The 70,809-nt window shown below is 43.4% G+C and overlaps 3 protein-coding genes across 4 annotated transcripts in view; all 3 read left to right on the top strand.

Moving 5' to 3' along the window:
* The window catches only part of MAPKBP1 (mitogen-activated protein kinase binding protein 1), a 132,112-nt gene extending 116,354 nt beyond the window's left edge, over positions 1 to 15,758 (top strand). The window contains exons 25-31 of the mRNA XM_026651296.2: positions 859 to 1,004; positions 1,495 to 1,674; positions 2,791 to 2,869; positions 4,387 to 4,697; positions 5,785 to 6,672; positions 9,818 to 9,903; positions 10,527 to 15,758. Of these exons, the coding sequence (XP_026507081.1) occupies positions 859 to 1,004; positions 1,495 to 1,674; positions 2,791 to 2,869; positions 4,387 to 4,697; positions 5,785 to 6,672; positions 9,818 to 9,903; positions 10,527 to 10,820 (1,984 nt within the window). The 3' untranslated portion in view covers positions 10,821 to 15,758. The remainder of the gene's footprint in view (positions 1 to 858; positions 1,005 to 1,494; positions 1,675 to 2,790; positions 2,870 to 4,386; positions 4,698 to 5,784; positions 6,673 to 9,817; positions 9,904 to 10,526) is intronic.
* Positions 15,759 to 24,089: 8,331 nt separating this feature from the next.
* On the top strand, positions 24,090 to 35,797 carry JMJD7 (jumonji domain containing 7). Of its 2 annotated transcripts, XM_024197441.1 has the most exons (8): positions 24,090 to 24,180; positions 25,610 to 25,763; positions 26,535 to 26,788; positions 27,639 to 27,695; positions 28,763 to 28,858; positions 30,316 to 30,392; positions 33,828 to 33,987; positions 35,280 to 35,797. In XM_024197441.1, exons 1-8 carry the CDS (start codon positions 24,090 to 24,092, stop codon positions 35,366 to 35,368), a joined length of 978 nt encoding a protein of 325 aa, XP_024053209.1. In that variant the 3' UTR covers positions 35,369 to 35,797. The 2 variants fall into 2 exon arrangements, with proteins under 2 accessions (XP_024053209.1, XP_029767306.1); XM_029911446.1 differs by lacking the exon at positions 24,090 to 24,180 and having other exon boundaries at positions 25,595 to 25,763; positions 26,535 to 26,746.
* Positions 35,798 to 37,704: 1,907 nt separating this feature from the next.
* On the top strand, positions 37,705 to 45,153 carry LOC112104872 (acyl-coenzyme A thioesterase 1-like). Its single transcript, XM_024197440.1, has 3 exons — positions 37,705 to 38,425; positions 41,462 to 41,664; positions 43,591 to 45,153. The coding sequence occupies exons 1-3, from the start codon at positions 37,972 to 37,974 to the stop codon at positions 44,191 to 44,193; spliced, it is 1,260 nt and encodes a 419-aa protein (XP_024053208.1). The 5' UTR covers positions 37,705 to 37,971; the 3' UTR covers positions 44,194 to 45,153.
* The last annotated feature ends 25,656 nt before the right edge of the window (positions 45,154 to 70,809 follow it).

Raw genomic sequence — 70,809 nt, 5'->3', positions numbered from 1 at the left:
TTAGACAGAGCAGGCCTATATGCAGTTCCAGCATGTTAGAAAGGGAGGGCCTGTGGTGGTGTTGGATACAGATTGGACATGTTACAAAGCACACACAGTTTGCAAGCTGTCAGGGCTAATCTCCCTACAGTTATCTTACAGTAAATATCTGTCATAGTGACTTTCATGTTCCAAGTCAAATCTTAGAGCCTGGGCTCAACTTGTGTCTGAATCCAAAGTATTCCATGAAATGGAACACTCTAATCTTCACAAATAAGGTGAAAGGATACCATTGGCCTTGCTCTTTGATGTGGAGCTGGGACAAGAGCAAGGATTCAAATCTTCTAATGCTGACTTCCATGCAGTATTCACTGATGAAAATCAGTCTTGCTGTCCTCAGAATCTGCTTTATTTCACAACACTAAGACCCTCAGAGAAACAGGATATAAGAGTGTGGAAAGACACTGGCTTAGGCCTCAAATTGTGGAAAAAACTGAGTTTACAAAATCTGTAACTAGGAATGTTATGGAAAATACCCCTTCTTTTTTTTTTCTTTTTTTTTCTAAATGGACTAGTGCATTCATTTTCTTGCAGTGTTGGAAATCCAACCACAGCAGCTCTGTTAGTGCCTGAGAATCAAAATGTGAAACTGAGTATAATCAGAAAGTGAAACAGACCAGTTTGATTTTTCCTGTCCAAGCCTAATGAAATGCAAAAATAAACTGTATAAATGGTAAAAGAAATAAACTTAATTTTTTAATAACTTTTTTTTTAAAATAATCAAAGGTGTTACTAACACAAGTAAGGACTCTAAAAATTATAATCTTTAACTGGACAAAGCATCTCTTCTAGTTTGTACTCTTCCTGTCTCTCTTGTAGTGAGTTCCAGGTAAAAGCTCTGCCCCATGGGAAGCTAGTTAGAGGTTACCACAGCAACGGATGCCCTGATAAGCACAGTCCTGACAGTGCTTGCTCTGTAGATTACAGTAGCAGTCGCCTCTCCAGCCCAGATCATCCAAATGAAGGTGAGATGTGAATACATGTTATGAGCCCATTTTCACACCACATGGAACACTGCAGAAGCTTACTGGAATCGTTCACTGCCAGGCTTGGTGGCAAATTGGACTCAAAGACGTGATGTGATTTTTGGGGAGCTGGGGTGATGCTACTTTCCTATTAAAGCTCACCCTGGTATAAAGATTCAGGTACTTCTGAATATGCACTTCCCTGAGTACATTTGAGAGGGGTTAAAGGGTGAAGTGGATTGCTGCCTGCTCCCTTAACTACCTGCACAGTCAGACCACTCTATGCTGTTGTCCTTGTGGGCTGTGCTGCCTGTGTAATATTGTACATCTGGGAATTGCATCCTAATGGCAGTAATGCTGATTTGCTGGTGCTCTGACCTTAGTCCTTAATGTATCACCTTCATGAGTAGCTTCTTCTAAGAATGATGTTCAGTTGTGGCCAGGATGCAGACATTATTGTGACTGTACATTATTTTCCACATCCTTCCAGATTCTGAGAGCACAGAGCCCCTCAGTGTGGATGGTGTCTCAGACCTGGAGGAACAGGTGGATGGGGAGGACGAGGAGGATGCAGGCACTAGCATGCTGGAGGGAGAGGTCCCCAAGACTCCAGATCAGGAGAAGTTCCTCAAGCAGCATTTTGAGACTCTGGTCAATGGTGGTGAAAAAGGTACACCTTCAAACCCAGTGGAAGAACTTTCTCCCTGGTGAGATTTTGATAGCTCCAGACCCATCTGCTTTATAAAACCAAGTAGACCCAAAGGTTCTGTCTTGCTGTGGCTCACACTTTACAGCTGAACCTTGCCTGTGTGTGGTGGGGAGGTGGTAGGGGTGAAGCAAAGTAGAAAGGCCTAAAGAAAAGGGTGTCTGATAACTCCCACAATGTGCAGATGAGAATGTGTGTAAGGAAATGTGGCTATAAAAAGGAATCCTTGTTTCTTGGGTTACTGCAATGTTTTTCAACCTGGGGGTTGTGACCTCCAGGCGGGTCGCGGGACAGGTTTAGGGGGGTCCTGGGCTCGGGCTGTCAGCCCCAGCCCCAGGCGATAGAGCTGGCGCTCGGCAGTTTCAGTCCCCTACCTTTTCAGGTCTTAGTAGGGGTGGAGAGTCACGATTTTTTTTTTCAAGTCCAAAGGGGGTCACCAGCACAAAAAGGTTGAGAAACACTGTGTTAGTGAACTGTTCTTGTTGACCTGGTGAAGCGCTGTCCTTGGAATCTGGGAGTCACATTCTCTTGTCCCATCTCTAGTTTTGCCGTGTAAATGAATTAAGTGGTCAGTGTGTCCATCTGTATAATAAGATGGGGGGGGCCTCTAGTGGTGCATATTTGCATAGCAAACATCACAAAAGACAGATGAGAAGCGGGACAGAGGGAGAGAATGAGGACATCAAATTGGAAAAAGAGATTTAGTTTGTATCAGTTGTTTCAGGGATCAGAGTGTCTTGCTAGTCATGAGAATGATTGTAGCTAGCATCGTCCCTGCATGCTGTTTATTTTTCTCCCACAAGCCTAGATACAGGATAAGAAGAATCTATGGGGAAAGGAAGAGGAATATCCTTAGGGAAACCCTTCTTTCTTTTAATACAGTTTGAGGCTGGGGAATTGTGATGTGCTGAGTAGAATAGAAAAGGGCAGCAGGAGATAAAATTATTCTCTGTGTTGTCTTATTGCCTCAAGCAGTTCTGAAATGGAGTAGCACCTGCTAGACTTCATCTGAAGAAACGTCATTTGTCCTAATGTTTGCATCTTGTTATATAATTTACACATTTCCCCCTGAATCCACAGGTGGATCATGTAGGACCCTGGAGAGAACTGAAAATATCAGCATTTCTTCTCGCTTTCTCTCCCAGTCCCCAGCTCTCAGGTACAGCTCTGCTTTTTTTAGTAATGTGAATAGATTTCTTCCTGGGCACTGGTCTAAAACATGCCAGCAGCCTTCTGGGTTTGACATACCTTGGCACAGTGGTCTCTTTGGATGCGGACCTGGCAGGCTGGCTGCAAACTGTCACAGATCAGATTGTCCATTCTGTATCCTCTTAGTTGCTCTACATCGGCCTAAAGTGACACTGCTTCTTCTCTAATTTGCTTTTCACCATTTATGCTCTGTTTTATTTTCTGCATTTCATTCAGCTTGGACAATGAAAATGTGCTAGTCAGTTTTGTTTTTGTTTATAGTCAGTTCCTAATCAGCTTCATTTCTGGTTTCCATTGAGTGTCTAGGTTATAAACACTGCAGGGGAATTTATTTCCTCTAAAATTAACTGTTTCCATTGAAATTAAAATGAAACAAAAATAATGGAAACACTTCTACTGATTTTTAAAAGCTTTATTAAACACAACATCTAAACTTTGGGTTCAAATTGACTTGAGAGCATCATTTTAAACTGAGCGAGGTTCACCTTTAGCATTCACAAGTTGTGTCCACATTAAGGGTTTTAGAGAAACTTCCTGCCATTGCTTTAGTGGCAGTGCAGGTTCCACTCCAGAGGTAGTGTAGATTGCCTACTAGTGTTTTTGCCACTGGGTTGTGTACTCCTGCTCATCACAGGGTTAGTCACCATCTACTGGCATTTTGCCACCGTGGTTGATGCTAGCACTTCTACTGTTACTAGCTTTAGGAGAGCTGCAGTTGTGCCACAGCAAAACTGGGAGCTTTCCAGAAAAGTCCAGTTTAAAGCAGCTGTAGGGTAAGCTGCATACATTCATGAATATGTGATGGAGTTTTTATCTGCCCATCTGCCAATCCAGCTAGGTGGAGCAGAGACTGTGGGGGCGCGGGAGGGGGTTGGGGGTAATCCTACTTTCCCCTGCCTTAGAGGAAAAATGAAAATGATGGTACTTCTAGTGCCTTTCACTTAAGGAGAACAAAAGATTTTCCAAACACGCAGCTCGTAAGATACTGACCAGCTTTGATGTGTGTTATGCCAGGACTGACCAATTGCCAAATGTGCTGGGGGATCCTCTGGGGAGCAGTCTAGTGGAAGGAGAGTGGGTTTTTGGTGTTGACAAACTGAGCTGGGAGGGACCAGTCCTGACCTGATCTGACCCATTCCTCCCCGATAGAATCTCTCGTTCTCTCCTGGCTTGCCTTCTTGCTAAGTCCCTCCATGAAACACATGACCCAGGGCTATTGGCGGTTCTTAGTGCTCATCCTATCACCCAGGATAGGATGGTTTGAGACCACTGCTGCCTTAGGGGAAAATAGAACAGTGTGGTGACAGTACAGGTTGATTTGACATGTCACTCTCCATTTGTCGAGATCTTTGCCCCTGAGAAGCTGGCGTAATAATTTTGTACTTCTTTACCCAACACCATCTATTTATTTATTTATGATTCATTTATTGCAGCCTTGAGAGTCTTATCTCTGCCTTATCTCTGTAGGCGTTTGTCACGCTCCTCATCAAATCTGATACTGGATCAAAAGCCCATTGAGGCTTCAGCCCAGTCAAAGCAGGTTTCTGTCAACCTGCTGAAAAATGGGAACAGCCATTGTAATGCTGCCTTGGAGAATGACAGCCTTCTGGATGATGTAAATTCCTACCGGTCCATTTACACCCAAAGAAAACGGAAGTCAGCAGTGGAGACCAATAGGCTTGCAGTGGGACCTGGAAGAGTTATTGCACCCTTTCCAGAGGGTACTGGGAATGTGGGGATGAGGAAGTCCCAGTCAGTTCATGACCTCCTTCACGACGGTAAGGAAGTGGATGGGACTGCAGTGTAACTCCAAGAGTAAATGGGGGCGGGGGGACTGAGTTTGAGTAGAGATGTAAATTAATCATAGTTCTTGTGGTAGGTGAGCTACAGGATCTGGGATCCTTAACTCTTAGTCTGCCAAGGAAAATATCCTTAATTACCCAGCAGACTAGTCGGTGGCTCCCACCAACGGTTGGCTCTGGCCGGGTTAGCTGGCCTTCCAAATGAGTGGGAGGAATAGAGGGGTTGGTGAGGATAGAGTTCAACTTTCATTTTGACTCTGAAATACTGGAAGCAAAAAAACAACAACCCCCAAACAAAACAAGTCAATGTTTGCCATTGTTGTTGCATTCTGTCAAGGGGAGGGAAGTACCCTGTGGCAGTGAACTGGAAATGCCGAACTAATGACTTTGTGGGTTGGCCAAGCTGCAGTAGCAAAGGCTGGACATCCTGAAATTGCTATACTCTGTGTCCACTGTGAAGTGAGTCAGCATTCTTGGCCAAGCCCTCAGTCCTCAGCATACGGCCGCCATCCTCATAACTAGCACTCTCTGACAGCCTCAGCAGGGAGGCCAAGGATGGAATGAGCCGTGAACAAAGAACTCCTCTCTGGTCAGAGGTGGTTGCAGTAGGTCAGGATTGGTCAGGACGAGTTCAGGATTGAGGCACATTGCCTGGGCAACATCGTGGCCCTTTCACCAGCACTAAATTCACTATTTTTTGTTAAAACCACACTGCTCTATGTAAATGAGTAGGCTGAGGAGAGATGAGAAATGAGGACTTTCACCTGCTTCCTCTGGTTTCCTCTCTCACTTAAAAATCCTAGTTTCTAAGGTCTTCTAGTCTTAGACCTTATGGGAGGGTCTTCTTCTTAAGGTAAGCAACAATGCCTCTAGGGAGTGAAGGAGGAGCAGGAGCTCATCTTTCAGATCTGTCAACATTAATACTGTTGCAGTTGTTCTAAATGCCTCTGTTCCAGAAGCTGAGCTGAAGTTAATAGGTTGGCGCAGTTGTGGTTCTTTCTGATTGCACAGTTCACTGCAGCCTTTATCTAGTTTTGTACATTTGTCTGTTTAATTTTCACAGATAAGAGTCCAGGAGTGATATCCTCTACCAAGCAGCGTCCTCAGACACTAGTGGTGGTTGAGAAGGATCCAAAACCTAATCATTGCAGGCCATTGTCTGCAAGTCTGCTGAAGATGGATGGGTCCAGCTCCCTGCTGGTCAAAGACAGTAAGGTTGTAAAATCAAAGTCCTACATGAATCCCACAACCAGCTTCATGGCCAAGATGTCACGCAGCATCTCTGTAGGGGAAAATCTATGCCTTGGTGACTCTGTTGAAACACTGACTGAGGAGAGGACCAGCCCACAGGGGCCTGAGAAGACACAGATAACTCCCCCAGCGGAGACTGAGAAGAACAAGCCACCTACAAAAGAAAATGTCCCAGGGAAGCCAGCCCTTCAGCAAGTTGTAAGCTGCTCATCACCCAAGTCCTTCCACAGCAAGTTGGCATCATCAAACCGGGCACACTTGATCCTTGACATCCCCAAACCATTGCCTGACAGACCCACCTTAGCTTCTTTCTCACCCACCGCCAAATCAAAAACCCCACTCGAACTGGAGTCTCCTCAGTCACCTGCTGGGGTCTGTAAAAAGAAATCTTCTCTTCCTGAGGGACGGGCCTTCAAGAGGGAGAGCCCAACTGCTGTGTCTGTTGGACCTGCTAAAGAGAGCCCAGTGGAGAATCCAGCACTGAGGATAGATTGCCAGGATGAACCAGGGGTCACTAATCCAAAACTGAAAGAGTTTTCAGAAGGCTTGCACCCAAGGGCTCCTGAAAGCACAGTGCCCAGATGCAGAGAGAGGTTCTCCAGCATTGGCTGTGTGCTAGACAACCCACTTGGACTTTGTCCACTAGACCCCATCAGGCCAAGGTCTCCCACAACAGTGGCTGCCTCGGCACAGAACTCAGGTGTGCATGGATACCCATCTCTAATCTTCTTCCCCCTTCTGTCTCCTGTCTTTGTGAACCGCTTCACGATTCCATCACATTTCTTTACGTCCAGCTTCTGGCCTGTCTCGTCTTGTCTGCACCTGTCTCGTTCCATAAGTCACCCCCTCAATGGTGAGACATTTCAGTCTAACATCTTTTACTCTGGCTTGAATTTCTGTTTCCTCTCTGTCTTGTGTCTTACATCATGTTTAGTCAGATAGCAGCCAAATGTTCTGCAGATCTTGTAGCGTCCAAGTTTCCCTAAAGGGAATGGCAGGTGGAATGCAATACACACGTATAGACACGGTGAGGATTCTTAGCTTGCTAGCTTTTGGGGTTGAAGAAAAAGGTGTGGGGTTAATACTCTATAACTTCTGAATTATTTATAAATGGGAGGGTGTCAGCTGGAGGGTTACTCCCCAGCCCAAATAAGAACTAATGCCATGCCCCAGTCTGTTTCCAGCCTTCCCCTCAGGGCACAATCTGTTCGTTTAATAGAAAACTCATGGGTAACATCAAAACAAAGCAATTTCCGTGCTCCACGGGGGCTACAGTCCCCAGTGACTTTTCCCTTGCCTCTCTGTTATTCTCCAGAAAGGGATACTCTTCCTTTGAATCCATTGCTATGTCATGTGACAGGTGGGGTAGTCCTTAACCCTTTCCTGGCTGTTTTAACTTGTCATCGGGGCCAGTGTATAGGGCATTGGACTGTTTGAAAGGTCAGACAAACTCTTAACTCATCTTCTTTCCCAGTATTGTTAACCAAGCTGTGTAGGGAAATAAGTCACCTTTTATTATCTTCTGCTTGTCAGGGTCCTTCAGTAATGCTAGCTTCCTCTCTACAGCGGTGAACTGTGAGGTTACAAACAATGGGTTGTGACCCCTCTGATAGAAGCAGTGGATTGTAAAAGGAAAGCTTCATTTCTTATACACACACACACAGCCTGGCAGTCAAAAAAAAAAAAATGTAGAAAAAGTGTGTTCACTGAAAGCTTGTGAAGAGAGGTTTTTATCTAGATGTGGGTTTTTTTGTATTTTAGTAGTGCCTAGATGCCCTGATCTAGATTGAAGCCCCTTGTTGTACTAGGCACGCTACACACCTCTACAACAAGACACATGGTCCTAGGCCTGAAGAGCTCACAGTTTAATACTACACAGTAGTTAAGTTTCAGAACAATGAGTATATTTGGGCTTTTCAAGAGCTAGCACCTACTTGGAGCTATGGAATCTGATTCTACAACATAATGTCACAGACCAGCTATTTTCACTGGTGTGTTTGTTTTTTTTCCTAGATTTGAGAGTCAGAGCAAAGGTCACATGACTTTTGGGGTCAGTTAACAGGACGTTTCAGCCCAAGATCTGTAAAGGAGACACAGATCTGCAGCTAGAAATCCACCACCACCAAAAAAAAAAAAAAAAAAAAAAAAAAAAAAAAAAAAGGCAAACAGGAAATGAAAGGCTCATACAGCCACATTTTTTTAAATTTATATGTACCGGTAATATACAGCAAGCACTTTGTAAAAGGACGTTAATACAGCAGGGTTGTTTGAGCTAATCGATAGGGAATTAGAATGAGGGTTAGAGACCTGAAGTTTTTATCCTTGTTCTGCTAGTGACTCACTCTGTAACATTGGGGAAGTGACTTGACTTCTCTGTCCCTCAGTTTCCCTTCTATAAATAGAATCTATAAAATGTGGGGATAAAGATATCTATCTTTGCAAAGTACTGTGAGATCTAGAGATAGAAAGTGTTGTAGAAGTACTAAATATTGTTGTCATTACCATGTTAACTGACCTTTGTCTGTTTCTGAAGAGGTACTGTCTCCACCTCTGAGAGCCTGTAGCTGAAAATGCCCACTCACCCAGGCATTTTTACAGCCTCTCTGTGCTGGTGGTTCACAGAGCAGAAGGACAGCATAAGTTGAAGGTCATGGGAGAAATCCAGAAATGGTGCTGAACAGAAAGGGTTTTGCTGTGTTTCTAATTTAGTAAGGATCATCGACAAGAAAATTGAAGCCACTGTGTTCAGACTATTGGTGATTCAGGAGGCGAAGATTGCATGGATCTGAGATGCTGTCTGGGAGCATCAGCATATGCCACTGGCTCATCTGTTCTTCATGTATTTTTTTTTTTTTTTTTAATCTTGATGCCTGGGGCTAGGTTCCCCTTCAGCCTTTCAAAGGATGGCATCTCTAGTTCAGAAGTACAGAATTACAATGTTCTTATGACCACTTTTTATTTTCTAGGTAACTAAAGGAGTTTGAATAGTACTGTCCAGTGCCTTTCAGAGCAGGAGATAATAGCTGCAATTATGCCTGTGTGTCTGTCTATTTGTGTTGTGTTTAAAGACTGCCCACCTTCAGCTGTTAGACTGGTGGGTTAATAGGGGATATTAAGTGTATAGCTGAAGTTGTGCTTTTGATTTTTTTTATTTTTTTTTTAATAATTCTGATGTAATGGCGGTAAACATCATGTATTGTTGAAAAGTACAGTTCCCATTCTCATGGGTGCTGTTTGACAGCTCTACCTTGGTCCCCAACTGCAATACATTTTGACGGTTTAAAACAACCTTCATTGTAATTCATCTTCATAACACATCAGATGCTTGTCTCATCCTGAAGATGGTGTAGAGAGAAGTGCATGGAGTTATAGAGGAGTGGGGGGCTGCTTAGTGGCACTTGAGGTTAGTAATGCCTTTTACCTTTGGAGACCTTGACTTGGGTCACAAGTGAGAGAGGCTTTGATGGTCTCAGCTTATCCACAGTTACAAAACCACACTGAGTGACAGAAATCAGGGCAGTTGTTAGTCTCTGCTAAGCAGAGGCTGAAGACTGGAAAAGTGGGAGTGTGGAATGTTAGAACTGAGGACCATCTCCAGAGAGGTATGTGAGGGACGCTGGCGCAGCTCTTGCCTACACAATGCGTGGCTCAAGCCAGTCTGGTTAGCCTCTCGTTTAAAAGTTGAGTGAAACACACACACAACCTTTAAAATAAGTATTAGCAGCTGTGTTGGAGAAGTGGTTATTCTACAGATGGATTTCCTAACAAATGTGCAGGGGCGGGGATGGTCTAGGACATTGGGATATGTTCATGGCTTAGTTCTTTTGTTTATTCTCCCTCTTCAGAACGTCGCATCAGTGTTGAGCAGTGTGAACATGTTGTATCTGAGCTCCAGGATAGCATGCGCAAGGCCATTCACCTTTACCACATGGTGAGTGACCTCAAACATTGGTCTGCCAATCAGTCAGCTTGTCTCTAGACCTCAAGAGTTAAGTACCCACACACACACACGCTGGATGGACTGAGGCATTCTTCTGATCGAGTTCAAGTGACATAGGCAGCATGGTCTAGTGGGCTGCATCTGAGTTTGGGCCTAGCAGTCAGAAACTCCTGGATTCTAATTCTGGCTTATCCAATGGCTTGCCATATTGCCTTGGGCAAATCATTTAAACTTTATACCTGATTGTCCCCCTCAGTAACCTGAGGGTAAAAATTAACTCCCTCACAGGGGTATGGAAAGGATTAGTTAATATTTATACAGGGCTTCAAATATAAAGCACAATTGAAATACTACATTTTATTCTCCTCTGATTTTTCTCTTAAATCCTTTAATGCCCAGGGAAAGGATTAGCAAATACGATATACAGAGGGAGCTGGGCTCTTTATGTGAGCACACATGCACCCTCCAGTACCACTTTAAGGCAGACCCTATACTTAGAGCAGTGTATTGTACCCTTTGCTTAGACACATTTGTGGCTTGCAATGGCCCTAAAGGGTTGAAAACACCTTCTTTTTGTCTTGTTTAAATACTAACTGCATTTTTTAAATTCTCAGGTATCAATGGACATGGAGTCTTCTACTGACAAAGATAAGATTGCTGGCCTCCTAACGGAAACGTTCTCCGTGATGAAGAAAGAACTGGACTCCCTGAAGGAAGGAGAAGAGCTCCAAAGGGCCAAGAAGGTGCTGGTGAAGCCACAAGATGCCATTAGGTCGCTGAATGAGGGAAGTGGTGCCACCCTGTCCAGTCCTAGGCGTTTTGGGGATGAGCAGACTCTGGCTTTGCTGGAACAGTACTCGGAGCTGTTACTACAAGCTGTGGAACGGCGCATGGACAAAAAACTGTAAAGGGGTGGTGGTCGGAAAAAACACTTTTTGAGTAAAACTGATAGCTCCCTAGAAATAATCCCAGGAAGACCACCACAGTGGAAGCCTCAGACAGGTGCTGTCATCACCCTGATCTATGGAGGGAGAGAACTTTTTAAACTGATCTTCTCAGCCCCATAGAACAGGTGTATCCTAGTTTTTAGCAATGTGCTGGCCACAGTTTTAATACCTTCCCCAATACTCTTCAGCATCTAGTTTGTGAACACAGCCTGGAAAGAGGCTGTAGAGAAGTTGGTTGGAAATCTCTCCATAGCCAGATGTTTGGCATCTCCTGTAAGAACAAAAAATAAATTCAGTTTGCCCAAGAAGCTCTGAACTGCTGACTAACAAAAGGGGCCTGGATGAAGCCAATCACTCCCTCCCAGGGCTTCATCAGAATCCAAAGGCAGACTTTTAAACGTTCTATTTATTAATTTATTTTTCTGACGTTTGCTCTAACCTTTTCCTGAGTATTTGGTGGCCATTTCCTTCCCTTTTCAAACAAACAATTTTTTCTCCTTTGCCATATCCCAGCGAGGCACAATCTCTGTATTATAGTAACCCCTAACAGCAGAGGCAGGCTGGAGTGTCTGTGCAATTACCAAACTGGTCTTCTCTGCTGCAACCTGTCTTGCTGATCTTCCTTTCCCCATCCCTGACTTGTTTCCTGCAGTAATCCTGCTGTTGTGATGACGACCCTGTTAGCTTTTCCTTTTGTTTCAAAGACCGTCTGGGATATAATTTATCTCCACTCTCCTCTGACGGGGGAGGATTTGCTACCCCTTGGAACAAGTTGTGGGGATCATGTAACAAGAACATTGTGGCTTTTTAAATGAGCTTTGGTGTTTTATCTGTGCTCAAATATTTGAGATTGGGGTTTCATCAGACATTAAAAAGAAAAGTGTTGAAATAATGTAGGAAAATGAAAAGACAGCTGTGAAGTTCCTTTTAGCCATGTTCTGAGAGTGGAATTGGATACTGATCTCTTGATGCTAATGAAAGTGTGGTGAAGGGGGTGGGTTGGAGGTGAATGATTTTATTGGGAGAAGTTAAGTGGGAGGCAAGGCCTCCATCTCTTTGAGTGAAGCCCTCAATCAGAGTGATCACCCATGCAACTGCTGCTCCCTCCCAGTTTGATGCTTTCATTGTCCTGGTAGGAAAGACAGTCAGTAGGTTCCACTCTCTCTACAAGGAAAACAGAATATTCTTAACCTTCCAGGGGAGCAGAGAATAATTTACCTTTTCTAACGGACTACAGAAAATGATCTCCTGGGAGTGCTGAGCAGCCAGTATCGAATATTGTGGGATGTAATTATCACCGTCCTTCCCCTACCCCTTCATGGGTCTCTTGATGGAGAAATAGAAAACCTTGCCCCCATGAAATTCTGTGTGCAATAGCCTTCTTGCCTTATCAGACTTCTCCAAGCTGGCAATAATGCGTTTATTGTCATGGCTTACAAGTATCTAGTGTTGCTATTGGTCAATATCAGTAAGCTAGGATGCAGTGTAGATGGATCCATATCAAAGCAGTTGGCTACCCAGGGAGATTATTTCACTTTCTTTCTCTGCCTTCAGTCTTCCTCTTAAAAAAAACATAGAGCAGTACAGTCCCAGCTTGTCAAACTCTAGTATCCAGCCTAGCCCTGGATATAAATGTTGGCTGGCATCAGCAAAAGCCCTTTAAAGCTGGCCAGCCTCCAAAGATGTGTTCCATGGTCACAGACTTGAAGCAGGTTTTTCTGTAGTTGGTTTGGGGCAAGCTGGCCATCATTTTGGTCTTGTGGTTCTCTGGAATGGGGCTGGCTTTTCTTCGCTGCACTTGGGAACTGGGGACCTGCAGTGCAGCCTCTTCTCTACGGGGATGACTAGTCTGAGGCCAGCTGGCCCATTTCTTCACTGCACTCCAGGGCTGGGGGACCTGCAGTGCAGTCTTTCCTCTACATGACTGGCTGGTCTGGGGCCAGCTGGCCCATCTGTTTGTTGAAGTCCAGGGCTGGGGACTTGCAGTGCAGCCATTTCTCTGCTGGCTAGCTGGCCATCAGTTCACTGAGCTACAGGATTGGCAACTTGAGGTGCAGGAAACCCTTTCAGAGCCTTTCAACTGGTTCCTACTATCATCTGACTCGATCTGTCCAAACGTTTCAGGTGTCCTCTCTGACCTCTAGTTCAATAGAGTTGTACTGTACTGTACTTCAAGGTTTAAACCTCAGATTGCTATGCTGCTAGTCCCCTCCCACCATTGTGTTGTGCTGAATCGTTTGGTAAGCTGGGATTTTGTGGGCAGCATCTATGGCCAATGGAAAGGGGCTGTTTGCATAGGAATGAAGTGAAGAAATTGGAAGAAATCTCTGGGAGTTTCCTTATGTGGAGGGGGCAGGGATGCTCACGAATTGAAGGTGAGATGGCAATCCTATTGGTTCTCTGATGGGGATAGTCTGGGTGAGGCTGACTGTGGGTCAACCAGCTGTTCTCACTCCACTTTCAGACTGTGAAAACATATGTGCCAGTCCACAGGAGGTTTCTTGCTGGTATTGGGGCACAGACACTCAGGTAAAATAGCAGTACCTTCAACCCAGGCATCTTCTGGTACTGGAAATACTGGTTTGAGGGTTCTTTATATGCCTTCCCTTGTAGAATTGATTCCATTTTATTATTATTTGTATTTAAAATATGAGGTGGTGACACCGGATTGGAAAGAATGCTGCAGAGCAGATGGTTGGAATGAATAGAATATGCCCCAAAGCCATTCCTGTTAGATACAGTAATCCAGTCCATGGTGTACCTTGAACTGTCGTAGGTGAAAAGCAGCAGCTATCAGGATTCACAGTAGTGTCAGATAGGACTCCCTCAGAGTAATTCACAGGGAGTGAGTTTAAAAAAAAAAATAAATAGGATTTTTGTGCGTGCTGGATGTGGACTTTGCCTGGGTCATGGGTGTAGGTGGGAAAACAGCAAACAGGGGCAAGTGTCTAGTTAGAATGGTGGTAGGGGCAGGCTCAAGCAAGTAGATCAGGAGGGGAATCTATGGGGTGTTTAGCTTTAAAATAATTAGAAAGCAGAGTCAGAGCTTCCAGGAGAATAGTGTTAGGAATAGAAATAGGCTTGGCTTCACGAACATAGGCTGGCCAATAAAAGCCTTGAAGGGAGCTATGAAAGCTGTAGTGCAGCAGAGGCGGGGCTTCAGGGAAGTAGAACCAGGACTGAGTTTAGAGGTGTGAATTAAAGAATAGGTGGGGTAGTTGTTTTGTTTAATGCCTTTTTATTGAGCCCCTTTTTTCCCACCTGCTCCCATGTAAACAGCTGTTTCTTAGAAGGTGTGGGAAGGCTAAGGTATGTAACCTCAACCATTTGCTTAAGATTTAGCATTAAGAGGAGTTGTGAAGCTAAAGACCTATAAATCAAAGTGATATCCCAAGTTTGGTGGTGAGAAGGGGTGAAGGGAGAAAGTGTTGCAGAGAGAGAACTTGATTCAGTTGATATATAGATATATATGGTAATTCCCCCATGATTTCCCATTGCTGGCAGTAAGAAGTGTGCCGAAAAATTCCAGTTTTGAGAACAAAGGGAACATAAAGTCCTCAACAAGATAGTGCAGTTGGTAGCTGCAGGCCGCAATGCTTACATTTGACCTGCATGTACAGCATACGCCTTCATCATAGGTTATTCCATAGTCTGGCGGGAGAAATCCTGAACAATGATTGGTGGCTGGCAAGTGAAGAGGATTGTGGGAGGAGGCAATTTTGGAGCCTGGACCCCTTATAGATTTGTGCACGCACACGCGTGTGTGTGCAGATGTAATGTATTAAAGAAAATTATTGTTTAGCAAAACCTGTTTACCACTCTGTCCTCTTTGCTTAAACACCATCCCTCCTATCAGGACGTTCCTGGTTAAAATGACGATAGTTTTTTCTTCTCATCTTGATGTAGCTTGTGTTACTTTTCCTGGGGGAGCTCTTAGAACAATGCACAAAGACCTGTGAACAGGGTGGTGCAGTAGAAAGTACTTGAATCTGAAAAGACAGCAAACCCTTTGTGTTTTGTTCCCTCTAAAGCCAACTCACGTTTTTTGCCCAACATTGAGACGCACAGCTGGTGCTCTTACATGAGTCTGCACTTCTTTCACTTTCTCTCTCAGGTAGTCTCCTTTCTGAGGAATCTCCCAAGTAATGGTTGGGGCAGATCTTTTAGCACTCTCCTCACTCTGCTGATCTCATCGAATCTCTGAGGAAGCAGTATATTTCTCCAAAGGAGTTGAAACATTATGAACTTTAAATTTTAAAGTACATTTTAAAAATAAAAAACAGAAGAGGAGGTACTTAAACGCTGTTGGTATACTCCTGCATTTGTACGTTTTTTCCACTTGGAGTGCAGTATCCCAGATATTAAATGATAAAAACCTCATTTAGAAGAAAAAAACAAAAACACAGGACTTCTTGCAGCCCTGGAGTGCTGTTGAGCAGATGTAGATAAGACTAGAATGTCCAGAATTCCGGATTGCTTGTTGTAAATAATATACCGGATTGGACTGCATATTCGTGTGGGTAACCTGCTGTAAAGCATGGACAAAGATGCATGGGGCAGCGACTTTAGGAACAAGCCATGTCCACTCTGCATGTCTTAGTTATGCCATAGGCACCAGACGAAGAACTTTTTACCTGTGTTTTTCAACACTACCTTTTTTCCTCCACCGTTTTAAAAACACAAAAAGAAACAAAAACAAAATCTTTATTTATGAATGCGTGTTTTTTATACTTTGGCTTTAGGTAAAAACAAATTAAATCTTTAAAATGTCCTTTTTTTTTTAATTATTTGGAAAAAAACTGTTTTATGTTTGTGGGATTTTTGCACTGTGAGGCACCCGTCTGGGGGCTGTTTTTAACTCTGTATTCATTTGTACTCTGTGTCTTAAACAGTTTCAATAAAAATGTGATCATTTGTTACAAAGCCGTCTTTAATAGAGTTTATGGCTAGAATGGACCAGGATTATCATCTAGTCTGATCCCCTTGTGAGAATGAGCTAGGGAGGTGCCTAACTCCACATAAAACAGCCTGAAGAAGAGGTACTGCTGCTTACCTTGCAGCCTAGTGGTTAGAGCACTCACCTGGGATGGGGGAGACCCCTGTTCAAATCCTTTCTCCTACTCTGCCTGATGGGGGAATTGAGCCTGAGTCTACCACATCCCAACCATGTTCTCTAACCACTGGGACAGAAGTTATCGGGGTGACACCATGTCCTCCAGCCAGATTTTGAATGGGACCTGATTCTCAGCTCCCCTACTGGATCAGGCCTAGGGTTGTCAGGTATCTGGTTTTCAACTGGACTGGCCAGTCAAAAAGGGACCCTGGTGGCTCCAGTCAGCACTGCTGACTGGGCCGTTAAAAGTCCGGTCAGTGGCACAGCGGGGCTAAGGCAGGTTCCCTGTCTGCCATGGCTTCGCGCGGCTCCCGGAAGTAGTGGCATGTTCCCCCTCTGGCTCCTATGCATAGGGGCAGCCAGGGGGCTCCATGCGCCACCCCTGTCCCAAGTGCTGGCCCCGCAGCTCACATTGGCTGGGAACCACGGCCAATGGGAGCTGCAGGGGCGGTGCCTGCAGACGGGGCAATGCGCAGAGGCGCCTGGCCACGCCTCCATGTAAGAGCTGGAGGTGGAACATCCTGCTGCTTCCGAGAGCCGCCTGAGGTAAGCGCCACCTAGAACCTGCACCCCTGACCCCCCTCCCACACCCCAAACACCCTGCTCCAGCCCTGATCCTCCTCCCACCCTCTGAACCCCTTGGCCCCAGACCAGAGCACCTTCCTACACCCCAAACCCTTCATCCCCAGCTGGAGCTCTCCCACCCTCTGAACCCCTCAGCCCCAGCCTGGAGCCCCCTCCTGCACCCCAAATCCCTCATCCCCAGCCGGAGTCCTCACCCCCTCCACCCCAACCTCATGCCCCAGCCCAGAGCCACCTCACACACCCTGAACCTCTCATTTCTGGCTCCACCCTGGAACCTGCACCTCTAGCCCAGAGCCCGTATCCCCTCCCACACCTAGAGTGACCAGATAGCAAGTGTGAAAAATCGGGACAAGAGGTGGGGGGTAATAGGCACCCATATAAGAAAAAGCCCCAAATATCAGGACTGTCCCTATAAAATTGGGACATCTGGTCACCCTACCCACACCCCTGCCTCAGCCTGGAGCCCCCTCCCATACTCTGAACCCCTTGGCTCCACTCCCCAGCCTGGAGCCCCCTCTCGCACCCCAACCCCCCGAGCCAGCCCAATGAAAATGAGTGAGTGAGTGAGGTTGGGGAGAGTGAGCGACAGAGGAAGGGAGGATGGAGTGAGTGGGGGCAGGGCATCAGAGAAGGGGCGGAGGAGGGGTGGGGCAGGGCAAGAGTGTTCAGTTTTGTGCAAGTAGAAAGTTGGTAACCCTAATCCGGCCCCATACACAAGATAGGCATTTGCTCTCATCTTTCTTGGTGTGTAAATTGCTCTGGGGCTTAGGTGGAAGGTAGGAATCCAGATGCCTACAGTAAGGCAGCTGTGTGCATGCCCAGAGGCAAAAACTTGGGTGCCTAGGTAACTTTTACCCTGAAAATGCAGATGTTGAGTAAGTTTAGGTGCCTGAAGGGTTTGGTGGGAGTTTTGTCAATTGCAAAGGAGCCTAAAATTGGGATTTAGACACCTAAACCTTTGTTAATCTAGCCCTAAGTCTCTATAATGTGGCCACAATATGTAGTGTACATGCCTGGTTTCTTCAGATCTTCATAAGAATGTTAGCATCCTCCTTTTTCTCAAACCATTTCTCAGTGTTGTCAGTAAAAACATCCCTCACAGAAAACATGTGCATGTTCTTGCCAACAACCTCTGCATGCAGGGTGGATAAAAATAAAAGATATTTTTAAAAAAAAATCAAGAAAATCAGATTCTTTTTATTTAAATCGGCTTTTTTTTTTTGATAAAATGCTTTTTGAGGGAAAAAACCTATCTAAAGATAGTTTTAATTAAGATACATTATAGCTCAAAGATATCTCATCATGGAATAGGGATTATAAATTCTAATTCTATAGAATGAGACAATATATTCATGTAATGTTTAAGAAAAGTTTTGTAAATGAGTTCCAATAGTTCATGGATTAGGGACCCAATCTTATGGGGTTCCACAGGCTTCTATCTACCCAATGGGACTCAGTGCTCAGTTTAGAAGATACAATCAGAGATGCTTGGTTTTGCAGTTCTCAAACTGTGGATTTGTGTCTCCAGAGATAACATGCTTGTTAACAGCAAAAATGTTTTTAAATAAATAATATATAGAGGTGAGAAATAACAGACCTCAACCCTATTGTCCCTCTGCAAATTTGTGTACACAGAGTCAATCCCTTACCTCTCTCTAAAAGTGCAAAGTTTCAAAAAATTCAATGAATAGAAGATTGTTGGGGGCGGAATAGATCTGGACAAGGAGAAGAAGTCTGAAGATAAATGTGAGAAGGGAGGGACAAGCAGTAGAAACAAAATTGAAATTGTTTGAGCAGCATATTCCAGAAGTCTTGAGGTCTGAGTATAGCCTTCATTGATTTGAGATCTACCATACCATTCTCTCACTAGAAGGGAAAACCTAGAATGGCAGCAGGCTGTAAAAGAGATCCAGTTTGGGAATATTTTAATGAAGTTCCTCTACCTGTGGGTAAGATAGGCATGCGTGCAAAATGCAAACAGTGCAACAAAGAAATGCAAGGCCTGGTTGCCCGAATGAAACAACATCATGAGAAGTGTTCCTTCTCAAAAGGAAGCTGCATTGAAGATGATGAAAGGCACATGTCTGAACATGCAGGATCTTCAGGTTGGCAAACTTTTTTATTTCATACTTCTTTTTTAAGGACTGCCTGTCTTCCTTCTGGACTAGTCTTGAATTCTCATGTTTGAGCAAAAAATATAGTTGTTACTCTATGGTACTATCATTTTAGATGCAGTTGTGATAAAAAATAAATAGCTGAAATAGGCAGATCTTCCTTTTACAATTTCACCTTTAAAGTAGTACTGAGTGTCAGTGAATGCAATGAGTAATACTAAATGAGCAGTATGGTAATAATTAAATAACTGCATTGAGTTATTTTGTTAGGAGAATCCATCCTCAACATATAGGATTCTGAAGACTATCCACCTTCAATATCACCATCATTTTCTATAGTTTCAGAGTTATCTGCCAATGATAGTGTTTCAGTCACATCATGTATGTCACATAGCCACAGTATATCACCTGTCGCAAAAAGAAAAAAAAACTCCATCATCCAGAAACAACCATAGATAAGTTTGTGATAAGAACCAGCAAATTACAAAAAGAGGTAATTGACAAAAAAATTGCCTGGTTTGTTTATGCAACAAACTCTCCTTTCCCTGTGATTGAGAACCCACACTTCATTAACATGGTTCAGTCATTAAGACCAGGATACAGTCCACCCAACAGAGCAGATGTCACAGGCAAATTGCTGGATAAAGTGTATGAAATAGAAATTTAGCAGTGTGCAAAGGGTCTAGAGGGTAAAATTGTTAACCTGAGCCTTGATGGGTGGAGCAATGTCCACAATGATCCTGTTGTATGTGCTTGTGTGACAGAAGAAGAAGGGAATGTCTTCCTTACAGAAACAATCGATACATTAGGAAATGTCCACACAGCAGAATACTTACAAGAACTAGCAGTAAAAGCTATAACAAACTGTGAAAAAATTAAAATGTCTAGTACGCAGCTTGGTCACAGACAATGCTGCAAATGTATCCAAGATGAGACGAAATTATTTAAAAGAGAGTCCCAAGCTAATGACATAGGGTTGCAGTGCTCATTTGATGCACTTCCTAGTCAAAGACTTCAGTGTTCCAGAAATAAAGGCTAATGTTGTTGAAATTGCAAAATACTTCCGTAACAACCACTTTGCACCAGCCGCTCTGAAAAAAGTGGGAGGAACCAAGCTAACTCTCCCACAAGACGTGTGATGGAACTCAGTAGTGGACTGTTTTGAGCACTATATCAAAAAGTGGCCTAATCTGATGACAGTTTGTGAACAAAATCATGAAAAAATAGATGGCACTGTCACAGCCAAAGTTCTCAACATTGGGCTTAAGAGAAATGTTGAACACATGCTGAGTACCATGAAGCCTGTTTCTGTAGCCTTGAACAAAATGCAGGGAAATAGCTGTTTTATTGCTAACGCTGTAGAAATTTGGAAGGAACTGAGTGAGATTTAAAAAGAGAAATATGCAATGACAGAGTTAAATTACAAGCATTAAAAAATGAATGGGACAAGCACTATCTCCAGCTCATTTTCTTGCAAATATTCTCAATACTTGGTACCAAAGTCAAACCTTCACTGCTGAAGAAGAGGAGTCAGCTATCATGGACATCCATCAGTCATCCCTCCATAATTCCAACTATAATAAACTTCAGAGCTAAGGGTGAACCATTCAAGAATTATATGTTTGCTGATGCAGTTTTAAAGAAAGTCACACCAGTGAACTGGTGGAAGTCACTTAAGCACTTGGATTCAGAGACTGTTGAAGTGATAATCTCTCTTTTAACAGCAGTATCCTCTTCTGCTGGTGTAGAAAGAATATTTTCTTCCTTTGGACTAATTCATTCCAAATTGAGAAACTGTTTGGGACCTGAAAAAGCAGGAAAGCTTGTTTTTCTTTTCCAGATTATGAACAAACAGGAAAATGAAGGTGAAGATGACTGAGTTAGCTGCAGAAGCCAATATTTTAAGTTTTCCATGTTGACCTGGATGATAGTCAATTAATTTTTTTTTAGTATTTCATTTAACAATTTTAGTTTAAAAACAATTTTAACAAAAGCAAACCTAATTTTAAAAAACTTGAATGTTTAAGTAAATTCAAAAATTCATATGCTTGTTTTGTTAAAATATTATGTTTGCTGTTGAAGAAAAAAAATCCAGAATATATAACGTTGTTGTTTTAGTTAAATAAAGCAATTTAAATGTCCGTCTGGTGATGTTCTCCTCCTAATACAGCATGGCAAGAAAATCCTACAAATATTAATGATTAACCTGTTGAACTGGAGATAGTTCACCTCCCAGTGACTTTATAAATATCTGCTTCAATTACCTTTGGTAAATGAAATAACCAAACAATCATTCATTTTCTGATATAGCTGTAAAACTAATCTGAAAAGTTTTCAAAATAAATCACTTTAAAAATGTATAGTGTGTACCTTCTAAAAATGAAACCTACATCTATCTCTGAGTTGTGAAGAATATGTATTAAGGTTATAACAACCAAAAAGAATGCACTTTTATGTAGAAATCCATGATTAAATCGAGTCTTCCTGACTAGTGATTTAAATCATGAGTTAAATCAATTTGATTTAAATCAAATCCACTCTGACTGCATGCACTGCAGGATCTACCATGATGCTATCAGGCCTTCATTTTCCTGCTCATGAAAGCTGTCCTCACCAGCACAGAGCAGAGAGACGGAGCAAGATCACATTAAATGTTAACCTTAACTCATGAATTGAAACTTTGTCAGGCCAAAATTGATACCTGTGAAATATTGCAAAGGCTTTTCTACACAGGGTATCACTCAGGGAAGTTGAGTGCTCCACTGCTTTGCTCCTTCTCTTTGGACTTAAAACATCAAATGTGGGTAACACCTCGACTCTACAATACTTAAAAAGACAGGTCAAGGCCTCAATGGTTAACAGTGTTTGCGGGAAGGACTCCTGTGGTCTTCTATGGTCACTCTGACCGACGTTGCCAAAACGAAGGCAACTTTACTTCAGAATGAGAGTACCCACGTAGGGTAGACACACAGCAAAGAAAAACCCCATGGCTGGCCTCTGTCAGCCGAATTGGGCTTGCAGGGCTTGGGCTGTGGGGTTGTTTCATTGCTGCGTAGACTTCCAAGCTCAAAGATCCTCCCACCAAGCCGGATCCCAGAGCTCGGGCTCCAGCCTGAGCCTGGAACTCTACGCAGCAATGAAACAACCCCACAGCCCAAGCTCTGCGAGCCCGTGTTGGCTGGCATAGGCCAGCGGTGGCTTTTTCTTTGCTGTGTAGCTATACCCAAAGAGAGTTAATGCACATAAGTTACACTGCCCTAACTTCACACCTTTAGTGTCCCTCCATGTAGACCAGGGGTTCTCAACTTTGGGCCGCAGCTTGTTCAGGTTAAGTCCCTGGCGGGCTGCGAGACGCTGTGTTTACCTGAGCGTCAGCAGGTTTGGCCGCTCGCAGCTCCCAGTGGCTGCAGTTCACCGTTCTCAGCCAATGGGAGCTGCAGGAAGCAGTGCGGGCCGGGCCACCGCTTCCTGCAGCTGTCATTGGCCGGGAACGGAACCCCTGATGTAGACAAGCCCTTAATAAGGAAAGGGAAGGGAACAAAAGAAGTTAAGGAGGGGAAACCTCTTAATTCCTTGAGTTTAAAATGTTTTAACTAGTTTTCCATGACTCCCACGCAAATGGGGGGACGAGGCATTCAGCTGCAAATACCATTAATGGTGAAGGAGCAATGTTAGCCACACAATTGGTATCAGAGTTGTCAAGCTATTAATAATAATAGTTCATTTAACATCTAAGCATTATAGTCTGTGTCCTCAGAGCTAAGAAAATGTATGTTTTTACTGTAGGGTAAATAACATGCATTAGCTATCCCACTGTAAAAACATAGTGGGCACAAGGCACTTTAGTTTCACCAAAAGGCAATCTAGATGAGGTCAGCACTATGCCCCCCCGGCCAATGAATGCAAAGGTGTGCACTTTACAGGATGGGGAGTTACTTACAGAAATAAGGATTTTTAATAAGTTTTCAATTACAAAGCAAGGGAGGGGCGGGGGAAGATTCAGATGTTACTGGAAAAGTCCAAAATGGTATTGCATGTTACAGGAATGTACAACTGTTTTAGGCATATATGGATTCTTTGGGCAAGGTAAGAGCAAAAGTATGAAGTTTGTGTGCCCTAATGGCTCAGAAACAAAAAGGCAAATTAAAAAAAGTATTTGTTTATTATTAATTTAATGACTTTTGGATGCATAACTCATGATTTTTTAATTCTTCTGGTTCTTAAGCTATTTTGGGGTTATGCACCTATATTTAATAAAACTTACAATAGAAATTTGCCTCTGAGAAAAGGATTTCATAAAAGATTGCCCTTAGAACCAGATTTTTAAAGGTCTTTAGGTGACTAGCAGGATTTTCAAAAGCATCCAGGTGCTTTCAACTTTTAAAAATCAGGCCTGTAGTGAATATTTAGGAACCAAGTTCTAGTACAAGTGGTGACATGTGAAAAAGCACTAGGGTGCTTGATAAAGAGGCAAAATAACAATTGACAAAGGCAATCCCTAGTGGTGGATCAAACAGAAGATGTTTTGACATCAACCAAGGAAATCAGTCAGCCTTGATGTCATATGATCCCAAAGAATAAATTTGTGTACAAGAAACTTCCCCGCAAACTTTAGTCTTAGAATTAAAAACTAATATAGCAATATAACCAGGCAGCATTATAGTAGAAACAGTATGGGCTGTAATTGCTGAGGCTATTCCCAAGCAACTATTAATATTTTCAATGATTATTTGCTATCAAAAATGTTAAATAGCACAATGACATCCCTCTTCACAATGTTAACAAAGGTAAATGAAGTGCTAAGAGGTGGCAATAAAAACAACATTTGAAAAAGTAAAGAAGTGAAACCACAGTCTGTGGTGGATTACAAGGACAAGGCCGTTCGGTTCAGGCAAGCAGAACAGTAGTTCAGCTCTGTGAACTCCTGCGGGGCTTTATGCGGATATATGAACTGCGAGGGGGCTTCGTTTAAACACTAGTACAACCATGAGTGACAATTATACTTTTTAGGGGTATGGCCGCTCTCCCTTAGCAGCTCAATCCGCGGCAGGAGGCTGCACCTTAACAACACAGCCCTGGGAAACGGGTGCTGAGATGCGCCCTCCTTTTGCAACCAGGGGAGAGGGCTCACCCCAGCTGGGGTAACTTTATCCCCTCTGCCCCCGCCTGGCAGCCCATCCCCAAACCCAGCACCTGCCCCTTGGCCCCGGTCCTTCCCCTGCCTCCAGCTGTTTGACCCGCGCGTGCGCTCTGTTGATCCTGCGCAGACCCTGCCCCCTTAAGCACGTGGAATCCCAAGTAAGGGCAGAGGCTTCAGCGGATGTTACTGTAACCGCCGCGTGACACGTTGCGTCGAGGTGCGTGACTGCGTCATAGCTGACCTCAGTACGGCCGGCTGGCGGCCGCGGCTGCTTAGGGATGGCCGGTGCGGGTGGGGAAGGGGAGGCGCCGGCGCTGGCGCTGCGGGCGGTGCGAAGGTGCCTGGCGGCGTTCCCGGCGGAGGCCCGGGGTGAGCGCGAGCGAGCCGGGCCCTGATCGGCTGCCACCGGCCTGAGGGGGACTGGGAGCTCTCTGGTGGCTCGGCCCCGCCATCCCGGGGCCCCCTGCAAAGGGGGAGGGGCGTGCCCGTGTCCGTGCCCGTGCCTCGCCTCGCCTCGCCTCGCGGGGGCTTGAGAAGGGCGGGCTGTGGAGCCCGCGAGGCGGGGGGTTGTCCGTCACCCTCCCTTCACCGCAGTGCCCAGTGAACACTTTGGAGAAAGACTCGGACTTGGTGACCGTTGCGGCTCTGTGATTCTATGGACACCCCCTGACCCGTTAGTGAAGGTGTGAGAGCCAATAATAAACCTCTCCGAGCCCCCCCGAAGTCTTGCAGCAAGATCAGGGAAGGCCAGACTTTACATTCCTGGTGCTACCAAAAGTACAAACCTAGCAGAAAAGGAAGGAAGGAACGGGGGGGGGGAAACAACTTTGGGGCCTTTGTCGTACGTCGTAGAGAAGCAAAGCAGGGCACAAATCCAAATGTTAAAAACTCTGTTGCAGGACACTGCTAAAGATCCAATGGCAACATGTGGGGAACTTTGAAAAACATTGTTTAGAGATGGTTCTCCTATGTTCTGCTTTTGATTTAGTGTAATCTCTAAATTAAAAAAATGTAACTAAAGATTTATTTGACAGCAGAGCATGTATTATATATTTATTTGTGTAGACAATAATGATATTTGGGCACCCAATTTGGAAAATGGCCTTAAAGGCAGGTCTCTGCATTACATTTAGGCACCTAAATGAAAGTTGCCTGATTAGAGGTGCTGAATGTTTCAGAAGGTGAGGCTATCTCTAGGCATCTTTGTTGTATGAGCCCCACTATTGGTGCTGTAAAAGCAGCAAAGAGTCCTGTGGCACCTTACAGACTAACAGACGTATAGGAGCATGAGCTTTCGTGGGTGAATACCCACTTCTTCGGATGCATGCATACGTCTGTTAGTCTATAAGGTGCCACAGGACTCTTTGCTGCTTTTACAGATCCAGACTAACATGGCTACCCCTTTGATACTATTGGTGCTGTTTCCTTCTTTCAGCTTCACATGGTCTTTTATCTATATGAAGTATTGTCACATGGGAGATGAATCACAGCAACTGATTGGCCACAACTTGTTTCAGCCTGTTGTGTGGCTTTGCGTATGCTGAGTCTGACAGTGAAGACCACCTCATCAATATGTAGGGTTTTGACACCTGGAGACTACAGGTTCCAGCATACAGTGTGACCAGTTCGAAGCTGGAGCACTGCATGTAGGGATGTGTAGTCTCCATGGTCCTGTCTATACTGGGGAAACTTTCTAACTTGTTTTAAAACTGATTAGAACAATGTAAAGATGGTTTAAAGTGGCCTGAACTGCTTTCAAGACTTCTGTAAGATTGATTTTTTTTCTTTGTCTGGGCAGAGTTGGGACTGATGGAATCAGTGCCATACCTAGATAGCCTTCTGTCTCCGCTGGAATTTTATCGGGAATGGGTGTGTCCAAACAAGCCATGTATAATTCGGAATGCCTTTGGTCACTGGCCAGCTCTGAAGAAGTGGACGTTAACTTATCTCAGGTAGGAATCCGCTTTGAAGCTAGGCAGTAGCTCAGCTGAACATTACAAACCATCAGAAGAGAGCTTCTTGTTTTGGTTTTTTAAATTATTGATAAGACTGGCTCAAATGAACCTGGGATCCTATGTGAAGACTTCTATTGGGCATCCCAGCTGCAGCGCCCAAAATTCAGAAGTTACTTTCTTCCCCCAACTACTGTACTGTACTTAGTTTCATTAAAGGCTATGGGAGATTTGGTTTTGTGTGCCAGAACTTTTGGGGGAGAGAAGGGAGGCGCAGAGAGAGGAAAATAGTGTTTGGAGGCTTGTTAAACAGGAGGAACATGCAGAGTGCCCCAGTCAGGGCTGCAATAGATAGTGATGTCTTGATTCCCCAGCAGATTCAGATTTTCACTACAGCGCTCATTCAGCACAAAGCAGGCCATGCTGCACACCTTGTGACTGTGGCGCATGAGCAGAAACATGCTGGCATTTCATCCTATTCTGATTGGGGAGGTTTTTCTGTGGCTGTAGGTTTGGCAGCATTGCCTGAGCCGGCCCTGGTGGCATTAGTTATTATTTAAAAAAAAAAAAACCCAAACACTTAAGCACCTCTTGTTTAAAAAAAGACAACTGGGTGTGGACATGAAATAATTCAGTGATTGAAACTTTTATGTCAAAGGGAGAGGATTTCTCTGTGCATCCACACAGCAAAATGTGATTTTAAAAAAAGCTATCTAAAGTATATGTTTGTAGATTCCTCGATTGGCTCTGAACCTCAGATATATTTTGCAGGAAGGTAGCAGGCTCCAAGATGGTGAGTGTGGCAGTGACACCAAATGGTTATGCCGATGCTGTTTATCAGGACCGGTTTGTCATGCCGGAGGAGCGGCACATGCTTTTCAGCAACTTCCTGGACATTGTGGAGAAGAAAGTGATCTCTCCAAGTGTGTTCTATGTCCAGAAACAGTGTTCAAACCTGACTGAGGAGTTCCCTGAACTTTTAGGTGATGTGGAGCCTGAAGTACCGTGGATGAGTGAGGCACTCGGTAAACACCCCCTGCAATCAGTGAATACTTGTATAGCACTTTAAACTTCTGTGATGTTTATATGCTAAATATTTTTATGATGTTTCTAATTGGCACAGGTTAGTATGACTTTGTCAACTCAGGAAGGAGGGAGCTAGTAAAATAGCTTAACCTTGCCCTTTGGATTGGAGGACTCCAAAACAGCTTGCTTGCCTACTGGGTTCATAGAGTGTGAAACTGTGCCATTGTATTAATATACCTCATTTTCATCCACAAGTGGCAAAAATGTTGGTGGCTTCCTGGGGCCCCGTCTACACTACTGCTCATGGTGTTGCTACCACCTGTGGAGCTAAACTGATAGCAAAAGGGGAATTTTTTTAAAGCCTATTATAGACAGTACTATAGAGTGCTGCTTTAATATTACCTTTCTGCCCCTTGTTGTGCAGTTGAAGGTGCTTGCTTATGGTAGTAAAGGATTATTCGTTACAGCTGACTTTACTTCTAGAGCATAATTCATTCCTTTTAATGTGGTTCTCCTGACCCCTTTGGGGTTTTGGTACATGAAGTGTTAGTTTGTGATTTGAGCTATGTATTGGGGACCCAGGTCTCCAGAAATTGTGAACTGAAGGTCATAAGCACAGCCTTGGGGATGAATAATGCTCCATCAGTTAGTACGATGGGTCACTGCGACAGCCTTCAGTCTAGAAGGAGCTCATAATTATTAGCTATTAGCAATCAAGGCTGACATATTTACTGAGGTGGGTGGAAAATATAAACAAACTGAGTTGGCAGAAAAATCTTCATCTGCGGCTCTTTAAACATAATATTGAAATTTTCTGTTGAAAATTACTTCCTCTTCCTCCCCTTGCAGGAAAGAAGCCCGATGCTGTGAATTTCTGGCTTGGCGAGTCTGCTGCTGTGACATCCTGTGCGTAGCATATGATGCTATCAGGTCTTGTATGTGCCCTCAGCTCAGATTTTGACATACTTGTTTTGAGGGGCAAGGGGTGGGTCTCTTTGTGGACTCCTAATGGATAGGTTCTACTTTAACTGACGTCTTCATATGTAATGATCTTTCTTCCTACCCACCTTGTCCCAGCACTTGGCTGATGTATCTGTATGTGCATCTGGCTTATTGTTTCAGGTGGAATACTGAAGATTTCTGCCCCATAAATCTTGGACCTTGGTTTAAAGTAAAGCAATCAAATTTCAGTCTCGTGCTTCATAGTTCAGGCTAATTGCTATAAGTGTCAGGTAGGATTCTCCCTTCCCTAGTAAAACTTTGCACAATTAATAACATTAGGGGTGTTTTCCTCTTCTTCTGAAGTTTATTAGCAACTCCCATACAGTACATTGGATATTGGACTTGGTAGATCACTGGTCTGAGGTGGTATGGCGGCTCCTGTTTTTCTCTGTTTTTGTCCTCACCATCTCTTTTTTTCTGTGAGATTTTGAGTTTAGAGCAGAAATGGATGGTGTCGTCATCAAGTTTGAAATACATTTACTCTCTGGAATCAGTTTCAGTTCCTGGAATGGTTGACTCAACCCTTTATTCTTCTGAGGTAGATTGAGAACCTTGCAGTTTGCTCTGTATGGGGGTATTTTGGATGAGACTTTAAAAACTGAGGTAATGTCTGCTCTCCATGGACATTGAAGATCTCAGGACATGTTCGTAAGAGGAGGCACTAGCCAAAATTCCTGCCTGCCCTCAAACTTGTTCAATGTGTTTCTGTGCAGGTTGCTTGCCAGGTTCCACCCCAGAAGTGACTGTTTTTCTGTGGTGCTCTCTGTATGTTGCTGGTGAAGTGATTTGGAATCCTTTTGGATAAAAAGTGCTGCATACTTATGAAATATTATTTCATTATTATTTCTTTCTCCTCTGGCCCAAGAGGAAGAAGCAGCCTACCACTGCCAATAAGAGCTGTCACTTTCAGTTTGCTACAGTTTGTGATCCAGAGTTTGTGATGTGGTGCTTTTCTTCTTTCTCAATCTTAGTACATAAAGATCACTACGAGAACTTGTACTGTGTGATTTCTGGCGAGAAACATTTTCTGCTGCATCCACCAAGTGACCGCCCCTTCATTCCCTACGGTACGTGCTTTAGAGTGTGTGTGTTTGTATATGTGTAGAGAGAAGTGACTAAAATAATTAAAGGTAGAGACAGGAATAATGTTCTGATAATTTTTTCAGTGTTACATTTTGCAATGTGAATAGAAATATCTACTACTCCACACAGTAAGTATTTGGTAATCGATTTCTGTTCCTGGGGCTGGATCCTCCGCTGGTATAAATTATTGACTTCAGTGTAGCTGCTCTGATTTATACCAGTTGAGAATCTGGCACCTGGTTCTATGCTCTTAAGTGTGGGACTGGCTGGAATTCCTCCAGCTTTAGAATGATTAAAATATCTCATCTGCAGTGAAGCTTGCAGGATCCTCATGCCCCGTAGTTCTTGATTCCTCCTGCTGATTCTCTTTCTTTCTGGAAAAAAGCAGGGAAATTAAATACAAATATGTACATTAATGAAATATTAAAGTTACAAATGTAAATGCTGAAATCTAACAAAGAACAAAATAAGGTTCTTATAGTAACATTAGCTTGACCACAATACCCATAGCTTTTATTTCCTATTTCTGTTACTTTTACAAGTGCACATTAATATTAATGTTTATGTTAAAGGTATACAAAAAATGCTATACAAGATGGGCTATGTGAACCTGTTCACAAGAACCTTAATTTTTTTTTAACTCCTTGACTTTTGAGCTTTTAGATTTGTAACCCTAATGTAAGACTAAGATCAGTTCGTGTGTGTTATTTTTATATATTATCATTTTTCTAATATTGCTCTGGTATTATTTGAAACTTGCACTTTTATAAAACCTGTTAGAGCTAAGACTTTGCTGAAGTTTCTTAATCTGTGTTGCAAGGCAGATCATGATATCTAAAGATCAGCAAAAGAACCATTGGAGTGCAGAGTTAGAAAACCACATGTGCAGAAGCAATGAACGAAGAGCAGCCCAGGCTTTCTAAAATGGCTGATAAGCCAAATAAGATAAAATTAGAAGTGAAAGGTTAGCCACAAGTCATTAAGAACTTAAATGAGAGCTCTCTTGGTAGAATGACCAAAGCAGAAAGGACAGATAATAGAGTGCTGGGTAAGATGGGGAGAAATTGTGACTTGGAAATGGGATGGTAATTGGAACAAGTAGGATCAAGAGTAGCTGGGCGTGTGTGTGTTGAGGAAAAGGAAAAAAATAATTCATTTGAAGGAAGAGAGGACAGAGCCCAAGAAAAGGTAGGCATTGGTGAACGTTGTGATGGAGTGCAGAGCTGGTAATAGGGAGGACAGAAATTGGAGGACTTGTGGTTACGAAATGAACAAAGGGAAAAAGGAAGCAGAGGAAAGAAAACTGGAAATGGTGGTTGTTTGATGGTGTCTTAATATTTGCGTCCATCTGTGAAAGTGTCATGTACTATGTCACTCTAAGACTCTGTATTTATTATTAAGTTTAATGCCATTTAACCCTTTCCGTGCTCTACACTTTCAGAGCTCTACCTTCCTGCAACATATTGCATATCAGAAGATGGTTCGTTTCAGGTTGTGGATGAGAAGGCTGCAGACAAGGTACTTAGGACATCTTTGTATTAAAAGAACACCATCAACTTGACTAATTTTTTTTTTAATTGACAAAAGTAGTTTCAGGTATTACACCATACCCTGTGACCCCTTGCAAGTTTTTGTGGTTATTATTTATGAGTATGTCCTGTTTCTAAGATGACTCTTTAACTGCACACTGGGAACCATTGAAATCAATAGCTGTTAAAGGAATAGCCTTTCAAAATAATGTCTTCTGTGCGCTGAACACAAACAGATCCATTACAAGTCTTTTTAAATAATACCAGGTAAAGGAATTTAGCTCATTGGGGTGAATTTCTCTGCTGTGCATACCTTGTGTTGGCTCTCTGCAGAGGGGTGAATTTCATCCTAGAAAAATATCTTCTGGTGCCATAAAACATAGTAGTTATCTTTATAAACAAAACATGTTTTCTTCATAGTAGTAATTATTATTTGGTCAGAATGATCTAAAGGAGGCACCATACAAAACATATACAAATACTAGGTCCCTGTCCCAAAGAGAAGTATGGGCCAGTGCTTAGGGTGTTAGCCTGGGATTGCGGGGGCTTGGGTCAGTTTCCTGTTCTATCATAGACATTCTGTGTGGCCTTGGGCAAGTCACTCAGCCTCTTTGCACCTCAGTTCTTCAGCTATAAAATGAGGATAGTAATACTTCAGTAATACACAGACATGTTGAGGGAAAATATGTTAAAGATTAGGAGGTGTTTAGATATCATGGTAATGCAGGCTAATAAGTACAGAAAGCTTAAAATTCAATTTTAGACATGACGAAAAGGAAGATAAGAAGGGATAAAGATTGCAGTTATAAAATTATGCAGTTATTCTAAAATCATAGATTTTTAAGGCCAAAAGGCACTATTGTGATCATGTAGTCTGACCTCCTACACATCACAGGCCACAGAACTTCACCAACCCCATCCTGTAATAGAACCATAACCTCTGGCTGAGTTAGTAAAGTCCTCAAATGATGATTTAAAGACTTCAAATTACAGAGAATCCACTATTTACTCTAGTTTAAATCACCAAGTGACCCGTGATGTCCCATGCTGCAGAGGAAGGCGAAAACCCTCCAGGGTCTTTGCCAATCTGAGCTGGGGGGGAAATTCCTTCCCGACCCCAAATATGGCAGTCATTTGAACTCTGAGTATGTCGGCAAGACCCACCAACCAGTCCCCTGGGAAGAATTCTCTGTAGTAACTCAGAGCCCTCTCCATCTAATGCCCCGTTTCCAGCCATTGGGGATTTTTCCTAATAGCAGTTGCAGATTGCCTACAATGGCATGTGGCCCATCTCATCATACCATCCCCTCCATACATTTATTAAGCTCAGTCTTGAAGCCAGTTAAGTTTTTGTTTGTCTCTTACTGTTCCCTTTGTAAGGCTGTTACAGAACTTCACTCCTCTGATGGTTAGAAACCTTCATTTAATTTCAAGCCTAAACTTGTTGATGACCAGTTTATATCATTTGTTCTTGTGTCAACACTGGCACTTAACTCCTCTGCCTCCCCGGTATTTATCCTTGTGATGTAGAGAGCAATCAATCTCCCCTCCGCCTTTATTTGGTTAGGCTAAACAAGCCAAGCTCCTTGAGTCTCCTCTCATAAGATAGGCTTTCCATGTCTTTGATCATCCTAGTAGCCCTTCTCTGTACCTGTTTCAGTTTGAAATCATCTTTCCTAAACATGGGAGACCCAAATTGCACACACAATTCTAGATGAGGTCTCACCAGTGCCTTGTATAATAGCAGTAACGCTTCCTGTCTCTATTGGAAATACCTCACTTGATGCATCCTATGATTGCATTAGCCTTTTTTCACAATTACATCACACTGGTGGTTCATAATCATCCTGTGATCCACCAGTACACCCAGTTCTTTCTCCTCTGTCATTTCCAACTGATACATCCCAAGCTTATAGTAAAAATTTGTGATGGTAGGCTCTCAGCACATGATCTTTCATTTTGCACTATTAAATTTCATCCCATTTCTATTATTTCCATTTTGAAGGTCCTCCAGATTTTCTTGTATGATATTCTGGTCCTCCTCCATATTGGCAATACCTCCCAACTTTGTGTCATCCGCAAATTTTATTCACGCACGCACACTTTTTGTGCCAAAGTCATTAATAAAAATGTTAAATAAGATTGGTCCGAAGACTGATCCCTGGGGAACTCCACTAGTAATCTCCCTCCAGCTGGACCAGTTCACCTTTCAGTATGGCCCATTGTTGTCTCCCCTTTAACCAATTCCTTATCCACCTTTCAGTTCTCCTATTAATCCCCATCTTCGAATACTTCAACTAGTAATTTCCCATGTAGAACTGTATCAAATGTCTTACTGAAATCCACAAAGATTAGATCTGCATTTCCTTTGGCTAGAAAATCAGTTATTTTCTCAAAAAAAGAGATCAGGTTGGTCTGGCACGATCTACCTTTTGTAAAACCATGATGTATTTTATCCCAATTACTATTTACCTCTGTGTCCTTTACTACTATCTTTCAAAATTTGTTCCAAGATCTTGCATTCAACTCAGGTCGAACTAAAAGGCCTGTAGGGGAAAAGACTGATCAGGGAAACTTTCTTAAAAATAAGTGATATATTACCTATTCTACAGTCATAGGATACTAGGCCCGAGCTTACATATTCATTAAAAATACTTGTCACTGGGCCTGCAATTTCATATATCAGTTCCTTTAATATTCTTGAATGGAGGTTATCTGAGCCCCCTGATTTGGTCCCATTAAGCTGATTGAGTTTAACTTCCACCACAGATGTGGTAATTTCTACTTCCATATCCTTGTTTCCATTAGCCACTCTGGCACTGCCCCTAAGCTCCTCGTTTCCCTTATACAATCTGAGGCACAGTATTCAATTAGGAGTTGGGCCATGCTTAGATTATCTTTAATCTCCACCCCATCCTCAGTGTTTAGTGGTCCCACTTCTTTCCTCGATTTTGGCATATGTGTATCACCCAAACAATTGTAGGTTACTCAAGCTCAACTTATCTTCTGCTTTTGTTGGCCTTCATACTTCCTACCAATAGGCTAACTATGTCTGTCTTCATTCAGCAATCCTTCAAGTATGCTATTTTCCCCCTGTCCATTTTCTATCCCAGGTCCATTCCCTGCCATGTAACCTCTGTCACAAACAATCAGATCCCTTTTCCTATGCCCAAAATAGTGTCCACAGAGTCTGCAGTTAGTACTTGGTAAATGTAAGGCTCCATCACCATGTCTTATAGAAAGGAGCATTCTTGTAATATGGTAAAGTGGATTTTACAGGATTTACAACTGTATATTTTCTGGTACATTTTATTTACAAGCTCAATAAGTGAATGTTTTTGTTTATTAACTCCATTTTCAGGGGGACCCTAACATTTTATATCTTGTTAAATGCCACATGTACAACATACTCTTCTCCTTGCAGGTGCCATGGATTCCGCTGGATCCTTTAAATCCAGATCTTGAACAATACCCAGAGTATGCCCAGGCAAGGCCTTTGCGGTGCACAGTGAAAGCTGGTGAGATGTTGTACCTCCCTTCCCTCTGGTTTCATCATGTTCAGCAGTCACATGGTTGTATAGCAGGTAAGAAGAGCTGTTAGGAACAAACATATTTTCAGTCCATGATGGCATAGTCCATTTTCTCCAGCAAAACATGGTTGGGTACAAGGGCACTTTCATATAGTCTTTTCTTCTTCATCCCTGGTAGAGTTAGCTATCTTGGCATGTGACTATCGTGTTACCTCCTTGCAAATACTGTTCTGACCATATCTTGTATAAAATTGCTAAAGAATGTAGTGAAATGGGTGAAGAAGGTAGGAAAAATCCACTGGTCTTTGAGGCTGCAGAGAGAGCCACAACACAGTCACCCCTGTAGTAGTTTGTTTTGTTAGAGAGAGATAAGCAGGTTATTTGATTGGTGGCTGCAAATTGGCTGACTCCACACCATAGGCAAAGAAACTGCACAAGGAAGTTTGGGTTTTAAGTGTCTGTTATTATCAGACCAGTAAAAATGAGTCTTTAAAGCATAAAAGAAAACCAAACAAATATACAAGTTACTTGTTGTCTCTGCCTTTAACAAAAATCCCCTCCTCTGCTCATAAGATATCATGTGTCTCTCCCTGCCTCTCTCTCCCTCTCTTCCCCCCACCCCCCCCTCCTTGGAGAGCTCCAGACTTTCAAACCTTTCTCCTCTTATACGCCTATACCATTACTGTCTGTATTGCAGGATGCAAGGAAGGGCTTTACTGTATTTGTTCTCCCATAGCCAGAGCAACTCCTTCCATGCAGAGAAAAAATAAGTAACAGATGAATGTTGAATAATATCAACCCAGTTATGAAAGCAAAGATATAACACTGCTTGCAGATATTGGAGGCATTTTAGTACTTGCCATAGCATGGTAAAAAGACCCATTAATTTTCATTTTAATTAAGAGGCAAAATTAAAACACTTTCCATATGATGACCAAGGCAGAATGGTGGGTTAATGCACCATCCTTTAAACACTGGGGGGGAGAGTGAGGTTCAAATCTAGAGTAGGTCATAAATTAAAATGAATTTGTATTCTTGGCCTAGATCACAGCACACATTTTCTGTTTCTAAATGTTTTGCAAGTCTGCTCAGGAAAGTCCCAGGACTGGCATTTTGGGGGTTAATATGAGTTAGGACTGAGGTGCATTGGCAGAGCTATGTAACAGATGCTGACTCACTGCCTGCCTGCATTATGCTTGGCTCTAGTCAGAGCTGGAATTCTTTTAAAGTTCATCCAGTTTTGAGAAATGAGTGCCTGCATTACCTTCTAAAGCAGCGTATGAATATGGCCATAAGGCATTTCTAACACCAGACTATAACAATTTTCCTATCTCTTGTCTCCTCAGTGAATTATTGGTATGACATGGAATATGACCTGAAGTACAGCTACTATCAACTTCTAGATTCTCTCACAAAAGCTGTGACACTGGTGTAGCTTAGACTGGGGACTCAGTCATAAACCTTTCTGATGTGACTGAATTATATGTGTCTGCCTGGAGTACAAATATGCTTGAGTCAGAAGAACTAAACATGAAATTATCCTCAACAAATGTCTGTCAGAGGATATTTGTCTTGCTTGCCTTTGGAGATGGTATCATGCAGTCGTTCAGTGAAATGCCAGGCCAAATGGCTATCTTTTTTTTGGCTTGACAGGAGAGGGCTTGTTGACAACATTTCAAAGCCTTCATGCTTAGCCTCAGATGCCTCAAGGAAGGCAGAATTTTAGTGGAGCCACTGCAGGTTTTGGAAACCTCAAAAATGTAAACCATGTGTGTTCCTTTCCATTTGCTAGACTCTTTAGAGCAGTGGTTTTCAAACTGTGGGTCGCAACCCAGTACTGGGTCACGGAATGTAAGGCAGTGGGTCGCGGCGGCTCTGGTCAGCACCGCTGACCGGGCTGTTAAGTCCCATTGGAGGTGCTGCCTGGCTAAGGCAGGCTAGTCCCTACCTGTTCCGACATCGCGCTGTGCCCTGGAAGTGGCCAGCAGCAGGTCCGGCTCCTAGGCGGGGAGGGGGGCATGGGACTCCATGTGCTGCCCGAGCACCGGCTCTGCACTCCCATTGGCTGGTAATCGGCCAATGGGAACTTGGTGGGGGAGGGAACGGTGCCTGCGGGCAAGAGCTGCGTGGAGCTGATTGTGCACCTCCGCCTAAGAGCCGGACCTGCTGCTGGCCACTTCCAGGGCGCAGCGCAGTCTGCGGTGCCAGGACAGGTGGGAAGCCTGCCTCTGCTTCCCAGCTGCACCACTCACTGGGAGTTGCTGGAGGTAAGCCCGTGCCCCAGTTCCCAGCCCTGAGCCTCCCATAAACCTGGAGCCCCCTCCTGCACCCCAAACCCCTCATGCTTGGCTCCACCCCATAGCCTTCACCTCCAGCCCAGAGCTCCCTCCCACACCCTGAACCCCTCATCCCCAGCTCCGTTGGGTTGCGGGCATCAAAAATTTTCTTCAACTGGGTCACCAAAAAAAAAGTTTGAAAACCACTGCTTTAGAGAACATGCAAAGCTGTAGCCCACAGATCTGTTTGATAACTGGCAAAATAATGAGGCAAAACCAGCTCTGCAGTAACAATGTAATCATCAGCCCATGACTCCCATTCCTTATGAGACAACAATACTTTCTGAGTTTTAATTCACTGTGTTCAGTGGCTGTGTGTAATGCTTTGAGAATTCAGAATACAAATTGTGCAATAAAATATCAGTGTTTGTAAGCTTATTTAGATACTAGCTATGGGAACCCTCAAATGATATGGGAAGGGGAGTGATCAGGAAATCATGATCTAATTGTGATTATTTTCCATGTAAAAACATGTCTACATTTCATTGTGCAGATTGCCAATGGTTGTGTGGGGCTTTAAGAGTTGCTTTTCTGGATTCATAATAACTGAGAATCAAATCCCATCTGTTCCCATCAACAGAAAATTCTACTTGCTAAAGCCCATTTACCATAATCTGTGACTTTTCTAATGAAATTCTGCAATTCTATGGCTTGTGTTATGGAGGTTACTAGATAATTGTGCCTCTGTCCTTAAAATGTATGAAACACATGGTCAGGGAGTTACGTGAACCATGGGCCTGATTCTGCACCCCTTACATGAATATTTTCATTGAACTCAGTGAAACTACTCATCTGAGTATAGAACTGCAGGATTGGGCCCCATGACAATGCTGTTAAATACATAGATATCACAATAGATATGTTCAACAGCATTGTTAATATACAAAATGCCAAATTTTATTTATTACAAATCTTCAAAGGTACATACAAGCATTACTCAATCAGGGCTTAGTGGGAGAAACTTGTATTCATATATTATTAGTCAGGAAAATGCATAGAAACTTTAGACAGTACTGGTTATTGCAAGAAAAATCCTTTCCAAAGAAACATGAATTTTTAGTCTAAACCTATTTTTCAAATCTAGCTTCTGTTCAACAGTTACTGAAAACTAGAGATGGACTCAAGACAGAATTCAGATTCATAATTGGATTAGAATCTTTGTGTCTGGGGTATTCAGGCTTATTTGGATTCAGTGTGCCTTAATAGAGCCCAAGCCATGAATTTCCAAATTAATTCTATGTTCAGCTCTAAATTTCCCCAAAGTCTGGAGAGAAGATGGGGTTTGGAACTGTTTTTATAGTTTGGCCCCATATATATGAAACACTGTCAGGTCCCAAGGACTTTTTATTCATTCCAGGACTATTGGAGTTTTGGGTGTGTGTGTGTGTGTGTGTGTGTGTGTGTAATATATATCTATATCTATAAAATATTAAATCGCTAGTCCTGGAATGAATGAATTGGTAGTGTTTCAGTACAGCCTCTTCAAACAAAAACTTCCCTGTTTGGAGTTGTGCTGTCCTTTCCTGATATTGTGAACTACATCTCCCAGAAACCTTTGCAACAGGGCTTCCGAGACTGTAGTTCCTTTTGGACTCTGGCATTGGCAGGGATTGCAAGTCTCAAGAAGAGCCAAAGCTTCTGACAATTCCTGTGTGTCACAGCTGGTATTTTGCATTAAGCTGAATTCCTCCTCCAACACTCGATGGCAGTGAGTGTAAAGGTCTTGCCTTCTCCCAAATGTTTGTTTGATGATCCCATTCAGATTAAAGTGGAGGGTCTCTCACCGCTGCAGGAGGTCACTCTGAGGGCATCCCTGACTGATGAGAATGGGGAACTTTTCCAATCCTTTGCCTACTACAGGGCTGAGAGCAATGGAGAGCTGGACCTGACATGCTCCTCAGCCCTGGCTGGCAGCTACTCTGGGGTAGAACCCATGGGACTGCTGTGGTCACTGGAATCTGAGACACCTTTCAAACGGTTGGCAAAGAAGAATGTCCTCACCCCTTTCTATGTACACGTGGAAGTGTTTGAGGGCCACGATATCACCAGCCAGCTCCTGGACAAATGCATTAATGAGCGGAAATTTTTGGGAGAGGGGGTGAAAAGGATTCCGGTCAGAGAAGGTCGGCTTAAGGCAACTCTCTTCCTGCCTCCTGGTGAGTTTTAATTTCCTACTAGTTTTTCAGCTGTTTATTAGATCACGTTATGTGCACTATAGTCCTTGGATAGACTTATGGGACCCAGAGCAAGGTTTCAGTTAGCTGGTCACCTGGGCTGCATGTTTCTCCTCTGCCCCTCAAAAAGGAGTGGATCCAGTTTTTGCATGAGGAGCATAAGTGTTTATTGCAGAGGCAGTGCTGGCTGATGCTCACTGAGGGGAGTGAGAGTAACCTATGACATGCCAGCTATTTTCTTCAGGTTGCTGCTCCATTCAGAGCAGAGAGAGCAGATGGAGGCAGGGTTGGGTGTGGAGTGAGGGCTCTGGGGCAGGGACAGTTGTGATTTTTAAACTCCTCTGTGCAGTCCTAACACAATGGGTTCCTGAGTTTTGACTGGGGCTTAGGTGCTACTGTAATACAAATAATAGAATAAGAAAAGATGGTCCTGTGGTGAAGGCATTGGACTGGGACTCAGGTGACGTGAATTCAATTCCAGGCTTTGCCACAGTCTCTTCCCTAGTAACCTTAGGCAAGTTACTTATAGACTCATAGACTCATAGACTTTAAGGTCAGAAGGGACCAATATGGTCATCTAGTCTGACCCCCCGCATGATGCAGGCCACAAAAGCTGACCCCCCCACTTTCCCTTAACTCTGCTGTTGAAGTCTCCAGATCGTGATCTAAAGACTTCAAGTCGCAGAGAATTTTCCAGCTTGCGACCCCTGCCCTATGCTGCGGAGGAAGGCGAAAAACCTCCAGGGCCACTGCCAATCTACCCTGGAGGAAAATTCCTTCCCGACCCCAAATATGGCGATCAGCAGAACCCCGAGCATACAGGCAAGATTCTCTAGCCAGACCCTCATTTTACCAGCGATGGCTGTTGTTGCCTAATTGATTAGAATCCCGTAATCCCATCAAACCATTCCCTCCATAAACTTATCTAGCCTAATCTTGAAGCCAGAGAGGTCTTTCGCCCCCACCGTTTCCCTCAGAAGGCTGTTCCAAAATTTCACCCCTACTTTAATCTTCTGTGCATAAATTCTCTGTCTGTAAAATGGGGAATAAAAAGGATAAATTCATCAATGTATGTGACACATGTATACTGTGGTGATAGGGTGGGCTGGCAGAAACAGGTGGAAGAGCCTAATTGACTATGGCTCACCTTCCCCACGGGAATCCTACCTGCCATCAGTGGAAAACCTTTTAACTCCTTTGAAATACCTGACTAGGAAAGCTTTTTGAAGGGACAGTAGAAATGTTGAGAGGGGCGTGCAAAGAGAAAGGGGTGGGATGGGCAAGGCAGGAAAAAGAAAGCAAGGTTGTGGTTCCCAAGAAGAGAGGAATTTAGAATTCTGGGAGAACTGGGACTTGAGGGAATGTCTGGAGTCTAGATTCGACAGAAGTCGGGAGAGGCGTAAGGGAGGTGAAATAGACTTGAAGGAGGCTGGAGGTGTTTAAGGGCTGCCAGCTGGTTGAAGTTTGAGAGATCAGAATGAGGATCTGGAATCAATACGAGGGGAACCAGAAATGTAAGGTGCTAGGTGTTTGGTGTTTCATGGGACTGGAACTGGAAATACGAGGTCAGTAGTTGTGGGATTAAGGAAGACTGATAATGGGGATTGGCAGACTGGGGTGAGATGTGCTAGAAGAGGGAATAAGGAGGATAAACATCTGCTGTATGAGGGTCTTGGAATACAGATGGAAATGGGGAGGAATATTAAGGACACAGGAGGTCCATGTCCTGCAGACCTATAAGGCCGCCTAGGAGCATGGGAGTACTGATGGAGAGGTGGAATCGTGGGGACAAACAAAAGTGGCAAGATTTGAGGATTAAAGACCTGTTTCAAGGCTGTGTAGAGAGATACTGATGAGACTGGGATGCTGAGGAAAGCTGTTGCTAATTTTTAGTGGTTATTTGCCTGGAGCTGTGCTTAAAGAGCACGCAAAGTTGACCAAAATTTTTAATTTTGTAGAAACAAGTTTTTATAATATCAAAGCCTGTTAGAAATGTTTCCACTATTTTTTTTTTTTTTTTTTTTAAGTTTCCTAGTGAAAGCAGTTGGGCATGACAGTGATTGATTGATCAGATCATAGAACCATAGGAAAGGGTCCCAGAAACTGTGGGATAGCCACCCAGAAGAGAGTAGAATTGGTTTAGTTCAGTGATAGTGTCTCTCCAGGGCCAAATGTGCCCAATTCTGCATGGCTAATGTAAATGCATTGAATAGTTTGTGCTTCAGTCGGTTCAGTACAACCAACTGAAGTACAAATAATGTAAGTCTTTAATATGGACAAGGCTTTAGGATAGCCATCCTAACCAAAGTGCTGATGTATGTTAGACAAGCATGTTACAAATGCCTAGATCAAATTCTAAACTAAGGGAATTCTCATCAGTGACATGCAAGGAATATGGAATCCAGGAAAGAGAATCTGTTTGTTATTACATAAACACATCTTCTGAGAACAACAATCACAGGTAAGTCATTTTTATCCTTCTTCTTACTGAAGGACATAAAGTGCATATTGTAGGAGAACCAGACAAAAGAGGTGTGGGCTTTTTATTTCTTATCATTTACTCCAGAAGTCCTTGGTATCTTGCTGCAGAATATTAATATCTCCCACTGACTTCACCGCTAGAAGTCACTTGTATCTTGTGGTGGGAGCGTAGGGCCCCAAGATTGTTTTAGGTCTTGTCTACCTAAAATTGATCGACATAACTCCAACAGTATATAACTAATAACTTCCAAAGTGGAGTAAATTAGTCTGCAACAAAGTAATTTTTATTCCAAAAGAGTGTCCACACTGTGGAGTTATGGTGGCACTAGTTATTCCACTGTGGCTATGCCAGTCTGTTTCCCCATCTAGACAAGGGGGGGGGGGGGGAGGGGGGAAGAGAAAGAATGAATATCTAGTTTAAAAAAAAAAAGCCTGAGTGATTTTCTGTCAAGACTTACTGTATGACTTCGTGCTGTGGAAATATTACTAGACAGCTGTAAGACTCCTCCACAGTGAATGAGCTCTCCTTCCTTTCAGGATCTGGTCCATTCCCAGGACTTATCGACTTGTATGGAACTGGAGGAGGTCTTGTTGAGTACAGAGCAAGTCTTTTGGCTAGCAGGGGCTTTGTTACACTAGCTCTCGCTTATTTAGCTTTTGAAGATATCCCAGCTCTCCCAGACATCCTCGAACTGGACTATTTTGGGGAGGCTGTGGAGTTTTTGCGGAAGCAACAGCAGGTATGAGACAAATTACAGTGCCTTTCAACTGGAGGCTATATCACACTTTCCTAAATTGAGATGTATATGCCAATAAATACACTTAAGTTTCTGAGAGAGGTGGAAGGAGACCGTGCAGTCTGAAAGACTGAGCATAGTATGAAGAGCCAGGAATGCATGAGTTCTAATCCCAGATTTGATACTAATTTGGTGTGTATGTCACATCTCTGGCTCTCATTTCCCCCAGGTGGAACAAGAATGACTACTTCACAGGGAACTGGGAAGCTTAATGAATGATTTGCACAGCACTTTGTGATCCATGGCAGAAAGTCACTATCATGGTGCTATGCAAAGCAGCAATTGTTATATAAAGTTACACATTAGAAAACACAGCTGAGAGTTACAGGAATGCTAAACTGCTTAAGACAGGACATGTTCTAATTCTTTGTCTATTATTGAAGCTTAAAAGATACTGGAATGGAAAAAAAATCTGTTCACTTGCTGTGCTAAAATACCTTTCAGGTTGGAATCTTATACAATTTTGGCTCCAAATAAAGTTTTAGAAGCCAATAATAGAGATTTATAAGATTGGTTCATAAAGCTTTAGTGTCAGAGAGTGCCAAGCTACAAAACACACAGAGGCCAAACTTAAACAGCAATGATTGATGGGGATGGCATAAACAGCAATGTATCATCATACTATAAACAGAAAAATGTAAAGAGAAATAAAATACCAGTTAAGCTTTAAAATAAATGTTACCATGTTTTGCAGCTTTGGTCATTTCCTAGCAGTCAGATACAGTGAAATGACCAAAGGATTCATCTGCACCATCCCATTTGGTTGGTAGTAAATATTATACGGCTTTGTAAGCATTCAGGGCACTTTACAAGCCACAGCATGAGATGAGTCCTATGCTGAAGAATTTGTACTTTAGAGGTATTGACTTCAATGGGAGTTCAGGATGCTCAGCACCTTGCATAATCGAGCCCTTACACAGCAAAGCAAAACACAAGACAGCAGTGGTTATAAGAGATGGTGTTACAATGTGGGTTGCCTGTTGAAATGCCAGGGGTCTGGAGCCAGGCAGTCCTGTTCTGAGGCCGAACTCCTTTAAGAAGAGGTGTATGGGCCTAGTAGAAGGGATTATCAGACTCAGCTGGGAAGGGGTCACGGGAGGGCCTGATGAGAACCTGATTCTTTTAAAGGCTTGAAGAGTTCAGTTGAGGAGGGGAGCATGGGAAGCAGGTTGACTACTGGGACAGGGGGATTCCCAGGCAGAGGGTCTGTAGGAGGACTGGGGAGGGGTTGCCAGGAGTAGGGAGACTCTGGCAAGGAAGGCCCTGGGACGGGGAAAGGTAGCTGTTGGGTTTACGTTGAACTGTTTTATTTTGGGATTTACTAAATATAGTTGGTGCAACCAACAAATGGTGCCCTAAAAAGAGGGTCTGAATAGACTCTGGGCATGGTGTTAGTCCTTCCTAGGCTGCAGGACAGGCCAGCAACCTCCGGAGGGTCTGAGAAATTAATGGAAAGATCAGCCCAGGAAGGATTCATGGAAGAAGTGGATTTCCAGAGGTTTTTAAGATGGAGATGAGGGTTCTTGGAGACCATGCATAATGAAGCAGCAGCAAGCTTGAAGCCAACAGTGGTGGGAGGAGAAGGGCTTAGTCCAGGGAGAGGATGTGGGGTGTGTGTATACGGTGTTGGAGATGTAATAAGACATGGGAGCAGAAACAGAGGGACTGAGGAGTTTGAAGTTGGGATAGTGGAAGCCAGTGACAAGACTGAGGGAGTGATGTGGTGAGAGCAGAAGGAAAGGAAGGGGTGGTAAACTTTGGTGGATTGGTTGGTCTGGCACAGGGAAAAATGAGAAGGTTGGACAGAGATGGTTACAGTCGTTTAGGGGAAAGATGGCATATGATGCTTGTTCCATAATTGTTTTGCAGGTGAAAGGTACCGGGATCGGAGTTTTGGGCTTATCTAAAGGGGCAGATCTAGCCCTTTCTCTGGCCACATTTCTGCCAGGCATCCAAGCAGCTGTCAGCATTTCTGGATGCGGTGTTAATTCCTTTATCCCCCTGCATGTTAATGGTTTCACTATTCCTCCCCATCCGGGTGACTTTGGGAGGATAAAGACTGTCGGTGAATCTGGAATGATAGATTATTCAGAAGTCCTGGACGATCCTAGGGACCCAGCCACTTGGGCCTGCCGCATCCCAGTAGAGAAATCCCCCGCCAAGCTCCTCTTTTTGTCGGCGCAGGATGACAGAAACTGGAAAAGTGAGCTCTACTGCCGAGAAGTTGTTCACCGCCTTCGACAGTGTGGGCGAGATGTGGAGTTTTACTGCTATCCTGGGGCAGGGCACCTCCTGGAGCCACCGTATTTGCCTTTGTGTCAGGCCTCAATTCATAAGCTGCTTGGGGCATGCATGCTGTGGGGAGGGCAGTGGAGAGAACACGCCCGGGCACAGGAGGACGCATGGCACAGGATACAGGTCTTCTTTCGGCAACACTTGCTGGACTCTGATGCCGTCAAGAGTAATCTATAGGGTGAGATTGCCATGGTACCTGAGGGAGTTAGGTAGCCAACTCCTGTTGAGAGTCAATAGGAATTGGTCCTGGCACTAGTAGGTATTTTGAAAATAATCTTTACCATATTACTCTTTAGTCTTCATCTTCTATTCTCGTCTCAAACTGCACGCCTGCTTTCCTGTTTAGCTTTCCTACTGCTCTGCTGATTTTATACTAATTTGGAGTTGAATTTTAGGGTCCTCTAGACTCAGATATATTGTTGATAGGCACAGTGTGATTTGTCCTTATACTGCTGCAGTACCAGAGATCAATCCTTGTACTGAACAGAAGTGGTCTATCATGCCCAATTGGTTTTGTGGTGTGGTATGTTGGCCACTTATCTCCTAGCTCAGTTATTTTGTGACATAGGATCTGGATCCCCAGGGGTGCTTAGCACCCATAACTCATGTCCCAGGATGAGACCCTTAATGGAGTCTAGACATGAATACAGATTTAAGGTGAAACACTAATGCCATCACCCACATCTCCTCAGCACTGGGACAATTTACTGACTCTTGGTGTATTGCTTTCTCCTGTTCCATGATAATAAAAATCCCCCTATTCTAGTGTCAGGCAGCAACCCATCATCAATGAGTAGGCAACCACCTCTGCAATGGAGTCTTGGGGGCAGTTATACTCTTTTTTTTTTTTTTTTTTTTTTTTCCTGCCTCAGAGATAATCAGACCACGAGAAATGAAGTTTGCAGAGGTTACACTGTGTTTATCAACTTCTGCTTTAGGTATGATTCATTTGAGGTGGAAGTGTCTAATGTATTAATCAGTAAATGCATGGCAAATGTATGTACAACTGAGTATAGAATGACTTTAATGTATAGAAGTAAACATTTCAATGTACTTGTTAATGTTCAGACAACAGGTTACCCAAAAGTTCGGTTTAAACACAGCACTGGATTGGTTTAGATTAAAGGTAAAACAAGTTTATTAACAAAAGAAGATAGGATTTTAAGTGAATTCAAGTATGAGATAAAAGTTAGAAATGGTTACAAGCAAATGAAAGTGAAAACATGCATCCACAAGTCAAACTTAATCTAGCAAGTTTGGGTTCAAGCTTTCTTTAAGTTGGCCTTTCTCACCCACAGTCTTCCAGCAAGATGGTGACTTATCCTTTCCTTGGTCAGGATTTTTCCCAGAGGTCTAAAGATGCTGGTCCCTTTGTCGTCTTAGGTGAAAGAGAGAACATGGGGTTCTCTTCCTCCTTTCTTTTATAGTCCAGTGAGCCTCTGAAATGGTTTCTTCTGAGGGTTACCCTTCAAAGTAGTTTATTCAAGGCTCAAGCAGTAAAGAAGGTGACATGGAGTCTGCTGGTGAAGGAGGCTCCATCTCTCTCTCTTCGCCTGTGTTTGCTGAAATGCAAATTTGTTTTGTCTCCTGCTATATTCTCCTCCTGCTGACTTGTGGACCCTGTTTACTACTTTCAGGTAAATTGAAGTAAACGCACATTCCTTTGTTTAGGATAGACATGTTTAACAACTTTTGCCTAGGCAGGGCTGTGTGGTTTTGAACATGTGGTAACATCATCACACGGGGATTTCATACCTTTAAATATAATGTTGCTACATACATTTTGCCGTGAAGTTATTGACCATCGAGTTGTTAGTTTTCAAATGATAATTCACAAGGCATATTGTACAAAGATCATTACTATAGTATATTGGGTGATTAGTATCACGGGGATACCCCTCCTTTCCAAGTAGGTGGAGAGTTTTGTGTTCCTGGCTCACCTACACTTTCTTGCTTCTTCGGTATAGTGCCTCTGTTGAGCTCTATGCTACTATCTGCCCAACCCAGTTTTTCCTCATGTCATTCCTCCCCCATGCAGGTATGTGTGTCCAGCATCTGTTGGTTCCTAGCATTTAGTGAGATGGTGGGAGCTAGCAGCTCACTGAAAGAGGGCCAATTGGAAGAGAGGGTGTAGTTCCCATCATGGGAAGGCAGGCTCCATTGTTCCTTAACCTCTCAGGTCCTCAGAAGGGTAAGGGCCACAGTTTAAAAGTAGCATCAACTTCAGCTTGCTTTAGTTTTTTGGCTTCCCAAATTTAAACAGGTAGAACTTGATTTTCAGAGATGCTAAGAACCTGCATGTCCTGCTGACTTCAGCTGGAGTCAGAGACTCAGCACCTCTGAAAGTCAGATCCTGAAAAGCACCCCAAATTGGACACTACTTTGGACACTTTGCACCAAAGGTCTCACAGCAAGTCAGAAGCAAAACCCAATTACTTGTGACAGGTTCGGTCACAGAGACCCCCTTGGGACTGTCACTTGACATGCTGGAATTACCTCTGAGCCTGTTTTCCCTGCCGGCTTGGGACTCCAGAACCCTGCCTTGTTGAGCCAGACACGCTAGTCTCCTGCAACACCAACCCAGGTCTGGTTCACGCCCTCAAAGCTGCAGACTTTAACCAAAAACTGCTCAGCAAGTCACCTGTCTCCAGCACCCAGACACCCAGCTCCCAATGGGATCCAAACACCAAATAAATCCATTTTACTCTTTATAAAGCGTATACATGGTAAACTCATAAATTGTTCACCCTCTATAACACTGATAGAGAGAGATGCACAGCTGTTTGCTCCCCCAAGTATTAATCACTTACTCTGGGTTAATTAATAAACAAAAGTGATTTTATTAAGTATAAAAAGTAGGATTTAAGTGGTTTCAAGTAATAACAGACAGAACAAAGTTAGTTACCAAGCAAAATAAAACAAAACACGCAAGTCTAAGCCTAATGCATTTAAGATACTGAATACAGGTAAACCTCACCCTCAGAGATGTTCCAATAAGCTTCTTTCATAGACTAGACTCCTTCTTCGTCTGGGCCCAATCCTTTCCCCTGGTACAGTTCTTGTTAGTTCCAGCTCAGGTGGTAACTAGGGGTTTTATCATGACTGCCAACCTCCTTTGTTCTGTTCCACCCCCTTTTATAGCTTTGGCACAAGGCAGGAATCTTTTGTGTCTCTGGGTCCCCACCCTTCCCTCTAAATGGAAAAGCACCAGATTTAAGATGGATGGACTAGATGATCATAATAGTCCCTTCTGACCTTAAAGTCTATTATTCCAGTACCAGGTGACATGATCACATGTCACTGCAAGACCTCATTCTCCATTCTTTCAGGGCTAGCCTGCACATACCCTGGAAGGTTTGCAAGTAAACAAAGCCATTCACAACCAATTGGCCTAGTTAATCAAGATTCCAAGCCACAGTTAATGGCCCACACTTTACATAGTTACAATAGAACTTCAGAGTAATACTTCATACTTCTAGCTTCAGATACAAGAATGATACATTCATACAAATAGGATGAACACACTCAGTAGATTATAAGCTTTGTAATGATATCTTACAAGAGACCATTTGCATAAATCATGTTCCACTTACATTATATTTATGCTCATAAGCATATTTCCATAAACATATGGAGTGCAATGTCACAACCCAGTCTTCCGTCTTCCTGCTCTAACCACTAGAACATATTCCCTCCCTGATACAAGGAGATAAGGAGGGCAAAGGGACAAGAGAAGTACAAGTCATTAAAGTCTTTGATTTTGACTTACTATAGGGAGATATCCTTTTTAACATTTTTTGGGTTAGTAAAAAAAAGAAAAACCTGTTTTGCATCCTTCACAATTTGGCTCAGGCTCTAGGTCATTCTGTGCTTTACTGGACATGTGGTTTGCTTTTGTTTTCACTGAGTACAGTGAGACATACATTACAGTGTGTGCTCTACTGATGCAGTAGCTAAAATGACTTCTTTGTTTTTGGTGTGGAATCAGAGGGCCCTTATTGGCCTGTTAGGTGCCTATTATTGCTAAGCTGTCTGATAGCCATCAATTTAAATTGCGGAGTTAGCTGACCCAGCTCACTGTTATGAGCAAATAAATAAGGTAAGAGGCCACTCTAGCCAGTCAGACTGGATTTTTTTTTTTTAAACAAGTTTTTTGCAATTTAATCCCCATTTTGAAATTTGGGTTCAGGAAGTAGAAATCTGAAATTTTGGGGGGTCCAAGTCTAAATAATTAAATTATACACCATTTCAGCAAAGTCTTGTGGTGTATGTGCTTAAATGTTTTGCTGACCTGGCGCCAAAGCTCCTAAATATGTGTGGTTTTCTGCTGGAATAAATAAGGCATTTAGAGGTAGTCCAGGCAAATAGGGCAAGATTCTGTTCCTCTTGAAGTCAATGGCAAAACTTCCATTGAGTTCAGTGGTGTTGGATCAGGACTTGATCTCAGGCTCCAGCAGTGGGACAGTACAGGAAATGTTACTGAAGAACACCTAGGAAGTCGTTATATAACTAACGATAATCACCCTCAATTTCACAAGAGATCCCATGCTGAGCAAAGCTGATGCAGGGAATAAAACATTGATGGTGGAAGCTATGCTCATAATTTGTTTATAATTTGAGAGAGTTAGCTAAAACGTGACCTGCCAGATTAGCCTATGGTAGACTGAACTAAAAGATCTTTACTTGACACTTGCATCAATCATCCTTTTGTGTAGAAATTTGAGGTACCTCTATACTAAGTGAATGAAAAAGCTTTGTGACAAGTCTCTTAAAGAAACTGAAAAAAGGTCGACAGATTTAAGCTACTCTGAAGAAATTTGCTGTAAAGAAATAATACATCTCGCAATGCAGGTTTTGAGCAGAATAATTTCTATAGCTGAACTGGAGTCAAGCAACAAGAGTTCATAAGTTTGTCAGCATCTAATTAAAACCTTTCTGCACTTATCCAGTCTCTGAATTACAAAGAGGAGAATAAAGAGCTATAAGGAAATCCGATCTCTTTCAGGGAACTTAGACTGGTACTAAAGGTCCTCTGTGGATGAGTGCTTGAGTGGAATGTCTTTTCTCACAGGGTATGTCTACACCCAGCCGCTAGTTCGGTGGCTGGCAATCGAAGTTCTGGGTTCGACTTATCGTGTCTTGTCTGGACGCGATAAGTCGAACCAGGAAGTGCTCGCCTTCGACTGCGGTACTCCAGCTAGACGAGAGGAGTACCGCGCAGTCGACGGGGGAGCCTGCCTGCCGCGTGTGGACCGAGGTAAGTTTGAACTAAGGTACTTCGAACTTCAGCTACGTTATTCACGTAGCTGAAGTTGGGTACCTTAGTTCGATTTGGGGGTTTAGTGTAGACTAAGCCACAGAGGATCACTTATTTTCCTGAAGGATTATGAGCTTGTAGTGGGTCTAGAGTGGACTTTGCCCTCTATGGCCAGACCTGGCTAGTCTGAGATTTTTGGAACATGATCTCAAAGCAGCTCTAATGGTCTAAACCAGGAGTTACCAAACTTACTGACCCTCCAGGTTGCATATGACAATCTTCAGAAGTTCAAGAGCCAGGGAGCACCTGCTGGGGCTCGGGGCTTCATCCCTGTGCGGCGGCGGGGCTCGGAGCTTCATCCCCATGGGGGTCGCCTGCTCAGGCTTGGGGCTTCAGCAGGAGTGAGGCTGAAGCCCCAAGCCCTGGCAGGCTCACTCCGTAGGGCTGAAACCCCAAGACCCCCTCCCAGCAGAGAAGACGTGTGTTTGTGTGTGTGTGGGAGGGACACGTGGGGTCACAGATCCCACCAGATTTTTACCAGAGTTTGCTGGCTCCGCTTGGTCACATGGTACTGCCGGGCTACCTCCCTGCCTAGCAGCTGCTAGAGCCTGCAAGCTTGGAGCTGTGGCCATGGGGAGAGGCAGCGGCAAACAGCTGGGAGCTGCAGGGAGAGCCACTGCTTTTGCTGCTGCCTCTCCCCGCTGAACTAAAACAGAAGCCCTTCCCCGCAGCTCCTAGCTGTTTACTGCTGCCTTTCCACAGGGAGGGGCCACTGAAGGTAAGGGGTGTGTGTAAACCTTTACATTGTACCTCCGCCCCCCTTCTCAGCAGGCACCAGTCATCACTGGCAGAAGCCGCTAACCCTGCCGCAGGGCAGAATCCCCGAGCTACCCCTCCTCAGTCTGGTAAGCAGAGAATGGTGGGGTGGAGAAGTGGCGAGCTGCACTTTAACTGTAAAAGAGCCGCGGGTTGGCCACCCTGGTCTAAACAAAGGTGTAACGGCTGGGCATTGCTTGAAATGAATGCAGGGACTATCTTGTGCTTTGCAAGGCCCCAGGTAAGAGTTTATGCAAAGGGGCATCAGATGCATGAGTTCTCCTTTCTTCTCCCATGGGGGAATTAGGTTGAGTTGTTGAGATTATAGGAATATACTGAAGTTGTTGGTCAATAGGGTCCAAAAAGTACAGGGCCCAAATGGTTACTTGAACAGAATGTAAGGCTTGCCCTGAGTCAGTAGGATCCAGGTACAGTACAACTGTCTATTAACTGGAAGCACAGAATAAAAATGATCAAAATATAAACAGAGCCTTATTAACTATGGGGCAGAGAGGGCAGTGAGGCACCGAACTCTCCTACTGTAAACCTACAGGACTTGGGCACCTACCTTCCATTTGTGCTTTTGTACATCTGCCTATTCTAATATTTTCCAACTATATAATAAGATGTAAAATCACATTTGCAAAATCCCAGTCTCTAAAAACAGAAATTTCCGGCTAATTCACTCTAAAATACAATAATTGTGTGAATTTCCCTATGCCCACAGAAATTGCAATTTCAGGTAGGGCTGTTTAAATATTTTCCAAACAGAAACCCCTGATTTTGCTAACAGTTTTGTGACTAAAGTCTAAGTACTTCAGGTCATGAGTTCTATTATTCCTGTAAGAGGTCTTAAAAATATGGAAATAGCCAAAGACAGGGTTTTTTTTTTTTTTTTTTTAAAGGTATGGATAAATTTAGGGGGAGAGTGTCTCCTTTAGCTGTTGGGAAAAGGCACTGATGGCTTACAATTACATGCTCTTTCCCTTCTCAGTGAAGTTTGTGATTGTGCCTTCACCAGGGAGAAGTGAAATCCTTGGGTGTCTTTCTGAGCCCATACTTTGCAAGGCCTAGACACCCTTCAGGAATGTGACTTTCTGGTGGACACTTACGCCTTCGGAGAAGTAGCGTGTGTAACTTGAATGGAATTTTTCTAGCAATTCTGCTACACAAAGAGCTCACGCTTAGGACAAACATTCTCATCATTTAATCATTTCTGGCCTGTAAAAAAATCAACATCTCTCTAGATATCTTACTCAAGCAAGACCACTGCGGTTCTATGAAACACATGGAAATGAAGAGGTTCAACATGGGGATATACTCTCTGTAACAGACAGTTCGGGTCTTTTTCTTCAAAACTGAAAGCTCACTTCATTTTCCAATGCATTAGAGGGTTTTTTTAAACAAGGCTTTAGAGCAGGGTAAACTCTGAACAATGAAATGGAAGATACTCAAATCTGAATGTGTTAAAATTTCACTGAAAGGTATAATTGTACCATTGCTGTAGAAAAATTGCAAAATTAGTACATTTTGACCTTGAAAATAGATAATTTTCTGTAGAATGGAATCTGAGCCAAAAAGTGTGAAATATTGCCAAAGAAATGGGTTAGACTTTGAAATAAAACCAAAGAAAATTAATATGTTTGACGTACAAAGCCCACATATCTTAATTGAAAAAGATAAGTTTTGCAGATAAGAAAATTGCCCAGGGGAAAAAATTGCAAAAACTTTAAATACAAGTATTTTATTTGCAGAGCCCAGTCCAGGCATGTGACGGTGACATTGCAGAGTGAAGGTGACAGCATTCTGCACTTTTGGGTAGGAATACCCCATGTCACCCAAAGGGGGTGTGTGTGTGTCCCACATTTGCTCATCCTCCAGTCCACTTGCATCCCACTGCTTGTAGAGTTTATGCTGCTCTGTGCCTTTCTTGGCCAGTTATCTGCAGAGCCCCGCCGTGCACTTCATGTTCCTGCTGCTGCTCCCACTCTCCTACAGGAAGAAGTAACCCATGCCCTATCTGTTCTGGTCTCTTTCTCTCTCACCCTTTTATTCTTCTCCAACCCCCTCCTCAGATGCAGGCTAAATCCAATTAGTGGCAATGCCCATACCTGAGTGAGAGAGAACATACATGAGCTATGGGCTGCGGAAGGTGACTGCTAGGGTAACTAAGCTTCCCCTGTTTAGTATTAGTTCAGGGAGGTAGGGAAAGCAGTGGAAGACATTTGAGGATAATGGAGAGAGAGGAAGATGGGAACATGGGGGGAGGGGGAAGGTGGGATTTGGGCAGTTATAGAAGAGTTTTGGTGAGTAAAAGGGAATATGGGCAGCCAGCAAGGGGCATTTAGGGTATAGTGGAAGCATATAGGGGAAAGAGGCTATTTAAGGGGATGTTTTGGAGGAAAAGCTATCCTTCGTTGTCCCTCATTTTAGGGATCAGTGTCCCACATGGTTTTGTTTGTGGGGGGAGGGGCTGTATCCCACTTTGTGATTTTGGGAGGTTTGAATGGATGCTTCCACCAGCAAGTTGTAGCAGCAAAGAACTTAAAAATCTAGTGCTCTCCTTCAAATACATTGTATAAACACACACACATTCTTATTACATCACACCCTTATAGCACGCGCCTGGCCTTACAGAGCCTTATAACTTAGAGACACAGTTATACTCTCAATGCCTGGAGACATTTTCTCTTTACACCACTAGTCAAGGAGTAATTAGTGAGGGCGGGTCATGCTGGCCTTCAACAAAAGCATGCAGCTAAACTACATCTCAGCTGCAGGGCATCATCCTATAAGCTATACAATGAAAATTGTTCAGAGTTCTAATGTTCAATGCTTTTAAAACGCAAACCCCATGTTCAGGAGTTCCAAAGAAGCTCTTGTGGTTATACACAGGGCTAATGCAGAAGCTTGTCTTTTATCTTATAGCCTTCCATTGGAAGTGAGTCTTGCCCTTAGTGCTTAGCGCAGTGGCCAGATGGAAGGAGGGGCCCAGGTCACAGTTACTTCCTCTCTCTCCACCCCTCCCTACAAGATTCGAGATATTGATTTTTGGCTTTCATTTTTGCAAGCGTGAAGCACAGCCCTGTGGAGATGGAAGAAGGGGAGGTAGATCTTCTTAGCTTAATGTCACCATATACAGTGACAAATCTGACCTATAGTGAGGATGTCTTTGACAAACTGCTAAAGTGGAGTGACTACAGTGTCAGGAATAACAGAGACCTGATTCTGCAGGCTTTCCACATAGCCAATGACTGGAGAAAACACAGGAGACAAGAGCGTCAACAGCCTGAATCCACCTTGAGGGAAAGTTTGGATTAATATCTATCCGCACACAAGCACCCAAATGCTCTGCCAATGGCAATATGACAGTGGGAATGGCTGCTTGGCCAACATAGGGCTGTGTGATAGAATACTCACTTTATATTTTCAATTACAAATGTTGCTTGCCTATTTCAGATACTTTAAATCTTCTGTTAAGGAGATTGCTGCTTTACAGAACGGTACACAGGAAGTTCCTGAGCCTTTTGAAAAGCAGTGTTGTCTGGAGGAATGACTGCAGGGCTGGGGACAATGAGGTCCGGAGTTCTAAAGTCTCCTCTAACGCTGGGTGACCTTAGGCAAGTAACTTCACCTTTTTGTCTCAGCCTCCTCAGCAGTAAAAGAGGGATAAGAATTCATATTTTCAAGGGTGTTGTGAGAATTAATTGAAGGTCTTTACAGTGCTTTGAACATGTGAACAATTATAAAAATGTTGATTATTGCCAAAAGACCCTGCCTTTGTGCCCCAGCTGATGGCTCAGCCGTCCAGACATTTTCCTGAAATTGCCTTATAAAAATATTTAAGGCCCCCATTGCCATACTATCTGAGGGTATATCTACACTATGAAATGAGGTCAATTTTATAGAAGTTGATTTTTAGAAATTGATTTTATACAGTCGATTGCATGTGTCCACACTAAGTGCATTAAGTCGGTGGAGTGCGTCCTCACTACCGTGGCTAGCATTGACTTACGGAGCAGTGCACTGTGGGTAGCTATCCCACAGTTCTCGCAGTCTCTGCTGCCCATTGGAATTCTGGGTTAAGCTCCCAATGCCTGATGGGGCAAAAACATTGTTGTGGGTGGTTTTGGGTACATGTCGTCAGTTGCCCCTCCCTCCGTGAAAGCAACGGCAGACAATCGTTTTGTGCTTTTTTTCCTGGGTTACCCCTGCAGGCACCATACCATGGCAAGCATGGAGCCCGCTCAGCTCACCATCACCGCTGCTGTTGTGGGCAAGTCTACTGTGGGGGCTGCTGTGATCCAAGTAGGCAGTGCAATCATTGATGTTCTGTTATCAAGGGTAGTGACTCTGGGAAATGTGCGGGCCTTTTTTAGATTTTAGGTGCATCATATTCCTGTCCTTTTTTGCTAGAAGTCTTGCACATACATTCCAGTCCAGTCGGCACGGTAACACCCCATAGCACTTCTGTGGTTGACGCATGTAACAGCTCCAGGGCTGTTTTGCCTTGGCTGCGGTACCTTGCCCTACCCAGACCTCCAAGCATTCGACACAGAAGCACCTGCAGCAGCTGGCATTGCTACACAGCAGCATCTCCTTGCCTTCGCAGCAGACGGTGCAGTAGGACTGCTAACCGTTGTCATTCACTGCTTCCACTGCAACTCTGCTCTCCTGCTCCCCAGCGATGAGCTCGGGGGATCCGTTCATGAAGCCTGAACAGTAGTAAGGAGCAGTTCAACTATAGGCTGAGCAAGTGCAGCATGGTGGTAGAATGCGCCTTTGGACGTTTAAAATCTCGCTGGCGCTGTTGGTCAGACCTCAGCGCAACCAACGTTCCCATTGTTATTGCTGCTTGCTGTGTGCTCTATAATATCTGTGAGGGTAAGGGGGAGATGTTTATGGTGGGGTGGGAGGTTGAGGCAAATTGCCTGGTGTCTGATTTTGAGCAGCCAGACACTAGGACGATTAGAAGACCACAGCTAGGCACACTGCACATCAGAGAGTCTTTGAAAACCAATTTCATGACTGGCCAGGCTTCAGTGTGACACTTGTATGTGTTTCTCCTTGATGCAAACCTGCCCCCTTTGTTGATTTTAATTCCCTGTAAGCCAGCCACCCTCCCCCCTTTCGAAATAAAGTAACTATTGTTTTGAAACCATGCAGACTTTCTTTATTAATTAAAAAAAAAGAGATAACGGACAAGGTAGCCCGGGTGGGGTGGGGGAGGAGGGAAGGACAAGGCCACATTGCTTATTGTAGCCACACTAAAAATCAAACTGTTTGAATGACAGCCTTCTGTTGCTTGGGCCATCCTCTGGAGTGCAGTGGCTGGGTGCCCGGAGCCTCCCCCCCCGGCCCCCGTGTTCTTGGCCATCTGGGTGAGGAGGCTATGGAACATGGGTAGGCGGTTATACAGTGGATGCAGCGGGGATCTGTGCTCTTGTTGGCTTTCCTGCAGCTCCAACAGACACTTCATCATGTCTGTTTGCTCCCCCATTAGCCTCAGCATCACGTCCTGCCTCTGCTCTTCGCACTTACTTAATTCTTTCCTGGCCTCTGCCACTGAATACCTCCATACATTAAGCTGTGCCCTATCCATGCAGGAGGACTGCATGAGCTTGGAAATCATGTCATCGCAAGTGTGGTTTTTTTTGCCTTCTAATCTGCGATAAGGGGGAGTGTAGAAACATTCTACGCTCGATGATTCTGGGGGGACTGCATGGTCACCTGTGCGGCTGAGTTCGCCACGCTGACCAAACAGGAAATGAAATTCAAAAGTTCCTGGGGCTTTTCCTGTGTACCTGGCTAGTGCATCGGAGTTCAAAGTGCTGTCCAGAGCGGTCACAATGGAGCACTCTGGGATAGCTCCCGGAGGCCAATACTGTCGATTTGCGTCTGCACTACCCCAAATTCGACCCAGCAAAGTTGATTTTAGCGCTACTCCCCTCACCGGGGAGGAGTACAGAAGTCAATTTTAAGAGCCCTTTAGGTCAGCGGAACGGGGTTGGTTGTGTGGATGCAGTCATTTTTAAATCGACCTAACGTGGCTAAATTCGACCTAACCCCGTAGTGTAGACCAGGCCTGAGGCTCCATTTACATAACTCCAAAAATACAATAATATTCCTCAAACATAACCTCTCTCCTCCCTATACTCTAGGTAAGCCCTCCATCCCCACTCTACTGGGTACTGGAAAATCACATTGTACACTGGAAAACCTCTCTCTAGAGTCTAAATGCAGGAGACTTTCTTTCCCTCAGACATAGTGAATTATAGAATGTTTCTAGAAAAATGTTTTGATGTTTTGTCCTAAAAATGTGTTAGTACATTTTTTGCCAGTGAAAATGAGGGACCGATAGCACTTCTGAGCCAGATATGCTGGGAGGAATTCTCAACTGCACATGCCTTATAAGGGCTCTTCCCCATGAATATCCCTGTACAGGTGGGCCTCCTTGAGACACAGAGTGTGCAAACTTGGCTTGCACCTCTTCCTCCCATTCCTTGCCGGAGCCCCTGTTGCAGGGAGTGTTCCATAGGGGCTGGGAGTATGTCAGGGCAGGGCCAGGCCAGGGCTATGTGGGGAGATAGCTGAGGTATTCCTGTGCCTGGACCATTGGTTCTCAACCCGTGGCCCAATCAGCACAGAGCTGCAGCCCATGTGACAGCCTCAGGGCCATACAGGTAGTATATCTATTGTGTGGATGTGGCCCACCTAAAGACAGGGCTGGCTCTAGGCACCAGCAAAACAAGCTGGTGCTTGGGGCGGCACATTTTTAGGGGCGGCATGGCCGGCGCCAGAATGCCGCCCCTAAAAGTGTGCCCCGGCCGCCCTAGCTCACCTCCGCTGCTGCTGCCTCTCGCGCTCCACGGCGCACGAAACAGCTGATTCACGCACTGCTACTCGCCCTCCCTCCCAGGCTCTCAAGCCTGGGGACGGAGGGGGAGATCCTGAGCGGCCGCAGCGCGCGAAACAGCTGTTTTGCGCGCCGCTGCTCCCCCTCCCTCCCAGGCTTCAGAGCCTGGGAGGGAGGGGGAGACTCCGAGTGGCTGCAGCGCGGGCACCGCTTCTCCCCCTCCCTCCCTCCTAGGCTTGAGAGCCTGGGGGGAGGAGGCAGGGCTGGGGATTTGGGGAAGGGGCGGAGTTGAGGCGGGGCCGGGGGTGGGGTAATTAAAAAACGGGGGGGTGGGGGGGGGCGGCCAAAATTGTTTTTGCTTTGGGCGGCAAAAATCCTAGAGCCGGCCCTGCCTAGAGAGGTGCATATGTGGCCCCCAATGGTAAATAGGTTGAGAACCACTGCCCTGCCCTGGGCTATTCCCAGGCTGCTATGAGGCCCATAGCGGTCCTGTCACCCAGCATGCAAGTGAGGGAAGTCCTAGATGCATCTTGTACTGGCAATACTGCAGTAGCAATGTTTCCCATCACATGAGAGATAAGAGTTTGATTCCCAGTGTTTTGCTACTCAAGTCATTAAGGGCTGAAAAATCATTTGGAAGAAGCATGCTTGGTCCGTGGTGATGACTCACATCACACATACTGAATAATGAATAGTGTTGATCTGCCTTTTGGACCAGGAGGATTGTGTCTATGACCAAATGGTGAGGGGTGGAAGAACACAGATGTGTATGTTGGAAGGGCACCTCAGATGTTTTACAGGGCCACGGAGCATGCAGAGATACACAAGGTGTATACAAACATTTCAGTTGGGGGTGTGGGGGAGCGATCTCTGTAGCTGAGTAAAACACATTGAGCCAGAAGATGGCAGTATAACCAAAGAAATGAGTGCTACTGTAACAAACTTTATTGCATTCCATATTTCATTAACCTCTAAATTCTGCATTTTCATTGTCAAACTGACAGACTTAATGCTCAATGTTCGAAACCATTATATAAAAGAAGTAACTGACATAATGTCACTTTCTAAGCTAGCTTCTGTAAATTCATCGTCATCACTCCCATAACGTCATTGGTTGTTGGGGCACCATCACTGATAACCAATCAACCAATTGTCTCCACCCCTGACGATTGCGTGTCTCTGCGAAGTCCATTCCTGTCCACTCTCTTATTTTGTCAATCCATCTCTTCTTCTTACTCAAGCTAAATTTATCTGTGGTGTAACTCTGAAGTGAATGGATGAACTTGGCCCATCTGCTTGTAAGATAACTAACACAAAATAAAGCAACATCATGTTTGTATAATAAATGCAAAAGCAATATTTATGGAACTATAAAATGTTAAACTTTCACACCTTGTAAAAGCCAAGAAATCGTAAGTTAAGGAAGGAAATTGAAACATCTTTTTCTGTTTTTAATGTGTTCCTTTCCCCCTTCTTAACTCTGCCCCTAGTGTGAATCTATGATTTATTATTTTTAAACATCATGTATATTAGATCTGAGTAAATAATTTTGCTAGGAATAACTTATTCAACAAACTCTTCTCTTTCTACTTGTGGAATATGTCAGTGATATATCTGTAAATCAGCAATTTCTCTATCTATAATAATTTCCCTGCTATTGTTACTCTACTGATTGCAAACAGTTCACTGCTAGTATTTGTTACTGTATGCTGAGAATCTGAAGTGTTGGTTAGTTGTGATTGGTCACATCACTCATGGTATTTAAAATTTTCCCCATGCCTGGTTGATCATAATGTAGGAACAGGATTTTATAATGTCCCATAAGAATTAATGTATGGTTTGATTTCATCCTGTCAGCCACCCTTTTTGAATAGCAGAAAGGAATAACAGACCAGAACAATCCTTCTGACTGATTATGGTCACCCTTTTGTTTTAGGATAAGTTATAATGTCTACTATGGTTTCCTATACGTATTACAAATTAGGCACTCTAGTTAAATATACTTTTCTTTGTTTTAAGGTTTTAATAAGTAAGAGACAGGATCTTGCATTGTATCTATGTTAAGGAGATTAGAGGAATGTTGAGGGCCTGAAGCCCCAGTGTGGAATTGTTTTAGTTATAAGATTTAGCAAGGCTTGATTTACAATGTATTCTGCTGAATATACAATACTGCTGTCTGTATACCTTTGAAGATTTCTGTAAGAGATTGTTTGTGTGAATGAGGAATGCATGCATCAGGAAAAGATAAGGTATGAAAGCCATCACAAATATCCAGATGGTCAAGAAAAAGTGAGAGACTTGGAAAGACCAGGAGACAATCAGAAAACATCCATTGTATCCAATGCTAAACATGTTAGCAGCATTGACGACCTCAGAGGTGAGGCAGGCACCCCCGAAGGCGAGATAACAAATAGAAAATAACGATGGGAAGCCTGACAATAACCATCAAATGATAACACCACTTCAGGACTAATGATTACAGGATGACATTGCAAAATACATGGACTCAAATGGGAATTTACAACTATAAAGCTGGGGTGTTTTGCCATGGAACGCTGGGTTCAGTCCTGCAAAGCCTCAGAGCATCGGATCGCGACCGACAAGAGCCCAGCTCCGCACTCGTGCTCAATCTAACTGGCCATTAGATTGACTCGAGCTACAACACACTGGTAACTATAAACATCAACTGGCAGGACTCTGTGTGTGTGTGTGTGTGTGTGTGTGTAACTAAAAAGAATATGCCAACTGTTGTATTTTTAATAAATGCTGCGTATTTGCCTTCTCCTATAAAAGATCCCGTGTGCTTTGTATAGCATAACAATATCTTTTACAGAGAACATGTCTAGTATGAATATTTGCACACGAAATTTCCAGCTCCCTTTTTGTGATTTTTCACACAGTGAGCTTGAATCTTTTATTCATGAACATCTGTGAGAGTGAATTTGGCTACTCCCAATGTCAGTGGAAAACAAACACAAGTGGGGAGACCATGACAGGAATGGATTCACTTTAAAATATGAATGTATATTTATGGAAATTCTTTTGTGGTATTCATGCAGACCTAATTTATATGAAGCTGTATGTTTACATAGTGCTCTGCAAATATAAATTGTCATGTTCCATGTCCAGATGAGTTTAAAATCCAAGGACTTGATCATGTAACCTTTTGCACATGAGAAATTGCATAGGAACTTGTTTGCATATGCAAATACAGCTCTCATGACTGAATGGTAGAACCAAAATTTTCATTGGCTATGTTTTTATATACCTGAGTTTAGATACCACAGAATTTTTACAACAGTTATTGATCTGAGTTTACTGCCAAACAATCAGCATGTAATGTATCAATCTGAATAGCCAAGAACCTACTTTGCTAAGACACAAGAAATTGTAAAAGCTTTCTATACCCGTTGTTACTATAGGAGTGTGCCATTCCTAATGCTAAGCAGTTGGCCACAGGGTGTCATTGTGATTTAAGACATCAGAACTGGCTGCTAAACCTTTAGCACTCTTCACTTATACAAAAAAAATGACCCCCTGACATTACCTAAGGAGATAATACAGCTAAATGACAAGTTCATTGAAGTTTTGCTATAATAATTGTTGAGGAAACTCTTTCATTCTAAGCCTCCATTTTCAGGCACTTTATATTTTTTTTTGCAAAGTATTATACTTGGGGTTGGAATCTGTCATGTTTGTTTTCAGCCCAAAGTTGCTGGCTCTCCAGATATGTGCATATGTAAGCATGCTTAAATGTGGCAAGACTTAGATAAAAAATGGAGTGTAGAATGGCTCTGGATTCCTCCCGCAGCCTACCCGGCTGCCCCTCTAATCCTTCCAGCTTTTGCATATCTGAATGTGCAACTGCATGCAAATTAAATAACTTCAAGACAAATGTTGTGCACCTGGGGGCTGTGCTGACCAGCATGTCCTTTGCCGCACGAAGCATTTGAAATTGCAGGTCTTGTTTGGACCAACAATACCATTCAATTCCTACTATACTTTCCCAATTTTCCGAAAAGCTCCGGCTCAGGAGAGCTGTGGCAGAAGCTGTTGCATTGGGTGGTTCAGGAATTTCATAATGCACTGCTGCAGCAACAATTCTGGGGCCAGTTGTGTATGAACATGGCCCAAGCACTCGCTGAAAAAATGATTTGCCATGTCAATGCACTACAACATTGCAAGGTCACATGTTATAACCAGTACTTATGTTCCTTGTTTCTCTATGAAATGGTGTATTGTCCTAGAGTAGCAGGCCCTATGCTAGCATCTTAGTAGACTGTACTTGGATTAGTTTAAGACCCCACTTAAGTTATAAGTGACGGCATCTGACACTTACCTACTAGCCATGTGCAATACTATATTTTCATTACTGTTTTCATTTTCAGTCACTTGTAACCTATTTCGATTTGTGAAGTGCTGTGGTAGATGGTGTCCAGCTAGTTCAATATGAATCACAGAATATCAGGGTTGGAAGGGACCTCAGGAGGTCATCTAGTCCAACCCCCTGCTCAAAGCAGGACCAATCCCCAACTAAATCATCCCAGCCAGGGCTTTGTCAAGCCTGACCTTAAAAACCTCTAAGGATGGATATTCCATCACCTCCCTTGGTAACCCATTCCAGTGCTTCACCACCATCCTAGTGAAAAAGTTTTTCCTAATATCCAATGAAGTTTACTTTCTTTGTGAGGATTTTAGAATCTGTATATTTCTCAAAGTTATGTGGAGGAATCCTGCTACTGGGAGATTTGTCATTGACTTCAATAGGGCTAAGATTTCACCCATAACTTTTTTTTATCCTGAAGCTGGCTGCATGTGATGGTCTTAACTCCTCTTGTATGGTTGATAATGAAATGCTACTAAAAGGTGCTGTTTACTCATTAGGCCTATAAAGAGCAAATTTGTGTGCAACCTTGGAGCAGAAAGGGAAATGGGGTATTGCCATGAATAGATTACATGGATATTTATTCATGTATGATTGAGGTAGGTAGGGACACGAATCAGACAAAAATGATATTTCAAGAAAAAATTGTTTTGTCTTATTAATCAACAGCCGCTCCTGAAAGGAAATAACTACATAGGTCTGGCCTGGAAGGTGATGCACTGATAAGTGCTCAATGCAGTTGGGAAACTGAAAAAGCCCATAGGCTATAGTAGAGGACACAGACACTCTGAGGCATGTGATTGGCTTGAATTGACAGACACATACAGCCTGTGAGAAAAGAAATGCATTTTTGGGCCATGCTTTAGGTAATGTCCATATTCTTAACTGAAACCTAGTGCCAGCCTAGTCATGCTTTCCATGGTATTTGTCTAAAAACACTTAATTTGATACCTCTTTACTCTGGGATTTCCCCCCCTCTCTTTTTGTAAAATTATCTTAAATGTAAGAATATTTTATTGACCCTCTGAACTGGTCTCTGACTATGAGATGGGGCAGATATGAAGAGGTGTTGGACAGTGAAAGTAAATTCTGATTTTGGAAGAAGTAGACACCAGAGTGGGTAATGGCTTGAGTGAAAAAGCTAGAGGTTGTGATATTCTTCCCCAAACAACGCTGCAGAAATGCTGCTAGGTCTATTACGGAAAGGATAGAATTAATTGACCTGAAAGTTAACAGGCAGGATTGCAACCAAGATTGACATTAAAGCTGACTTTTTTTTTTAGTTATCTGGATGCAAAAAAAGATAAATAAAAGCTGCATGTACCTGTATCCTGGTGGCATGAATTCGACTGCTCAAATGATTTTGTTCAAATGTTTAAAAAAAAAAAAAGTACATTTGGCACAAGACTAAGTGTGAGCAATGTCAATGTTAGTTTTTTGTGTATGAAAAAAACCTAACCATGCATGTCCAGTCAAAATGACTTTTATTTTAGATTAAGAAAAAACAAAAATAAGGAAGAATAGCAATAAAGTTTCTGTGAGAGATCTAAGTGTGTTTCTCCCCTGTAACAGACTACAACTCGAACTAGGTGGCTGCTTTATCTGCAGCCATGCAGAGCTCTTGGAAACTTCTGAAAGGGATTGTAATTTCGAGCTCCACACATCCGCAGAAGGAAGCATTCTGAGGTAATTATGAGGGAGTGAAAATACAGGTTTGGAATAGACTGTGTTGTTGATCTCTTTACTTGTGCCCTGCCCTGTGCCTGTCTTGGTGGTAAGGAAGAAGGATATCATAATTAGGTTAGCCATATCATTATAATTGTCCTAATTATACTGCCTACGCACTGATGTGTTAACAACGAACAGGAAAGTCAGAAACCTGCTCAGCTAACCAGACATGAATTAAGACATGAACTGTGCCCCTCCCATGGAATACCCATGAAAGAATGGCAACTGACCCAGGAAACTCTGTGAGGTTCACCTTCTGCTATTTCCTCCAACTGTTGACTCAGGGAGGAAGGGCTTGGGAGCATATGGGAGAGGCAGGGGCTGTTTCCTCCTAACCTCAGGGCTCCTAGGATCCACAGGGAATTGAAGCCTGGGTCTACTCAGTAGGACCCTGCACGTGTCCTCTGTAGTACAGCACCTGAGAAGTTTTGCTGTCACTGGTCAGACATTTCATGCAAACCCCATATTTGGGTGAAGTGCAGGGAAGTACATGTATGAAGCCTAAGTTTATGATGCTTCTAGCAGACTTACTTTAACTTTAGATACTCCTTGTGGCAACAGGAGCAGCAAAGCTCTTCACCTGAAGCCCTTCCCTCCCATATAGCTCATGGAGAGCCTTCACTGCCCACGACCATTGGAACAAACCTCTGAACTGTTAATATAGGCAGGGTGGGTTGGGGGCTGGGAAGGAGAGGAGATTGATAGATTTTTAAGGTCAGATGGACCTACTATAATCATCTAGTCTGACATATTGTATAACTCAGGCCATAAAATTTCAGCCAGTGATTCCTGTCTGATGCCCATGTTGTTGGGTTGAGCTGGAGCATGTCTTTAAAGGAAAAACATCTAGTCTTGATTTCATTGTAGATGTCTAGTGGGAGGGAAGTATGGGGAGGAGGCTGAGGAAAAGGTCAAGGTCACAATGTGAAAGGAAGGTATGGAAGGGAGAGAATACATAAAGGTCATCTTGGAGAACAAATAGACTCAGTTTTCAAGGACTACAAATAGAAACGATCATTGGTTTTACCCCAGCAGCTAGAAACCTCAGCTGGGATCAGGGCCCCATTTTGGTAGTTGCTACACAAACACACAGTGAGGGACAGTCCCTGCGTGGAAGAAACTGTGTCTAAATAAATAAAATAAAAATCAGCCCCAAACAGATCAGTAAATAGGGGTGACTGAATAAAAGTTAAACAAAAATAATGAAAGCTAAGCAGCATTGTTTGAAGAAAAAAGTAGTGTGTGGAGGGGAAGGCAGGGGGAGAATTGTGTTGATATCTCTTGTTTGTCTGTCTATTTGTGGCCTGGTCCTGCAAACACTTATGCATGTGAGTGTTTTTACTCATGTTAATTGTGCGATTGATTTGAATTAGACTAGTCATCCGAGGAAAGGTATTATGTCTGTAAATATTTGAAAGATAGAGGCTTTAGATTATAAGTTCCTTGGACCTATAAAATGGCGGTGAAGTGTCTAGTACAATTTTGGGTGCTCTCTAACTAGGATTAATAATAAGCCATCAATTACTACAGGAGAGGAGGCTATGTCAGATCTGTTCCTCACCACTTGACCCCAGCACTACACCCCCAAACCACACACAGCTTCATCCCCACATATTGTTACTATGGCAGACTCAAAGGCAGAGAGAGAATGATGTGGTGGTAATACATTTAGTTAGAAAAGCACGTATCTTCATTACATTTTACCTTGAAACAATAGAGACACTCATTTATATCCATACTGCACTGATCCAGGAGCAAGGAAACCCGATTTGTTTCTACAAGCGTTAATCTCCTGCAATGGATACAATGTTGCATTCTTACATTGGAGCAATTGTCTCATTGAGGACACTGCAGCATTCATGGTAGACATTAGAGCTGGTTGAAAATTTTCTGAAGGAAAATGCTGATTTGATAAAATCAAAATGTTTTATGGGAACATTTTTTCTTGAAATTTTCAACAAAATTGATATCAAAATGTATTGTTTCAGCAACCAAGCACTTTGACATTTTTGACTATTGTTTTGATTTATTATATAATTAATTATATGGTAAAATAATAAGTGTTTCAACCTTATAGAGACAAAATCTTTAGATGAGGTTGTTCTGATATTTCCAACCAAAATTTTTCAGAAAGTTTATTCTGTGGGCGATTTCAACTTTTCATTATGGTTCGGGATGAGAGTTGAAATCTCCCACAGAATAAGATTTTTATTTTGGTTCAGGTTGAAAGGAAACATTCAAATGATGGAATTTCCAAGTTTCAACCATCTCTCTGATAGGAGGTAGCATTCCATGCTATAACTAATGGGGACATGTCTAATATGCTCTGCTTCACCCAGTGTAGCAATGGGAACTCAGATATTCTGTCCAGCAATAGATTTTATGTGAAATACTATATTGACACAGACAGGGCACATAATGTGGCTAATGTGAGACAGGAGGGAGGTTACTACTGATGGTTATGTTGGGAGGAAGGCAGTACAGTGTAGGGGTTAGGGAACAGGTCTGGAAGCCAGTATTCAAGTGTTTATTCCTAGTTCTCATGCTTGAAATAAGGAGGCATAGATACCCATGCTTCTTACCAACTGCTGATTAAATGTGTGATCTTAAGCAAATCGCTTTGACATTGGTTTAATCATCATACACTAAAGCGGGGCTAATAATTCATATTTCATAGGCGTGTTGAGAGGCTTTGAGCATCTCAGATGAAAGGCATGACAGAAATCCAAAAAATGATTTAGCTCCGTTCTATTGTGCAGTCACATAAGCATTCCTGCACACAGTCATAATTGGAGCTCATCACTTACGTGATACATTTTGCTTTACAAACACACACATGGTACATTTTTATTATGCAGCTCATCTTTCAAGCATGTTTGTGGGGGATACTCTGACAGACTTGGCAGGTTTGCCAGTAAATGTATGGCACAATAGGGAGTAACAACATATCCAGAGACAGTAGTGTGAGTCAGACTGCCCCATCCACTGAGATCCATGTGTACATACATGAGGATGCTTATGTTCTGAATCCAGTGATGCCATGCTGCCCATCTGAATGCTGCTCTACACATAGGAGACTCTTGCACCTCTGAAAGAAGTTCAAAAGATGGGTGTGGTATGTTGCTATAGCAAATGACTGGTTAAAACCTGCTCACCTTTCTCATGCAAAATTCCCATTTGAAATTGGTGGCTAATACCCCAAGAATCAGAAGGTGAATTAGAAAATTAGTATCTGCTTTAGTGAGAAGCTTAATTCAAATATTTGTCAGGACATCTGGAGTTGTCGCTGAGATCTACAGACCAGGTGAGGCCAATTTTCATACTAACCACACAAACACTTAAAAAGCTATAAAGTTACATGTATTATATCACCAGAACATTCCCATTGGCTGAATATACCTGGAGGTCAGGGACTGTTACCAAGCATTTTGAGAGCTGTTGAACCCTTTTGTGGATGTTGCACAGATGTAAGTATATTTGTCCAATAACTGCTGCTTTTATTTCTAAAAACTTTTGGAATTATCAATGTTTCATTGTTGCACAATTTGTTGCATGCTTGGAAAACCAAGACACATCAGTCAGTTGTTTGCTTACAGTATTGGAGGAGGAGGAGGAGGAGAAGGAAATATTTCTGCTACAGCAGCCTACTACTTCCCAGTTGCACAGTTTTAACATATGCAAGAAGTCGGACTCTGATTCCAAGGAAGTGATGGCTGATGAGTAGAGCTAGTCAAAAATGTTATGATGGAATAGTTTTTCCATCAGAAAATGTTGATTCAGTTGAAACTAGGTAGGAACATGCTCTGCTCCCTGGGTCCCCAGGCTGCCTACCTCCCTGAGATGCCAGGCTTCTGGTTCCTCGGCTCCCTGGGTTCCACAGTGCCCCAGCCAGCCATCTCCCCAGACTTGCCCAACTGGTGGGTAGGCAGGCTGGCCAGCTCGCTGGGCTATCTAACTCACTGGCTGGCTGGCTCTTCATGTTGCCTGCTGGGTGGGTGGGCTGGAGAGCCAGCCCCAACTTTTTTGGAAAATTCTGTTTTGGTTCTTCTGAAATGGAATTTTTCAAAGATGTCTGTTCCTCAAAAAATCTTTTACTTCTGACTTTTTGTTCCTGTTCAGAGTGAAACATTTTTTGGAAATGCAAATTTTCTGTGCAATGGAAATGCCAGTTCCTGCACAGCTCTATTGATGAGTCATGTGAAGTTATAGAGAATTAACAGCTTGCATAACAGCACCTGGCCGACAACTACTTGTAGCATATGTGTGAATGTGCAATAGCCTGTAGATATCCTCTTGAATCCTGCATCACAGTATGTGCGTGTGTGAGCTATTTCTATGTATGTGAAGTTTTGCATGATCTCTATTACAGAGTGAGAGACAGTAGGGTACCAATGTGCATACGCTGTGTAGAAAACCCTATAGTTAATTTGCACACTCCTCTTCCACCTAGGAGAGGCAGCTGTGCTAGAGGTGATCCTGGGGGATGGCACCTCTGAAATCTAGAGTTCCATAGGAGTGCCACTGACACAGGCTGTTTGCAAGAGTCACCAAATCAGTACATCTCTTCGCCAGTCTGGCCTCATCCCATCTGGGCCTGGCACACCCAGTTTCAGGCTTCTGGGCCCTGTGGATGGTTTGTACTACTGTGCTTCAGTTCCAAGCAGACTTATTGCATCTCCGGGCCTACTGGCTCATTGGCCATCTTATACCACACTGCTGAGTTAAGCCGTAGAACCCTGGGCTTAAAATCCTTTGCTAAAAAGATGCTGGATGCTAAGGGTTCCCATTTCCTTCAATAGCTGTTAAAGAGTATACGGAATTCCTGGATTTTAAGAAATAACATACAGAAAGGGTGGCAGTTCTAGATGCCTCAAACATTGTGTGAATCAAGGAGTTTGAGGCGATCTTGAATTCCAGGAACTGCAAAAAAAAGAAATTATGGGCACTCCACCACAATGTGAGTTCTTTCCATGGGGAAGTGGTGAAAGTCCCACTGTCTGAAACTAGATTGAATGAAATAGTACAGAATGGAGTGTAGAGACCAGTCCTCTATGGGCTGAGCTAATATGTCTTTTCCATCTGTAACTGTCATGAATCTGAGTCTGAAGTCTTTGGGCAGATCTGTAGAAGCTGTACTGAATGCCCCTGATTCAACTTATCCTACCTGCCTCAGACACATTTCAGTCCAAGTGTCTTCAGATATCTACCTAGGATCTTGTTTTAACTCCTGCCACTTATACATACTTTGTGTGTCCACTCTCATGGTCCTGTTGTATTCATGTTGGGATTGATCACTCAGTATGTGAGTTGGACCTGGAAACCAGACTGCTGTTGCAATGAATTTAACAGTGCTTGCATCCTGTGTCTCACTGTCATGGCCTTTATGTTCCTATAGGCATAGGCTTTCTCACCTCATGCTTCAATGCAGCCTTCCAAGTCTGCTGAGACAAGAATAGTCCACTGGTACTTATTTGCTCTGCACAAGCAAGGGCATGCCCAGGGGTCCTGGTATTGGTCTTTACCAGCCCACACTGTATTTTTGTCCACAGCTTTTTTCAAAGGAAGTACATTTTCAGTACTGAAGAAACTATGGAAATTTGGTGTTGTTTTTGAATTGTTGTTTACTGCCTGTGCTTCAAGGCAGTAATCTGGCCCTTTGATTATGATCCACAGCTTGTTACTGTTGGTTAGGTCTCTTTACATAAAGCTATTAACTACGTTCTGACGTGACAATTAGGGCTAGATTCTGCCATCCTTACAAAGATATCCATGGACTACTTGTGGAGTAGGTTACTCCTTAGTGTTAGAAGGGTGGTAGAATTGGACCCTTAATGCAAGAACAATTTGTTTCAAAAAATTGTTTGAAAATTTCATTTCAGAATTTAAATACTTTTAATATTTGTATTATGTTTACATTATTTCATGACATCAGTAGTAGTAATGCATCATGTGCACTCCTACTACTTCTGTTGACGTCATAATATGACATAATAGAATAGCTGAAATACTCTATATTTATTTATATTTAAAATTAGGGGCTGCTGCTACTTAGCTTGAAACATCTTGTCTAGATCAAAGTGTCTCCTGTTTGTGTTGTAAAAAGGAAACAGTCTGATACTTTGTGTCAAATCACTACTTCTGGGTGTAGGGAGGCCTTCAGCATTAACTCTTACAGTTCCTTGCAGCACAATTCCCAGACTTATTTTTATTGGAGCTCCCTTTAGATGGGTTGATGCCTCTCCCCATCTTCACCCTGACCCCCTCACACCATTCCTCGGCATGTTTGCTGCACTATCTCTTTTTTTCCTGTCCAGTTTTCCTCTCTCCTCTCCTTTGTTTTTAATTCTACTTTTCCCCGTCTCATCTTGTTTCTTACCAGTGTATTTTCCCCTCCCTGCATCCTCCTTTTAACTGTTTTTGATGCCCTCTTTCAGGTAGCTCCCTCTCCCCATCCTCCTACTTACTGTAAGGGTGCATGCTACTTATAGTGGATGTCCATTGGTGGCTCTGTGGGGCTGGGTCATCTCCACTCTCATGGCTGAGCTTAATGCTGCACAGTTAAGAATAGTTTGGCTGGTGGGCAGCTGCATGGGCCTGTGGTATTGCACACATGAGCTGCTACAACAGCTGCTTTAGAAGCTACCTTGGGAGCAGGGAGGGAAGGTAGGTGCTTTCAAGGAATCACTCAGTGTTCTACCCACAAGCACAGATTATGAGCAGTTGCTTTCTCTGCCCTCATTGGCTTATTTCTTTGTCCCACATGCACTCCTGAGCTAGCCTGGGAACCCCCCTTCTATAAAGCCCATTCGCCAGGTTAGGAAATCCTGTTATACTGGTAAAGATTCAAAACTCTACATTTTAAAAAAAAATCCCAGTACAGAATGGGCTGAGCTAAGAATCTGGGGATGAGACGTTTCACCATAGACATCTGTGGCTGAGATTCAGGGATTTCTTCCCATCCTCATTCTTTATGGAAGTATTGTGCTTTTTGGAAGTGTTGGATAAAAACCATTATGGGTAGGCATGATTTGGTGGAGATGTTAGGGATAACCCCTCTGAACATGGTAGTATACACTTACTGGCCACCACGCACATGAAATGTTATGATAGCTGCATCTTTCCCCTCACCCCAAGTACTGGGGCACACGTCAGCAGACTGTTTTCTCTGCATATAGGAGTCAGGGGGTGGATCTCAGAGTCTCTATAAATTACACCTGCCCTGCTGGGTGTATCAGTGTAAAGGCAACATCAAGCTGTGTGTGTGCCTGGCAGCCAACAGCCCTGTTGCTCAAAAGTCAGTTGGAATTTTGCCATCATCACCACAGCCTAACTTGCAATTAATGGAGAACTCTGCGGGTAAGGTAAGAAAATACCCACTATCCTTAGCGACTGTCAGAAACCCTGCTACTGTGGAGCATCTGTGCCACTTCTCCTCAAGTAACTTCCAGACGCAGGCCAGATCCTTCGAGATGCAGATGTGACTGCCTGTGGTAGAATGCAGCATATTTTAGTCCTGCTTTAGCTGCAGGGAAAGTTCTGATGTGGCATTTGGGTGTCTTTCTGTACCTCCACTATCCTAGTGGAAGTTCTTCATGTCTGGGCTTGCGCTCTCCACTAATGAGTGTCGTTGGCAGGTGAGGGGATAATTCCTACTTTTTACTAAAGGTAAACAGAATTGTTAACAGTCTGAGTTATTTTCTCACAGGCGTATTTAAGAGAGGGTGGCAGATGGCAAAGAAAAGGGACTACAGC

The sequence above is a fragment of the Terrapene carolina genome, unplaced genomic scaffold (assembly GCF_002925995.2).
Source record: "Terrapene carolina triunguis isolate 2854851 unplaced genomic scaffold, T_m_triunguis-2.0 Scaffold96, whole genome shotgun sequence".
In the NCBI taxonomy this organism is placed as follows: Eukaryota; Metazoa; Chordata; order Testudines; family Emydidae; genus Terrapene; species Terrapene triunguis.
The sequence above is the reverse complement of the archived record's forward strand: the minus strand, read 5'-3'. Positions and strand labels throughout refer to the sequence as shown.

Excerpts from the sequence above, each read along its gene's own strand:
- JMJD7 (XM_024197441.1), top strand. The coding sequence starts at position 24,090 with ATGGCCGGTGCGGGTGGGGAAGGGGAGGCGCCGGCGCTGGCGCTGCGG. Across the intron at positions 24,181-25,609 it reads GTTCCCGGCGGAGGCCCGGG|AGTTGGGACTGATGGAATCA; the intron begins GTGAGCGCGAGC and ends TTGTCTGGGCAG. Across the intron at positions 28,859-30,315 it reads CCGCCCCTTCATTCCCTACG|AGCTCTACCTTCCTGCAACA; the intron begins GTACGTGCTTTA and ends CTACACTTTCAG.
- LOC112104872 (XM_024197440.1), top strand. The coding sequence starts at position 37,972 with ATGGCAGTGAGTGTAAAGGTCTTGCCTTCTCCCAAATGTTTGTTTGAT. Across the intron at positions 38,426-41,461 it reads AACTCTCTTCCTGCCTCCTG|GATCTGGTCCATTCCCAGGA; the intron begins GTGAGTTTTAAT and ends CCTTCCTTTCAG. Across the intron at positions 41,665-43,590 it reads TTTTGCGGAAGCAACAGCAG|GTGAAAGGTACCGGGATCGG; the intron begins GTATGAGACAAA and ends ATTGTTTTGCAG.